At 36.7% G+C, this 71,752-nt stretch overlaps 4 protein-coding genes and 3 long non-coding RNA genes across 13 annotated transcripts in view; 2 read left to right on the top strand and 5 right to left on the bottom strand.

Moving 5' to 3' along the window:
* Positions 1-2,493, bottom strand: part of LOC113319731 (ankyrin repeat-containing protein NPR4-like) — a 3,261-nt gene extending 768 nt beyond the window's left edge. Inside the window, exons 1-6 of one of the 3 annotated variants that reach the window (XM_026567976.1) lie at positions 2,453-2,472; positions 1,879-2,324; positions 1,304-1,795; positions 1,042-1,194; positions 601-867; positions 1-428 (exon numbers count right to left, since the gene is read on the bottom strand). The exon at positions 1-428 is cut by the window's left edge and continues 18 nt beyond it. In XM_026567976.1, the coding sequence (XP_026423761.1) occupies positions 1-428; positions 601-867; positions 1,042-1,194; positions 1,304-1,795; positions 1,879-2,266 (1,728 nt within the window). In that variant the 5' untranslated portion in view covers positions 2,267-2,324; positions 2,453-2,472. Of the gene's footprint in view, positions 429-600; positions 868-1,041; positions 1,195-1,303; positions 1,796-1,878 lie in introns of all 3 variants that reach the window. The other 2 variants (XM_026567978.1, XM_026567977.1) reach the window with 2 other exon arrangements.
* A 9,327-nt stretch (positions 2,494-11,820) lies between these two features.
* LOC113318234 (ankyrin repeat-containing protein At5g02620-like) lies at positions 11,821-15,413 on the top strand. Of its 3 annotated transcripts, XM_026566368.1 has the most exons (8): positions 11,821-12,552; positions 12,722-12,850; positions 12,968-13,504; positions 13,605-13,757; positions 13,932-14,069; positions 14,181-14,629; positions 14,734-14,947; positions 15,065-15,413. In XM_026566368.1, the coding sequence occupies exons 1-8, from the start codon at positions 12,165-12,167 to the stop codon at positions 15,352-15,354; spliced, it is 2,298 nt and encodes a 765-aa protein (XP_026422153.1). In that variant the 5' UTR covers positions 11,821-12,164; the 3' UTR covers positions 15,355-15,413. The 3 variants fall into 3 exon arrangements, with proteins under 3 accessions (XP_026422153.1, XP_026422152.1, XP_026422151.1); XM_026566367.1 differs by having other exon boundaries at positions 14,199-14,629; positions 14,734-15,413; XM_026566366.1 differs by having other exon boundaries at positions 14,734-15,413.
* Positions 15,414-22,491: 7,078 nt separating this feature from the next.
* LOC113317589 (transmembrane protein 258-like) lies at positions 22,492-26,820 on the bottom strand. Its single transcript, XM_026565754.1, has 4 exons — positions 26,691-26,820; positions 26,477-26,583; positions 22,988-23,066; positions 22,492-22,858 (listed from the first exon to the last, which is right to left on the bottom strand). The coding sequence occupies exons 1-4, from the start codon at positions 26,691-26,693 to the stop codon at positions 22,811-22,813; spliced, it is 237 nt and encodes a 78-aa protein (XP_026421539.1). The 5' UTR covers positions 26,694-26,820; the 3' UTR covers positions 22,492-22,810.
* A 439-nt stretch (positions 26,821-27,259) lies between these two features.
* Positions 27,260-35,042, bottom strand: LOC113318798 (proline-rich protein 36-like). 3 transcript variants are annotated; one of them, XM_026567046.1, is made up of 14 exons: positions 34,401-35,042; positions 33,582-33,701; positions 31,852-33,456; positions 31,585-31,761; positions 31,338-31,445; positions 31,044-31,253; positions 30,855-30,950; positions 30,548-30,649; positions 30,329-30,439; positions 29,867-30,238; positions 29,494-29,775; positions 29,007-29,402; positions 28,639-28,882; positions 27,260-28,550 (listed from the first exon to the last, which is right to left on the bottom strand). In XM_026567046.1, exons 1-14 carry the CDS (start codon positions 34,462-34,464, stop codon positions 27,866-27,868), a joined length of 4,572 nt encoding a protein of 1,523 aa, XP_026422831.1. In that variant the 5' UTR covers positions 34,465-35,042; the 3' UTR covers positions 27,260-27,865. The 3 variants fall into 3 exon arrangements, with proteins under 3 accessions (XP_026422831.1, XP_026422832.1, XP_026422833.1); XM_026567047.1 differs by having other exon boundaries at positions 29,007-29,399; XM_026567048.1 differs by lacking the exon at positions 34,401-35,042 and having other exon boundaries at positions 31,852-33,464; positions 33,582-33,699.
* Positions 35,043-63,025: 27,983 nt separating this feature from the next.
* Positions 63,026-64,788, bottom strand: LOC113315165. Its single transcript, XR_003342790.1, has 3 exons — positions 64,649-64,788; positions 64,488-64,531; positions 63,026-63,208 (listed from the first exon to the last, which is right to left on the bottom strand). It is a non-coding gene; the product is annotated as an uncharacterized LOC113315165 (long non-coding RNA).
* A 602-nt stretch (positions 64,789-65,390) lies between these two features.
* Positions 65,391-66,661, top strand: LOC113317009. The gene is made up of 2 exons (XR_003343176.1): positions 65,391-65,661; positions 65,947-66,661. It is a non-coding gene; the product is annotated as an uncharacterized LOC113317009 (long non-coding RNA).
* Positions 66,662-66,804: 143 nt separating this feature from the next.
* LOC113317204 lies at positions 66,805-68,459 on the bottom strand. Its single transcript, XR_003343330.1, has 3 exons — positions 68,219-68,459; positions 67,376-67,472; positions 66,805-66,978 (listed from the first exon to the last, which is right to left on the bottom strand). It is a non-coding gene; the product is annotated as an uncharacterized LOC113317204 (long non-coding RNA).
* Positions 68,460-71,752: the final 3,293 nt, after the last annotated feature.

Raw genomic sequence — 71,752 nt, 5'->3', positions numbered from 1 at the left:
CCTTTGCATTTGGAGAGCTGCACCAGATATTTTATCTAATTGAGAGGGCGATGGCAAAACTCCAGCAAAATGTAACAAGTTGTTTTGGTCATCATCCAAAGCAGTTGCTCTAGAATCTCTTTGGCCCATTGAAGATATGAAATTGAAGATATTTACTTGGCGAGACATAACAGCTTGGTGATACAAGGTCCTTTTGCTTGAAGATATGGAATAGACCAAACAAGGATTTGCATCAAGAAGCTCCATGAAAACTTCGATATTCCCATTAGTTGCGGTTAGATGGATTGCGTCATCTATTTTTCCATCTTTGAGTTCTTCAACAGCCAGGAGGCCTATAGCTGAGCACACAACTTTCAGTAGTATAAGGACTTCAGCATGTTTTATCTTTTTCTTTTGTATGTCCTTTACACCTGGAACTACAAATAAACCTGTAAAGAAAATCATGATTAAAGGAGGCAGTAACTATTAGTAGCGACCAACTCGAACACCCTACTGATCCTTTTCAAAAGAAGGATATTAACAAAGAAAAACGATGCCATAACAAATTCAGATTTTGACGCATAAAGGAAAAACAGATAGCATAAAAGAGGGGTCACTAACATGATGAGTATAAGTGTTGCATCCAGGATCCAAATCGACTTCCACTTGATTTGCTCAAAAAAATGATTTCTTCAGAAATGCGTCTGCTGCGGGACCGTATTGGGGACCGTACATTGGGTAAGGGGATCATTATTCCGGGGGACGATTTGACATCAGTGCATAATTCTCCAGAAGTACTTTCGGGGGACCGTATTCTGGGGGTCGATATTCCGGGGAAGGAATTTGCAATAGCAGTGATTAAATCTTCAGAAAAACCAGGCTGAACACCTGTAGAGGTTAAATTGAAAAATGTACTTAGAACATGACATGGTTGAGCTGCGATATATGAGGTCATACACCTGTTTTTTTTTATCTCAGGTGCTAGTTGGACTCGAGATCAACTGCCCGTTGATAGCTCTATAAACTAAAAGGGAAAATTTATAATAAAAGGAGGTCACTAACATGATGAATATAACCATTTTTGCCAAAACCCAAATCGGCTTCCACTTGGAAATGCAGAAGACTTCCGAGCCAATTCAGCAATAGCAGTCTTTCCGAACAAATCTTCAGAAATAGCTAAGTTTGGGTAAAGTTCTAGCGCATCCAAAGCAATATCTGTAAATGTTAATTGCGCTAATTATGCAACCATATTGAAGAAGATATAATTTGTAACACTAATGAATAGCTGTAGAAGTTTCTGCCTTGTTAGATCCGGATCCATTACCATACATCTCTGCGGTGATTGCACCAGTAAGAAAAGTAGCGCCATTTTTACTAGTGTCTGGATCTAGCTCCTCCTCGGGTGTCACCGAGTACAAATAACGTACCATATCCTCTTTCCCGTTGAGTACAGCGGCCACAAGTGGGATTCGCCCATATTGGTTTATAATTCGTAAAACACCATTGTTCTTTTCAACAACGAGCTTAGCAATTTCTGTGATTCCAAGTGATGCTGCAAATGAAATGGCAGGATTACCTGGATTGCTCTTTGCTTCTAATGCTTCAGGAGGCAGCAACTTCAGTAGCTCTTTCACAGTATTAAGTTTAGCAGACAGAATAGCTACGTGTAGAGCTGTCTCTCCAGCATGTGTAATTTTTGCAGTCAATGCTCCGGGATCGTCCTCTATAGTTTCTTTTGCAGTTTCCCAATCACCTTTAATAAGAGCTTTGTAAAATGGTCTAAACCGTATATATTCAGGCTCACCGGAGAAAGAATCTATTTCACAATATTCCGATGAATTAGTGTCACCTAAACAAATTCAATTCTAGCTGATGAGGATTTACTATTTGAAAGCTAACCTTCTGTTTCTGGCAATGCATCAGGTCTATCGTCATCACCGTGTTGTATTTCCTTGGACTCACCCTTTTCTTCAGCACTGCTGGACGCTGGGGATTGCAACGATGCTAATTGATCCCAAGCCGTTTTAGCAGAAGTAATACCTTGGAGATGAAGAACCATTTCTGGTCTGCATGATGTCTTTACGGCGTTAAGAGCCATTTCATTTTTCATGACCCAAGTATGGTATTTCTGATCAGCTGCATCTGGTTCAGACTCGGTTCCATTGATAATATCCCATAGATTTAGATTTGACAAGAAGTTCTGCATGTAGACTTTCCAATTTTGATAATTGGATGAAGTAAGAGATTGATCGCCATTTACAGCTTCCGTTACATTTGTTTCTGCCATATATCTTCTTGTTCTTGATCGATCAATATTCTAGAGGAACCCTTCTCCTTAGTCCTTCCTAATAGAGGTGAGAACTATTAGATTAGTAATGCTGCAATATGCAACTTCCAAGGGCAATTTTGCCAAAAAAATAAATAAAAATAAATTAAATACTATTTTTCCCCAAAAGTATCAATGATAGCTAACATTATCACTGACTGATTGAACTGTATCTGTATCCATAGCTGGCTCTCAACTTTATTTCATCTTTGTTTCCATGAATTGTGAATTTCACTTGGTTGTTTTTATCTTACAGCTATGCACTAAAGCTTCTGTTGTCAACATCAGTGGTCTGCAGCAATGTCCCACCCACACCTTTTGATCGGTTGGCTCTTCAACAATTGGTACGGTATCAATTGGCTCTTCTTTAGTGGTGCAACTTTATTCTATTCTAAGAATTCAAATTTTTTCTTTTCTTTTTATGATAAATCTCATAGATTTCTTGCATGATAAAATAGAGACTAAAAGGTACTAACAAAGACTAATCCGTGAAGAGAAATATTTAAAGAATGGTTTCGGAATTATAATCCAACCATTTTGATAAGGTTTTTTCTTTTTAGAAAAGAGTCATACTCATAAACTATGAGAGCAATATGCCCAAAATCTTGAATCTTGATCGTCATACTTGAACTTCCATCCAATAACTCCATTGAAACCACAACGAAACGCATGTGAGCGCATAGAGAATCTCCATAAAGGAGAAGACATAAACAAAAAGTAAAAAATACCCACGAGAACACCGTAAAATCTCCTAAAAACAATGGAGATTGACTCAAAATCTAAAACAAATCTAACTTAAACTACTAGTTATCTAAGAATACAAGAAATATTAAAAAAAATTGCTCAGATCTAACCCAAAATGGACCAGATCTGAGCAGTAAGTTTTAATGGTGGTGGGAGGTTTTTTGGATTTTGAGGAAGAGCTAGATAGGAGAAGAAGAGAGAGCAAAAGAATTGTAGGGAATTTTAATTCCGAATCTTCAAATTGGACCTTTCATCTACAATAAAACTTCTTTAAACTGAAAACTTGAGAACCCTAAATTTTATCATTTTAGACAAATTTCTTAATTTAAGTAACAAGTTAAGACTGTGCAAGTCTGGTTGGAAACTTGAAATCTGAAAATGCTACTCCTCTTTGTTCTATTTTAGATGAGGTTTAGGGATTTATTCTAGTTTCGTAATATTTGGAGGTTTTCATAATTTTCCATAAAACTTCCAACAACACCTTTATGTTTATAAAGTTTTCTGTTTTAGAGCACTTAAAATATCTAAAATCAATGGGTCACATTAGTCTCTTAAAAGAACAGTCTTCCGTATTTAGTTTATAAATTATCATCAAGAAATATCTGTTACTCTTTATTAGAGTTTCGACAAGGAAAACAGAGAAAAATCGATTAAAGATGATTGAGAATAGAAGAGTAAGTGTACGTGTGTGTGGCCCTTCGTTAGATAATAATTGAAAGTGCAGAAAATGCTCGTTGGGAAAGTAATGTTTCCAACTCCAAGTATCCGTTATAAGCTTCTAACATGAAGAAAAAAAAATAATTGTTGGATGATCTTAGCTTTTGCGAAAGACCCTCCCCCAGCAGGGCAAATGATAATTAAGGTGCTTAGTTCCATGCTTAGAAAACGAGTACTCCAAAGTCGGCCAAAAAATAATTAAGGTGCTTAGAGCGACTGCAATGGTATGACTAAACTCAAAGATCAAAGACCAAAAAAAAAGACTAAATATGAGTTTAATCTGTATTGTGATGTTGGGAGAAGACCAAATTTGGTCGCGCGTAAAACAATTTTACGCATGAAGACGGGCGGAAGTATTAGTTACGTTTCATTTCTGCGCGGAATTATAAATTACGTTTCAAACGGGCGTAAATATAAATCACGTTTGTTATCGAGCGTAAATATAAATTACGTTTGGTAAGGGGCGGAATCTTAAATTCCGCCCGTTGATCAGACGGATTCCAAATGACCGCTCGAAGAAACGTAAAACTAAATTCCGCCCGAGTTAAACACGGTCACACAGCACGTGTGAGATCAGACGGGCGATCATCTGGTGTCCGCGTGATGAATTGTACGGACGGACATCTGCTGTCCGCGTGATGAATTTGTCAGGCGTAAAATATTATTACGCCTGAGACGGGCGTAACCAAAATTTCCGCCCAGTAGGTTTTCATTAGGGTTAGGGTTAGGGCGTACTCTTCCTGTCCGTCTGATGAAATCGGGCGTAATCTTAAGCAACCGCCCCTTCCACCAATACCGCCTCTCCTTCCCAACCACAACCCATCTCTTATACACGAGCCTTCTTCTTCTCAGTTCATATTCTTCCACAGTTCATATTCTTCCACAGTTCATATTCTTCTTCGCTTCACCGCCCCTCTTCAGTTCATATTCTTCTTCTCCATTCCCATCTACCAACCGTACAAATAGCCTAAAAACTCCACAAAAACCCTAAAAATTCCATTATAAGGTATGTATTATCTACTTTCTTTATTCAATTTGTGTAATAATAATATCATGTATTGTATTTTTTGTTCGAATTTATTTCAATTTGTGTAATAATAATATCATGTATTGTATTTTTTGTTCCCAAATTAGGAAAGTCTGCTAGGAAGTTTATGGATTTAATTTAATTTAATTTTTTGTTCGAATTTATTTAGGGTTTTTACGTTGAAAATTGAATCAGACTTTATTACTAATTGGATATTCATATTGGGTTAATCAAATCTTATTAAAATTGGGTTAATCACATCTTAATCCAATAGTATGTTAATGTTAATGTTATTACTTTTGTTACTGTTTCGTAATTTAATTTAATTTTTTGTTTTATTTAATAGTTATAAATTTTAATAATTGGATAATTATTTTTTGTTAATTTAGTTACGTGATTTAATAATTTTTTTGTTAATTTATTTCGTAATTTAATTTATTTTTTTGTTAATTATAAATAGTTATAAATATAGTTAATTGGATAATTATTTTTTGTTAATTTAGTTACGTGATTTAATTTAATTTATCTTTTTGTTAATTTAGTTTCGTATTTTAATTGAATTTTTTGTTAATTATAAATAGTTATAAATATAGTTAATTGGATAATTATTTTTTTGGTTAAATTTATGTTTATGGAATTTTATGATGTTGAAATTTTGTTCGGTTAAATTTATGTCTATTATGGTTCGTGGATTGGTCTTTTAATTATGAAATTGTATTTAACATGTTTGTGCGTAGAATGAACAAGTTTATATCGAGGTTTAGTGGTCGCCAAAAGACCAACAAGAGACAAAAATCTACCGAAGCTGATTACAACTTAATCTCTACCGGTCAAATTGAGGAGGTCGACGTTCCCGGGTTAGGGAGGTTTCCTATAGTGGAAGATGATAAGCCGCACGCTACTGAAGACATTACATTTTCAGACGCACCAACATTTAAGTTTAAACATCGTGGATGTCTGGCATCGGTAATTCATTATTATAAATTTATTTCAATACATTGTCCTAGAGTTAAATATTTGATTGAAAAAGCGGGGTGGGAAAAATTGTTGAACATAGAGTGTAGCGCTACCCAACATGCCGTTGTTGATTATATTGTTGAGAGGTTTTGGGATACAACCAACACGTTCCATTTTCCATTTGGTGAGATGGGGTTCACGCCATTAGATTGGGTCATGTTAACTGGACTGAGTATCGGTGATGGTTATGTAGTTCCGTATGATTCGAGCCTATACCAATTTGACTATGTCCGTGAGAAGATTTTTCCGGATATCACACAGGGAACAAGAGGCGCGTCGTGGGTATCAAACTCAATTACAATTACATATTTAAGCTCATACTTCAAAGAAGATAAGTTGGTGGCGGCTAATGAAGATTCTCTCCTCGCCCATAGAATAGCAATTGCCTTTTTTATGTATGTTTTGGGTCAATTTTTCTTTCCTAATGCAAAGAACTATATTGATGCTGGATGGTTAGCTGCTTTCGAAGAAATTGATAAAATACAAGACCTTGACTGGGGCGGTAGTGCCTTTTCGAGATTGTATGCAGGTCTCCGACAAGCTTGTAGGAAACAACAGAAGGCACTAAGCGGGCCCTTCCAAATATTAGAGGTATTTTGGTAATCGATTTTATTTTAATTTTCAACGTAAAGTATATTTTCATTTAAGTTTATTTCCTTGGATATATTAATTTGATTCATTAATTTTATGGACTAGTTTTGGGGGTATGAATACCTAGGCATATGTCGACCAGACATCTCAATGACCGGTAATGAACAGAAATGGCCTGTAATTTCCAGATGGAATGGAAGGAGGTGTCAGAATGATATTATTCGTTGTAGGATTTTACTGAATCAGCTGACGATTGACCAAGTGACATGGCACCCATGGGAATCATACACCGACGTCCTCAGTTCTGAGATGGGAAAGTCTGCTAGGAAGCTGTCGGACTCGAGATGGATATTTTCTTGGAATGGCGTTGTGAGTTAGACATGATTTTTTATATTATATCATTAATATTAATCGTCAATAACATAGTTTTTTATTTTTCGTTATTTATCTAATTAATAACGTACTCACTACAATTATATTCCCTTTTTGGTTATAAGCATAATGTTTATTTAGGAGAAAGATGTTGGAGGCAAAACCATCCCTCGTTTGCTGTTCCCATGAAACTACATGTAATTATTGGGCATTTGGGTGATGACCAAGCAAAACTCCTGCTAGCGGACGGTTTTGTTGATGCAACCGAGGTGGTGCAAGTTGTGCAGTATGAAGTATATTTAGAGTATTGGAAAAAGGTTACTAATTTCAGAAAATATGTGACACATCCTGATTGGGAGGTCCAAACATTTGGGTACAGCGGGCGGTGACTTCTATTCTACCGAACTTGGAAAACCAGATGAACATGTTCTTATTCCACCGCCGCAACAACAATTATCGCCCGTAAGTGTTCGTTCAACTTTACATTGCTAATTCCAAAAAAAAAAAAATCTCATCTATCTCATTTTTTCATGACAGGGCGATAGTTATGCATTATTCCAAGAATATGCTGATTTTACTAAACAATTTCGAGATTTTACATTACGAGAAACGAAAGATAGGATGGAGTGTCTATTAGCGAAAGATGAACTTATAGGAAACCAGAATAATAAGATCACGGAATTGGAGTATCAACTGTCTCTTTTCCGAACGCCACACACCATCCAACCTTCCATTGGATTCGGCGCCTTTTCCCCCACATTGCCACCACAAGTGTGGAGTTCTATGAGTCAAGGATCATCTTCAACGTCCTCGGTCAGGCCCATTCCGAGAACGGCTTTTATCCCACCGCGATCGGCGCCTCCGGATACGGGAAATGTTTAGCCTGTGATGACTATTTATATGGTTTAGCTTTGAATTTATTATGTTATTTATCTTTGTTATGTGTAGTCATACTAGACATTTATTATGTTATTTATCTTTGTTATGTGTAGTCAGCGAGTAGTCATTTCAATACTCAATCAAATTTCTATCAAATTTCAGCGAGTGGTTATTTGAATCCTTTATCAAATTTCAGCGAGTAGTCATTTCAATAGGCAATCAAATTTCAGCGAGTAGTCATTTCAATAGCAATCAAATTTCAGCGAGTAGTCAGTTCAATACTTTATCAAATTTCTATCAAATTTCAGCGAGTAGTTATTTGAATACTTTATCAAATTTCACCGACTAGTCATTTCAATACGACAAACACCTCACTGACAAACAGTTTACAAAATTTGTCAAATACTTTATGTTATTTTATTTATTAATCCTGATGGAAAATGGAAGCATGTGATCTCCCTCACTCACTCTAAATACCAACACCCCACACACACACACACTTATTCGGATAGAATATGGAAGCATATGAGAATACCGCTCACTATTGTTCTTCTGTTTCATCTCTTCTTCTTCTTCTTCTTCTAATAGTAGTTTTTATTCCTCGGATGATGATTCAATAGCAATTATGCAAAATAACATGGCCGTTAGTATGGGAGTCCTTGTTACCAATTCTAAATGGCCTCAAACTCGTATCAAAATACCAAGAGATCGTGAGACTGGTGCTGAACTTCTGTGGAACGACTATTTTTCTCCGTATCCAAACCAACCACCTAATGTTTTTCGCAGAAGATTCAGGATGCGTCGACAATTGTTTAACAGAATAGTGGAAGGTGTTACAGCCGAAGACAGATTTTGTGCAAAGGCCCGATGCGTGTGGAGTTTTAGGATTAAACCCTCATCAAAAAGTAACTGCAGCGGTGCGAATGTTAGCTTATGGATGTGCGGCAGATGCAATAGACGAGTACTTACGCATAGGCGAAACCACGGTGTTGGAAGCAACTCGGAGGTTCTGCAAGTCGATTGTCAATGTGTATGGGAAAGAATATTTGCGTGAACCTACGGCTGGTGATGTTGAGTTGTTGCTCAACCAAAACAAAGATAGAGGATTTCCAGGGATGATAGGTAGCCTAGATTGCATGCATTGGAAATGGGATAAATGTCCATCTGCCGAATCAGGGGCTTACACCGCGTATAAAGGGAGCGAAAGTATCGTGTTGGAGGCGGTGGTGTCGTATGATCTATGGTTTTGGCATGCATTTTTTGGTATGCCAGGCTCTAACAACGATATTAATGTGATGAACCGTTCATATGTTTTTCGAAGTCTGGTCACGGGAAAAGCACCACCGGTGAACTATGTGGTAAACGGTCATTCTTATGACATGCCGTATTATCTAGGTGATGGAATATATCCAGAAATTGCTACTATTATTATGGCGTTTAAACATCCGCTTGGTAGGAAAAAAGAGATATTTTCAGCGATGCAAGAGGGTGCAAGAAAAGACGTAGAGCGGGGATTTGGTGTACTTCAACAACAGTTTGGAATCATCAAACAACCTGCTAGAATGTGGAATCCAGATGTGCTTGCCTATATCATAAAACGTGTATTATCTTACATAATATGATAGTCGAGGATGAGCGTCTACCCGGTGAATGGCCACATGTTTATGATCATCGTAGCAACCCGACACCGGTTAATATATTAAGAGGCAACAGTGAGGAGTTTTCCCAAATTAGAGCTGAGCAACGCCGACGTCATATGCGCAGCAAAGATAGGCATATTCGCTTGCGCGATGACTTAATCGAACATATATGGGCAGAATATGGGAATTAAAAGGTTGGAGACGAGGACAAAATATTGGAATTAAATGTTGTTTCCCATATGAAAAAATTATGTGATTTTATTTTAACGAATAATTTTATTGAAATGTATTAACTCTATTTCATATACTCATCACTTGGTAAATTAAAGTAAGATGTTACAAAATAAGTTAAAGTTGATTAAATTAAATGAAGATAAAATTAAATCCCAAATATTACATAATAATACGACTAATGACAAAATTAATACATATTAAAACGTAAATAAACTACTAAAACTATTATCACTTATTATTAGACTTAATACTTAAGGTTCGAACTATCCCGTTTTGACGATTATAATTGGCTCCTTTTGTCCCGTACTATTAAAGCCTTTCGAAGTTCGAAGTACTCCTTTTGTACATGATCCAATTTGGAAAGATCCATCATCATGATGCGAAATTCATCGTCTGCGACCTCCTTGGCTATTTTAGCCGCATGCTCAGCTTGTTTTTGTGCAAACTCGGCCTTTTTTTGTTCCATCTTGAATCTTGATTGTTCCCGGTAATGAGAATTGAAATTTTCTTGCTGTGTAATAATTATTCCCATCAATTCCTCTTGGCGGTTGGATTTCTCTCGCCCGGTTTTCTTCAGTCGTTTAGCTGCTTTTTTTCCCATCTGACGAAGGTATGTATTCTCTATGTCTCCTTTATCTGTGTCGTTACCGGACTCGACTTGAGTGCCATCTTCCTCGGTATTCACGCTACTATCCAAATCGTGCGTCGTACCAAAAACAAAAGTCGATCGACGATTATATTTTATATTTTCTATGACAATTGGGTAGCACTCTTCGTGCCTAAATTTTCTTCCATGATTGCATTCCTTAAACCGTTTGTTTACTTCTTCGAGCTGTTAATGTTTTTAAAAACAATTAGGTTCATGGGCATCTCAATATTAGAAAATAATTGTTTCAAAACAGAGAGAATACTCACGGTCATTTCCGGACCCCATCCCGTATGATATTCACCTTCCACTTCCGCCTGTTTTGCCGAAAACAACGCCACTTCTTTACTTATTCCCTGAAATCGTTTTTGCCAGGAACTCCAAGACCGCTCTGGTTTATCCGGTAAATGAGCTTCAATATCATCCTTGATACGAGTCCACAACGCAATCTCTGATTGATCGGCTCCAACGCCGGGATCTTGAGATATTGATAAATGAATTTTACACATCGTGACATCTTCGATTGTCGTAAAATTTGGACCTCTTGCTATTCGTGGTGTTGACATTAAAAACGATTCGATGAAAATTTTCAAAATGATTTGAAATATGGAAAACTATTTTTTCTTCCTGATACTATTTTTTTCTTGCCGAATACAAACGAATGATATGAAAATGTGAAAGGAATTCATCTGGTATATATAGGTATGAAATAAATCCGTTATTAACATTCAATTTCAAACGTTCGAAAGATATAAATATCTTACCAACGGTCAAAAATCTGCTACGCAATCTCCAACGCCAACGTTCGAAAAATTTATCATTCTAACGTTCGAAAAATTTTCATTTCATGTTTCATAATTTTGCTGAGGCGTAAAAAAAAAGTCCGTTTGAGAGGGGCGGAATTTTGGTGTCCGCCCCAGAGAGGCGGAATTTTGGTGTCCGCCCCAGAGAGGCGGAATTTTGGTGTCCGCCTGGCAACGCGCGGAATTCTTCTGTCCGTCTCATCAGGCGTAAATTTATGTTACGCCCGCAACAAACGTAAATTTAAATTCCGCCCCACCAACATACGTAAATTTGGTTTACGCCCGTTAACAAGTGTACTTTAAATTTACGCCCAGCATCAAGCGTACTTTAAATTTACGCCCGACTATATTAGAATTTGGGATTTGGTCGCGACCATATTTGGTCTGGAATTTGATCTTTGGTCCAAATTTGATCTTTACTCCGTCCCACTGTGTTAGGATCTCATCCCATAAATTTGGTTATACTCGCCCACTGTGGATGCTCTTAGTTCCATGATTTGTTCCTTCTATAATTTTCTTATTGTAATGATGGACAGTTTGTCTAAGTATCACTACCAAGTGTTATTCTGTCATCTCTTTACATCCTGCTCTCATGTTAAATGTTCACTTTAACTGTTTATGCAACAACCTTGCATTACAAGGTAAGTAGGCCAACCCAGAGAGGACAGCTGTTTTCAGGCATTTATTAGATGCAGCACTATCTTTGTAAGGAATGCATATGTGGTTGGAAATGGCTATGCTTTAATTTCTTATCCAATGTACCCTCCTCTTATTTCACTATCACATACCCTATATATGTTTCTTCTTTACTTTTTCTTTTATGTTTTTTCTTTAAAGTACTGTTAGCCTTGCAGGAGTATTGGGTCCTCGACCACTCAGAATACTAGGGGATGGGGTGAAAACGTGGTGATACGAGAAGAAAGAAGATTTGAGTTTGATTCCCTCTTAGCAATACGGTAGTAATTTTTGTGGCGTCGTCTCAAAAGATATAGCGGCAGAAGACTATTACCGCTGTGACAGTGCTTCTAGCAAAAGAGCTAATAAAAAGGATCCACTCAGGTATTAATCTTGTGCACTTCCATTAGTATGAATCAGTGGAGAAAAATTCATATAACTCCATAAGAAGTTTGTATCAGATTGCGGTTTTCACTCTATCTCCATATAGATTGACTGAGCGAGAAGAAGATATATGGCGGAAACAGATTTAAGTGAAGTTGTAATTGGTGATGAACCTCTTACTTCATCCAATTATGAAAATTGGAAAGTGTATATGCAGAACTACTTGTCAAATCTAAATATATGGGGTATTGTCAATGGAACTGAGTCTGAACCGGATGAAGCTAATGAATACAAAACATGGATGACGAGAAATGAAATGGTTCTTAGTGCAATAAAGACATCATGTGGACCGGAGATGGTTACTCACCTTCATGGTATTGATTCTGCTAAAGAGGCTTGGGATCGATTAGCGTCTATTCAGTCCTCGGAAGCAAATGTGGCCGGTAGTATTGAAGAAACCGGTGTGGTACTGGAAATACAACATGAGGACGATGATGATGCAGAACCAAAGACAAAAGGTTAGATATATATCAGAATTTTCACAGAATCATGTCAAATCGATCAAATCGAGGCGCTGAGTCTGTGATATGTTTTTATTTCACAATTTACATGACATCAAGTCCATAGGATCCCAGTGTTTCAGTTAAACCTAATTCATTTGTTATTTTTCTTGTTTTTTTGTGCCAGTATTTACTCGCTGGCAATCACCAAAACGTAGTGTATCTTCAAATAGCAGTTTTGGAGAACAGATGAGCCCCCTAGCCCTGTCTGACGAAGATACATCCGATCCAGCATCAGAAGATTCAGAAGTAGGAGGTTAGCTTTCATTTAGTTAAGGCTCATCAGCTAAAATATAATATGTTGAAGGAATAGCGGTTCTGTACACTCATTTTTGTTTACGTGACAGTAATTCATTGCGTTATTGTGTTATAGAATCCTTCGCCGAATCAGTCACCCGGTTTAGACCAGTATACAAAGCTCTTGCTGATGATAAACCTGATTATATTCGGTTTAGACCATTATACAAAGCTCTCGCAAAAGGTGACTGGAGAACTGCAAAAGAAATTATAGAGGACCATCCAGAAGGGTTGAGTGCTAGAATAACATCCAGAGGAGATACGGCTCTGCATGCAGCTGTTGTGTCTGGTAAACTAAGTACGGTGAAGGCGCTTTTAAAATTGCTGCCTCCTGAAGCATTAGAAGCAAAGAACTCGTCAGGTGATACTGCCATTGCATTGTCAGCAGCAGACGGAACCACAAAAATCGCGAAACTCCTGGTTAAAAAGAATAAATGGGTGTTACGAATTAAAAATCAATATGGTTTTATCCCACTTGTCATGTCCATACTTTACGAGAAAGAGGATATGTTCTATTACATATATTCGGTGACACCCATGGATGAGCTAGATCCTGACAAAAGTAAAAATGGAGCTAGTTTTCTTCTGGGTGCAATTAACTCTGAAATGTTTGGTAAGAGATCCAGATTGAAAAGACAGTATTTTCTACAACTTAGATGCAAGTTATTTTCAATACAGTTCGAATGTCTAATCATGGAAATTAACACCCACAGATGTTGCTTTGGAGGTGCTTGAATTTTACCCGAAGTTAGCTATTTGTAAAGATAGGTTCGGAATCCCTGCTATTTATCTATTGGCTGTGAAGTCTTATATGTTCCCAAGTGGAAGCCGATTTGGGTTTTGGCAGCGATGCATGTATTCATCATGTTGGTGATCTCTTCCTGTTATACATATTCCCCCGCCCTTTTCCGTTTCTACTTCATTTTATTTTTTAGCTTTGTGGAACCTGACTCTTTTGCACTTATATATCACTAGCCAGCGAGCATGTATATACAGAGTCATGTCAAGTTCTAAGCACAATATCAATCTAATATCTACAGGTGCTGCACTGGATGAACGACAACGTACCCGAAAGTTTGGTACTGGAGAATCAGTCATTGCTCTCAAACGATTAGGGTCCCTAAGGCTTAGTACTGCAAGTAGATCTGGACGTTGGCCGCAAAACATATATTCGTCATGTTAGTGAACCCTCTCTTTTATGTATATACCATAAGTTTAAGTTTTAAAGCAATGCGAGCATAATCATTTAAGAACCTTCGCTTCAAACGAATCAAAAGTTTTGTTTTCAGGTTTATGTGTAATTCCAGGTGTAAAGGACCTTCTAGAGAAGAGGAGAAAACATGTTCAGGTACTTGAACTACTAAAAGTTATTTGCTCAGCTATAGGCCACATGACCGATGAAGAACTCAAAAATGGAAAAGTGTATGACACAATGCTTGCAGCAGCAACTAATGGGAACATTGAAGTTTTCATGGAGCTTTTCGATGCGAATCCTTCTTTGCTATATACCAGCACAACTGTTAGCAGAAAAACCTTGTATCACCAAGCTGTTATGTCTCGGCAAGAAAATATATTCAATTTCATATCTTCAATGGGGCAAAGAGACATAAGAGCTACCCACAAGGATAACTCTGACAACAACCTGTTACACTATGCTGCAATGTTGCCATTGTCATCTATGTTGGATAAAATATCTGGCGCAGCTCTCCAAATGCAAAGAGAGATACAATGGTTTCAGGTTGTTATTGTACTTGTAGCTTTTAAATAGTGCTTGGACTTATTTTGCAACTTCGTATTTTGTAGTTCTTATTTCGTAACTTCGTATAATAAATTAAAATGCAGGAGGTGGAAAAGATTGTACAACCAAAATACAAGGAATCCCTAAACAAAGATGGTAAAACACCTGCAGAAGTGTTTACGGAACAACATAAAGCCTTGAAGAAAGATGGAGAAGTATGGATGAAGGAAACAGCAAACGCATGTATGCTTGTTTCAGCTCTGATTGCCACAGTAATGTTTGCAGCGGCCTTTACAGTACCTGGTGGAAATGAACAAAGTACAGGAACCCCTTTCTTCTTGAAAACACCAGCATTCACTATCTTTATAGTATCAGATGCAATTTCGCTCTTCGCGTCATGTTCATCCATCTTGATGTTTTTCTCTATACTTACAGCACGCTACGCAGAACAAGATTTCCTAAAATCTTTACCCCAAAGGCTGGTAATTGGTCTCGCTTCCCTCTTCATATCTATAGCAGCCATGATGGCAGCTTTTGGTGCAACTCTTGTCATTGTTCTTCGTAGCAGCATAACTTGGGCTTTCATTCCTGTGACTTTGCTAGCGAGTGTGCCTGTTGTTCTGTTTGGGCTTTTACTCTTTCCTTTATTTTTGGACATAGTCCGATCTACTTATGGTGCAGGTATATTTACTTGGCAGAAAGTGTATTTGAATAATAAAGAATAGACACTTAAATAATGTTAGTGTTGAATAAGGGTATAAAGACTTCTTTTTTTTTTTGTTTATCATTTGTATCTTTGAAACGAGAAATCCAATATACTGGTTGAAGGGAAAATTAGCAGTACCAGTTCAACTGGCGGGGTCTGCTCAGAATAGTTGAGTCCAGTTCTGCTTTGCCTGTGTTGTTGTAGTTGCAGGAAATCCTACAACCACATCCATTCAAGGCTGGATAACACTCTAAGAAATCATGGTGAAAATCATTTATTTATTCATTAAGATCTTAAGATTGAGTACAAAATAATACAAAGACTTTACTTGCTCTCCAAACAAACTTTCTCTCTCCTAATTTCTTGTCTAACACCCACTCTATATGTCCCCTCATTACACAGTTTCCTTCCCTTTATATAGGGTAATACATAGTGGATGACAGCTAATAGATCCCCTATTTTCGGAATCACTGTGTGTTACAATCGCTCATGTACATTCGTTCAACTTCACACACTTTACACTTCGCACAGATCATCACACTTTACTCGTGACTATGCTGACATCATTAAATATGTCATCCTAATTTTACTATGTGTGATGGTCTTCGCTTACATTTGATGACCTTTACTTCGCATACATAATGAATGTGCGATATTTCATTCCTACATTTTTCCTCTTCTCATGTCGTTCTCTTTATAAAGTGAACAACATGAGAAATCTCCATCCAATAATATCGCACATGCTCATCTTTTCATATTCTGCTTCGCCGACACACTTCCAGAATTTGAGCTTTCCTAACTTATGCGTGTCTTTTTATCCACTCGTTATCTGACACGTCCTCATAACCATCTATTTCTATTCATTCATTCTTCGCATTAATGTGATAAAATCTCGGAAAAAGAGGGTGAATTTTTCTTATATATCTTCTTTCATCTTCTTCTTTCTTCTTTTTACCTTCTTTTTTCTTTTCCTCCGCTTTTGCACCTTAACTGTAATTTCATTGATCTAATTAAGACATTTTTTTTACCTATATATCCGTCATTCCCATTCTTATAATGGCTCCAGCTGGTAAAAAGATGGAAATAGAATTCACCAAACTGCATAAATACCCTTATTCTACGAAATTCTATCTGATGATCGATTCGCAAGGGGTATATTTCAGTTAAGTGGAGATGAAATTAGAATAGATTTGGAATATTCTCGTCGTGCAGCAGGATTAGGAACTTCTTATTCCTATGAAGTGCGAAATGAATCATACCGTGATAAAGCCATCGACCCTGCGGAGTATACTCTTGATAATTTCTTCAAACACTACTATGTTGCGATCATGAAAAACGAACCAACTAAATGGGCGAAAGAAGGAAAGATGGTATTTCTGAAGACAAGATGATTATGCGAGACGTTGACTGGAACGACAAATCTAATAGTAATGCTCGCAGGTCTAATCATTCATGCTGGCTTAATTTTCCTGTTATTTTAGAAGGTCCTTATGTGTCTGGCAAAGCTGCTGATGGTTCTGATCTTCCCCATCCTGAGAAACTTTCTGCTTATCAACCTTGAAAGTTTTCCTTGTCCGGGGATAAGAACAAGAAGATGGTATGATATCTTCGCATAAATACTCTTAATTTCGCATAACCTTTGTTTTCTTTGTTTCTTATTTTCCTACTCCTCTGATTTCAGGTTGCTAAGAAGGCCAAGACATCACAGAATGTGTCATCTTCGCAGAATAATGATGTAAGAAACATCCTTTCTCTAACTTAAACAATATTGTTGCCTCTGTTTCTTATCTTGATTATTCGCGTAGGTTGAAGCTTCAGGTGTTAAGACTACTGGGAAAATCAAGAAGCAACCCAAGAAACCCGTGTCTAAATATGGGTCCAAAATCTCTTCCTCGGATCTTTCCAATAAGCGCAAAGAATTCTACCCTTCTTCAAGTTCTGAATCCAGTGATGACGATATTTTTGCTTCTGAAGATCCATCAATCTCCTCTTTAATGAAAGAATTATCCGACCTTTTCTATGATTCAATGTCGGCTCTTAATAATGGTGATCTACAACGCACTTTTGGAATGGTCTTGAAAGTCTGCGATGCTCCTATTTTGGATGATCCATCTCTTCGCGGAGTTGATTCCGCAATAAATCCAAGTTTCCAATATGCAATTGGATCTTTGGTAATATTCATATCTTCATATTTTCTTTAGTATTCTTTCTATTCTTATTTTCCAATACATAATATCTTTCTTATATTTTCGCAGGTATCTCGCTTATCCTATGCAGTTTCCTCAGATTACCAAAGGAAACTTCTCAATCTGGGGAAAGAAAATACCAAACTTAAACTGAAAATTCTACCAACACTGAATTACTTCGCAAGGCTCGAGAAAGGAATGACGAACTTATTGGTACGTAATCTTTAACTTCCTCATTCTCCTTGTTTTATGTGATAATTCGTACTTCTTATTTTTCTATACTCGCAGATATTTATAACCTTTCTGATGAGGCATCTAACTTTCCTGACGAGGAAAATCTTTTAGAACATCTTAATTCTTCTTTAAACAATTATCCTACCAAAGGATTTGAGAATCTTAATCTGGAGGAATTAAGACTGAAGTATACTGCTCTTAGAATGGATCACAAACCCCTATTAACTACATTTAATAACTTCAAACGTCGGCTTCATGAAAATAAGAAGATAATTCAAGTTTTGGAAGTAAAGAAGAACAAACTCATTAGTGAAAAAGATGAGGTTGCTCTCAAGGGTGCGAAAACACTAGAAAAATTCCAAGAAACTGTCTTTAAAGTTCAAGATGAACGTGATTTAGCTTTGAGCGAAAAGAATGCACTTATTGAGGAAAGAAATTTAATCCGTTCTCGACTTCTCATAGAAAGTAAGGCTGAATTTAGTTGGGCTGCTAGAGTTCTGAATGATGCTAGGGAGGGTTTAGCCATAAACGTGAGCCTTCAATCTGAACATCCTGGTTAAAGACATTATTTCCATTCACGAAGGTCATTTTTTTCTCTTTCATACTTGTCATTTCTTGAGGATGATATCTTTTTTAACTCTAACATGTTTGTTTATATTTCGCAGAGAAAGAAAAGAACTATCTGGAGAAAATTGAAGTATTAAAGACACAACTAGTTGCTGAAGAGAAGAAACGTCTTGAGGACGTCGAAAAGTTATCAATGGAGTTATCTGCTCACAACTCCAAGTACCAGCAGTTAAAAAAGAATTATATCCTCACTGTTTCAAATAATAGCAAGGATGCCATCCGTGCTCGTGATGCAGTAGTTAAGAAAGTCTGTGTTGATGATGACATTCCTCTCTCAAAGTATACATTCGCAGACGTTCCTCCCAACGAAGTTGTTCCTGATATTATTGATAGTGAAGATGAATATGAAGAGTATGAAGAAGAAGTAAGTGATTCTGAGGCCGAGCGAAGTGATGAAGATAATTTAGGCAAAAATTTATTATTTTTCGGTTGCTGTAAATTCTTTTTCTGCCTTTTGTATATCTTCATGTCTTTTGGAATTTCTTCGTCAATGTACACCTTTCACTACAAAATTATTGATTTTTAGCCACAACACATGTGTGCTAAATAGTGACGCCGAGTGGCCGTAGCAAATGATTATGTGTCAGTAGCCACACAGGTAAATCGTGGCTGAGTTCGTGGCTAATACAATTAGCCACTGGAAAATTTGTTACGCCATGTAAGCCGTGGCACATTATCTTTTGCCACGGAGTTTTAATCAATTGTCACGCATCTTTGGCGTGGCTAAAAATGATGATTTTTGTAGTGTTTTAAGTGTTAATTTTCCCTCCTTTAGCATAAGTTCCCTTTGATTTACATTTGTATTCGCAAATAGCAGAGTTCCAATCTTTCTCGCATGTGCATGAGAATATCAAATGGGGCAAATAACATTCTTTTTATGTTTGCATTCCCATTCTTGCCTCTATTAGTTGGTACATATTGATAGCAAGTAACATTTTTTATGTTTTCATTATGTATGCGAAGTAAAGGTCATCTAATTTAAGCGAAGACCATCGCACATAGTAAAATTAGGATGACATATTTAATGATGTCAGCATAGTCACTAGTAAAGTGTGATGATCTTTGCGAAGTGTAAAGTGTGTGAAGTTGAACGAATGTACATGAGCGATTATAACGCACAATGGTTCCGAAAATAGGGGATCTATTAGCTGTCATCCACTATGTATTATCCTATATAAAGAGAAGGAAACTGTGTAATGAGGGGACATCTAGAGTGTGTGTTAGACAAGAAATTAGGAGAGAGAAAGTTTGTTTGGAGAGCAAGTAAAGTCTTTGTATTATTTTGTACTCAATCTTAAGATTTTAATGAATAAACAAATGATTTTCACCTTGATTTTTTAGAGTGCTATCCAGTCTTGAACGGATGTGGTTGTAGGATTTCCTGTTGTGTAAAAAAATGGATGAGAAAATTAACCGATGTGACATTTTACTTGAATTGATAATTGAGTGTAGATCAGGAAATGTACTCATGGCATTTTTCTGTTTCATCAGTTCATTTGTCAGAGGACTGTCACAACGGTAATAGTCTTCTGCCGCTATGTGATTCCGTAGTTACCTATTTATGCAACAACCTTGCATTATAAGGTAGGCCAACGGAGACAACCCTGTCACTTATGATGAAAATTTCGATGCCATGACTGCGTTATACCAAAATGAATAGGAGGGTGTGAATGGTATTTAGAAAATTAATAAATATTAAATTTAAACATTATAAATGGAAATGGGGTTTTTGTGTCATTATTATTTCAACTGGATTTTATGTCTAAACGATAATATTGGTGGAGTTATACCAAAATTTGGTCACCTAAAGGTTAGTTAACTAGTATCCTAGGAGGAAATGAATTGGTATCCTAGAAGGAATACATAATTGCTAGGGTTTATGGCTATATATATATATATACGAACCTCAGAAGCACAATAGATGTGATTAATTCCGCATAAGGAAGTATCAAGATTTAGAGAGCTAGCGAGATTAGTACGTGAGTTTTTTTTGTTTGTTTGTTTGTTCTTGATTAATTCTAACTTCTTAATCACCAAAAGAGAAAGAAATATGAATGAATTACAAGCACCAACTGGTTATCGTTTCAAGCCAACCGATGAAGTGCTCATTCAACACTATTTGATTCCAAAGGTCGAAGGCAAACCTCTTCCAAGTGAACATATTTTTGAGACTGGGGTAATTTATGGGAAAGAATCACCGGACTTGGAGTTTACTTTTGGACAAGGTAAACAATGGTATAAACAATTTGCGTCTTATGATGAAAATTTCGATGACTCGTTTGTATTTCTTTAGTAAGTTGACGAAAAAGTGGGAGAACAGTACACGGATAAGTAGATCTGCCGGACGCGGAACGTGGACAGGGGATAAAGGTAATACATCATAACTTCCGTTGGGATAAGAAATTTTGATTCTTGGTGGTAAAAAAAATTTCTCCGTAGATATTGTTGGTAATAACTTTTGAACATGCATGCAAAGTTGCATCATTCTTGGTATTTGATTGTTTCTCGCAATACTCTTTGTGTTTTTTGACATGCATGCAAAATTGCAATATAGACAGTGTTCTGTTGAGTTTTCCGTACAAAAACAAAATAAGCCTATCTTTTTGAAATCTCGGGTTTGTTTACAGTTCTCGGTACTAATTAAAATTTGGGAAAATTGGGAAACTGCCCCAATTTGGACTGCAATCTTGGAAAACTGCCCCAACGTTAAAAAAAGTTGGAAAACTGCCCCATTGTTAGAAATCTCAGTTAACTCCGCGAGTGCGAGTTCTCACGTGCCAAAAAAGACAAAAATACCCCGAACCGCTAAGACAAAAAAAGTTGGAAAACTGAATGGCACTACACTTTTATCTCGATTGAACTCGAAATTCGGGGTATTTTTGTCTTTTTTGGCAAGTGAGAACTCGCACACGCGGAGTTAACTGAGATTTCTAACAGTGGGCAGTTTTCCAACTTTTTTTAACGTTGGGGCAGTTTTCCAAGATTGCAGTCCAAATTGGGGCAGTTTCCCAATTTTCCCAAATTTGGGTATTTGGTGTTACAGGTGAAGTAATCTATACAGACCAATCATATACAGTAAAAAAGAGTTATTTTACGTACACTGATAATGCTGCGAAACCTAAAGGTCAAAAAAGTAAAAGTCAAAAAAAGAAGATGACAACAATAACGTCCGATGGAAATACCGTTACTTGGAACATGTACGAGTACTCAATCCTAAAAGGTGAAGAAATGTTAGATTATGCGATTGCTAAGATCAGACGGAAACGAAGCAAGAAAGAATGCTCATCATCGACGTCGTCATGTAATAATCATGTTGCAGCTGATTTTGGAGTTCATGATGCAGTACCAGAAGTACCAGCTGCTGAAGTTAGTTATAGTCAATATCAACTACCAATTGGTCAATATTATGTTAATACCAATTATCATTCCGGCGCAGCGGGTTTCCAGCACTTGCAGGGTTCAAGTATTTCATCTGGTAATGTAGTACCAGTACTACCAGCAGCTGCGGAATATAATCATCTGCAGCATCAACCATCTACATCCTCAAAAGAACTAGATGCTGCAGGCTTTCCAGTTTTTTCTTTTTCATGGTTCCTCCAAGATGCCGTGCTACAACCTCAGCAGAAATTCCACTCGTATGATGATTCTTTGTACAACAAGCATCTGTTACCTTCAGTTTACCAACATAAGACAGTAGCACCACCAGGAATTACTGATAACCAACAAGAAGAAAACAGCTTGGATTTTGATTCCAGAGCTATTGGAGGGGATAACGCTGCTGCTTGGGATCGTAATCAAGAGTGTACTAATGACATATTAATGACCAATTCAGAGGTTGAAGCTGTGCAGCAACAAAAGGAGTCGTGGACGATTTCTGGTGAAGAACTTTCATCTGATTTAGAATCTATCATGGAGTCTGATTTTTTTAAATTTTGAGAAATAGTATTTGGTGTAGTGTTGATTGAATTAAATGAACAAAAAAAAGGAAAAAAATAAAATAAAAAAAATAAATTGATCTAGATATGTCATGTTCCAAGTCTTATAGGGCACCCATGAGGGCACCCTGGGTGTAGTTAGTATCCATTCTAGGCCTCAGCTCAAGTTCAATGTTTTTGCATATATATGTAAGTCATTTAGTTTCGAGATTTGCAAATGTTAAACACAATTGGTACCAAAATTTACTTAACTCTCTGAACAACAAAACACAGTGCAAAAAGATATCAAGCTACAAAGTGCTTCTCACAGGCCAAACTAGTCAAATACAAGATTACAGATATATCTGATATAATATCTCATAATCACTTCTTATTGCATAATCCAGTACTAGAGATTTTGATTCCATTTGTGAAAAAGCTACACTACCTTTCCATGTTAATATTGCGTCACTTTTTTAGGGTTCGCCAGAATTTTTCGCCTGTCTACTGTGTCTCATACATAAACACCAGTGGCAAGAAGCAAGAACAAAGATCCGAAACCCTGAAAACAGAAGGAAAGACAAAGCAAAGAACATCAATAATATCATCACTAGAGGATTTCTTCCGGGATGTCGAGTTTATATGAAAACATCAAGGTGAAACACAAACAATATAAGGACACCATACTTACCAAGAAAATAGAAGTGACTGCTCCAGTAATAAGCTCTTTTGTTATGCTTTTGTTTTTCTTGGAAGATGTAGCTTCGTAGCTGCAAAAAACGTGGTGTGGAAACACATAAAAACTCTTGAATGGAAATTGAAAAAGAATTTGCAACATTTGGTCATAAACCACAAGCCACCGAAGTAGCCTAAAAAATAAGGTACATCAAGCACTTAAAAAATAGGTGCGTGAAGGACTATCAAACTATTAAATCACCACAAACTGTGTGTGACAGGTAAGCAGGTATTAGATGTTCGGTACTGAAAAACTTTACACATAAAAGAGGGATCGGCACCATTTCACATCTTACATATTCTTCCGGTTTTTAGCTGTCAGAAAGTTTTCAAACACTGTGCTCATGTCACCCCTAAGTGACTGAATCAGCTAATGGCCAATATAATTGACCTGTAAGACCCCCCCGAGTATAACTAGTTATGTGAACTCTGAAATATGGAACTTAACATTTTCTCATCGAAACCACAAGCAACCAGTAGTTGTTAAGGTACACCAGTAAGTTAGGAGAGAAGTGTCCATGAAGAACTATGGAACACCACAAGCCGTGTAATGACTAGTAAACTAGAGTAGATTGTGATTCTCGTCTCTAATATTTCTCAAATGGCAGTTTAAAGGGTAAGAAGGCGTTAGGAATCTGGGTAATGAAAAGCCTTATGCAAACGAGAAGGTTTCCACCATTCTACATCTTACATATGATTTTCTGTGTGAAGGTGACAAATTGTTTTCGAGGTTGGGTTAGTGTCAATCAAAAAGCATTCAAACTCTAGGGCCCGAATGACTCCCAAGTGAGTGAATCGGCTTATGAAAACTATAATAGACCAACATCTACCACAGGATTCATCGTCCCCTTCACTTAACTCCACGATGAATCATTTGGAGAAACAATTGCTATGTGGTCAGCTAAGGGACCTGTAGAACCCCATTATACAAACAAGCAAACCAAGTGTCGAAACAGTGAAATACAGAACTTAACCTCCTCCTTAGAAGTTAGAACAATGACAGGGCAATCATACACAAAATCAACAGACACAATCAAAAATACACGAACCCCGGATTACACCTTATACGAAGTAAAAAGAAGTGTCTGAACTCTCACATAGAAAAATTAACTCCGCTTCCTAGAAAATTTGCACGGCAACATGAACAGATAACATTGGAAACAGCCAAACTAATGCTACCAAAAAATGGTTTCCAAATACCTGCAATTTAGCTAAGATTATTCGGCACCAAAATGTTGAGAGGAAATTTATTAGTATTTCCTTAGGTAATTTAGTAAAGATTACACTGGTAGCATGATCAGTTCAGATAGTCGAATCCAGCTCCTAGTAATTGACTCACAGAATGGTATAATCCAACCGATCAAGTGATCACCTTAAATTTCACTTTTAGCAGAATTCAATTTCAATTACTTAAACCAAACAGCTATGCTCCATCGAAATAAACCAATTACCTTATACCGTATTACAATTTTATGGAATTCGATTACTTGAACCAAACAAACTATTTTTGTATTAAACTAAGTGTCTAAACAATGAAATACAGAACTTAACCGCCTTCTTAGAAGGCTGACAGGCTTATCACACACAAAATTAACAGATACACAAACCCCAGAATACACCTAATACAAGCCAAAACTTAACACAAAGAAAATCATACTAGTTTAGACACCTAATAAGTATCTGATACAGAACTTAACTCGCTTCCTAAAACAAAGACTTAGACAGGGCGATCACAAGCAACATGAACAGATAAGATCAAAAGACCCAAACTAATGCTCCCAAAAAAGGTTTCCAAGTACCTTAATAATATTCAGCAGTGCAGGCAAAAACTACTCGACACAAAAATGTTACGAAGAAATTGACTAGTATTTCTTTAGGTACTTTAGTATAGATTACACAAGTAGCATGCTCAGTTCAGATAATCGAATCCAACTCCTAGTAATTGCCTCGTTTCCACCATATATTACAATTTTAGTGGAATTCAACTACTCAAACCAAACAGGTGTGCTCCATGGACATAAACCAACCACCTTATATCATAATTCTACGAAATTCAATTACTTAAACCAACAACCCTAAGTGAATGAATCAGCTAATAGCCAATACAATGGACTACCACATTTTAACAAAACCATTGAGAGATGGTCAGCTAATTGACCTGTAAGACCCCCGCTTATAACTAAGTCTGTGTACTCTGAAATATGGAACTTTTAATTTTTCTCATGAAAACCACAAGCAACCAGTAGATGTTAAGGTATACCAGTAAGTTAGCAGACAAGTGTCCATGAAAAACTATGAAACACCACAAACTATGTGTGGCTAGTAACCGAGAATAGTTTGTGTTTCTCGTGTCTAAGACTTCTCAAGTGGCAGTTTAAAAGGTATGAAGGTATTAGAAGTCTGGATAATGAAAAGCCTTATGCAAACGAGTGCACCATCCTACATCTTAAGTATGATGTTCTGCGTTGAGGTGACAAACTTGTCTCAAAGTTGGGCTACTTTCAAACAAAAAGCATTCAAACCCTATAACTCCAATCACCTAAGTGAGCGAATTGGCTTATTAACAATGGCTAGTTTCAATCAAAAAGCATTCAGACTCTACGACTCCAATCACTCCTAAGTGAGTGAATCGGCTAATGAAGAATATATTGGACCACCAAATACCACAGGATTCTTAGCGGCTTCAGCTAAACTCCACAATGAATCATTTTTGAAAACCATTGCTATGGGGTCAGCTAACTGACCTGTAAAACCCCATAAATACAACCAATACAATTCAGAACTAATGTCTAAACAGTGAAATACAGAACTTAACCTTCTTTTAAGAAACGTGAGAGGGTGATTATAAACAAAATTAACAGATATAATCAGAGATACCCAAACCCCAGAGTTTACCTAGTACAAAGCAAACTTAAGTATCTGAGCTCTCACATACAGAACTTAACTCCCTTTCTAGAACAATGTCAAGGCAATCACAAGCAACAGGCTCAGATAGGATCAAAAACACTCGAACTAATGCTCCCCAAAAAGGGGTTTTCCAAATACCTTGAATTTAGCAATGCAAGCAAAAAGTATCCGATCGGACGAATGTTAAGAGGAAATTGACTAGTATTTCCTTAGGTAATTTCGTAAAGATTACACTAGTAGCATGATCAGTTCAGATAATCCAACCAATGTAATTGATATCACTGAATACGAAATCAACCAATCACCTTAAATTTTAATTTCAGCAAAATTGAATTACTTTAATCAAACAGGTATGCTCCATCAAAAACAAATTATCTTATACCCTGATACAATTTTATGGAATTCGATTACCCGAACCAAACAGGCTATTCTGTATGAATGATAAAAGCTCTACCATACCTGAATCTTTGGGGGGATCTAACATAATCTAAATCAAAAAGGGGCTTTGCCCCTAAGAAACTGTTGATGAATCACTTACATGAAGAAAGCAGCACTGAGCAGAAGTCCAATGGTCAGCATGAAAAAAGCTAAGGTTGGATACCAAGCTTCTGGAACTGGACTTGTAATGGGTTTCCCTGATTGCGCCTTCAACAACAACAAAAAAAAAAAAAATATCAAAAAATTAAGATGTGAAAAAAGATCAAAACTTTTATGGAATTCTAAAATGGGTTTTCTGTTTAAATCAATCTTACCATCTCAATTACGTTTTTCAATTTAGAGCAGTGGGCTACGAAATTGTGAATCTAAGTTTCCCCCTTTCTATAGCTGTCTCTCACTCTTTCAGGCAGTCTAGTCTTCGCTCTGATTAAGCCACGAGCTTAAAAAGAAAGTTGAATTGACAAGCTTGGCTTAGCTCGGCTCAACTTTGCTTGTGTTGTCTCAACTTGGCTCGGCTTACACCCTCTTTAGTTTTTACTGACTCAATTGACTCGTTCGGATCTGACTCGTCTGGATTAAAATTGCTTGGCTCATCTGGATCTAACTCAATATGTTTGTTTTTTGAGTCAAAAATATGAGTCAGTGATTTGGTCCCGTGAATCAAGGATAATTTATTATGCGACTGAAACAGGTCTGATTCAAAAATTAGATCTGACTCAGATCACGAGTCAGATCTAACTCGGTCAAAGTCAGATCCAGATGTCGAGTCAGCAAAATTCAAAAATTAGATCTGACTCAGATCACGAGTCAAATCTAACTCGGTCAAAGTCAGATCCAGATGTCGAGTCACCAAAAAACATACGTGCTGTTAGTTCGATCCATATTCACGGTCATATTAAATGGTTAAAAAACATCACATCGCTACAAGCAAGCAAATGCCGTCATGATTTCTTTCTTTCCTTTTAATGAGCATTAGGAGAAACATGGGCAAAAACTGTACTAATACTTGCAGTTTTATCCTATAAGAAATGTGAAGAAACCAAGAGGTTGGGTTTCTTCAGTATGATTATATATAATTTACACTGGAAAATTGTTCATCATTACGACTTGACATCTATTAGTTACATTGCTTTTCACTACTTGGGGTGATGAATCAAATCTTTTCCCATGGTAAAAAGGGGCATTTGATATTTATTTTCCACCCACTTTAAGTATCTAACTCACTGTTTATACGGGTCTTCCGTTATCCAGTGCTGCAACTTGCAAAATTGAGCCATAGCTTGTCCTGTCTCTTCGCTTTACTCAGTAATCAAACATATTTCTTTCTTTGCTTTGAATCCTTTGAGGCTCATTCGTTTTGATCCAAGTGGGTCATAATTTGCAAGGTGCGAGTACCTGAGTCTGGCTGTTCTTCTGATATACAGCATTGCAGAGAAAGCTTCAGAGGATCGTAGGAGTGTACTGTTTTCTAACCTGATTCTAACTCTGTTTATAACCTGAATGCAACTCCGTGCTCGCTAACTGTGCCGCGAGAGAGTCCTCGAACTCTCTCCCAGAATTGTCTACTCCTCCCTGTTCTCAAAGGTCCAGAACTAGAATACCTCCTAAAAGATCCTGATTCCCGTCTTCCAACTCTTGCAGAGCTAAATACGTCAGAAGCAGATAAAGATAACCCACTATGAGCGTCAGGACTGGGGCTGTAATCGGGCAGTGAATAACGTGCGCGCGAAGAAGAGTCTGGTAATTGGGATGAATCACTACTTGTTCTGGTTTCCATATCTGCAACTGATGCATCCTCTTGGCCACAACTTTCTGAACCTCCTGCTTTTGATTCGTCGCACTCGTTGCAGACTAACTTTAGCGCTTGAACTACTTCACCCATAAATGGTCTGTGTGTGACTTCGGGTTGAACACACATTGAAGCTATTGCTGCTACCTTTCCTACACTATCAAATGGAGCGTTTGACCCTAATGATGGGTCGATGATCATCTCTAAACCTTCTTTACTTGTGAGGAATGGACGAGCCCAAGACACTAAATTCTCTTGACCTTGTGGCTGTGACATGTCTACAGGTTTTCTTCCTGTTAGCAGCTCGAGTAGAACTACACCATAGCTGTAGACGTCACTCTTGACGAGAAGATGCCCGGTCATCGCATATTCTGGAGCTACATAACTGCAAAGGAAGACTTATTAAGGATAATGATCTTTTGTTCAACTTTATAGGCTGAAGGATTCAGAAATTGAAGAAAAAAAATGCATACCCGAATGTTCCCATAACCCGTGTTGTAATATGCTGGTCTCCCTCCTCTAAAGCTGTTCTAGCTAAACCAAAGTCTGACACTTTTGGAGTAAAGTCATTTTCTAGCAAGATGTTGCTGGACTTGAAATCCCGATGAATTACATGGGGGCTTGAGTCTTCGTGCAAATAAGCTAGACCCCGAGCAGCACCAAGTGCGATTTTAATACGCGAACCCCAGTCAAGTGGAGCTGTTTCCTTATCTGGTCCTGAGTAAATATAAAATTGACCAATCATTTTATCGCGAATCAAAAAGAAAACATGTGATCACCAATAGGAGTGCGGAATTAACATGATTCGAGCATATTCATGATTGGGGATTCGAATTATTACCATGTAAGTGGGATTCTACACTGCCATTTGCAATCAGTTCGTAGACCAGGCATCGTGCCTTCTCTTCTATGCATATACCAATTAACTTGACCAAATTTCTGTGATGTAGACGGCCAAGCATCTCAACTTCTGCTAGAAATTCTCTTCCACCTTGCTGATCATCTCTCTTAAGAACCTTCACTGCAACGTTAGTCCTATCATCCAGAATACCTCTATATACACGACCAAATCCACCTTCCCCGAGTATTCTTGAATCATGAAAGTTATTAGTTGCTTTCTCTATTTCACCTGCACTGTAAGTCTTCGCGGCTCCTGCATATGTATTGATGCTCGAGGCAAATGACATCGACGCAGAACTGGGCCCACTTCCAAATACCATAGATCCAGCTGTACCTGCTATAATTTCATTTTAGAACCTTATCCAATATAGTATAGAAACGACAACGTTACTAATAAACCACTATTTAGCACAGGACTAGAACAATACCAGATGGCTTTGACAGGGACGGCATTAAGAGTGGAGGAGCTGTTCCAGGTATCTGCCTAGTATGGTTTCGACATCTCAATATCAGAAGCCAAACTATTATGAAGCACAAGGCTATAGCTATGGAAGAAGATAAGATTATGATAGCTATCAAGCTCCCACCAATTCGCCCCCTTTTCTTACTCACGTCAACCCCGAAAGGGTGTATAGCCCTTCCATGACTTCCATGGACAGACCCATCATCTAGTGTTGTAAATGGTGCTGAAGGTGGTGGTTGAGGAAGACCTGGAGAAGCAAAAAAGACAGAGATGGGATATAAGCAGATGGAGATATTTCAGTTATGATGCAAAACAAATAAATTGATTAGCATATATACCAGGATAGCGAACGTATAATACTTCATAGTCACCAAACAAGGTAGCCTTAATGGGAACTTGCTTGCGCCAGAACTTCTCGAAAGTCAGAAATGCTGTGGTGTTATCAAACCTCTCTCCTAGTGGAACCAGATCAATGAGAACGACAGTTTCATCTAGCTGTTGGCCATCAGCATTTGCACCCATGATACGCACTTGGCTTAGCTTCATGAAAACCCCTGTTGCAATTTCCTCGGCTAGCTCTGAAACCAATGGGAAGAAATTGTACAATGCAACACCAAGACGTAACCCCACTTGCATTGGGGCCACACAACCGCATGGTGACCCAGGAGGACTATTCGTCAATGGCTCTGTGCACGCAAGTGCAGTACAATCTACAAGCACGATCAAACTTAAGAATGTTGTAGATCATAAGACAGAACAATTACAGTATAACTACAGTCAGATGGAATTATTTTACCTACCTTGATTAGGAGGTGGAGGTGGTAATGCCTGAATAATTGGTGGCGGCAATGGGGCCTTCGGCTTCCTTGACAGAGAACCTGAAGGTGAGCTTTTAGGAGGCAGACTAGGCCCTGAGTAAATCCAATTAGAAAAGCAAGTCATGAAACAACATTTAAATAAGCACTCCTGTGAAGGGGAAAAAAAAAAGCTCAAAGACATAATAGATATTGACTTCATACTTGGCGAAGGCTCAGATCGAGCAGGTGATAGTGGTGAAGCCTCAGGTGAATGGTGCCTGATTGTGGAAGGGAAGGGAGGCTTAACTGGAGAAACGGCAGGGGCTGTACGATAGGACCGTCAAAAGCAAAAGCAACATTCAATTAAAGTAATAAACTGTAATAATTCAGAATTATGATACTAATAACATACAGAAGAGAATCTTGAAAATCGACATAGTTCATTGAAGATATTTATATCAAGATTTGTATTTTTAACTTAAGATTTACTATTATATCGTATGCAGATACTGCTTAAGAGTTCGATTACCTTGATTTGTAGGTGGAGGATACTGACGACGCCTTCGTGTACGCTTCTGTGGAGGTGCTATTGGAGAAGGTGAAGTAGGAGGGGCAGTGGCGGGGCCTTTAAAATAGCACAAAAACAGAAAGAGATAAGTGTCTCACAAGTTAGAAAACATGTTTTTTGGTTTAATTTGCCATGAGTAAAATATCAAACCTTGGTGGTAGGACATTGGTGGAGGAAACAAAAACGATGGTGCAGGGGCAGGGGTTCTAGCACTTCTTCTTGAATGATGATACTTGCGGAATGAATGTGTGGGTGGGGATGCAGGACTGTGAACCCGGCTGCTTTTCAGGGGTCCCGGAGACAACTTGGAAGGTGCAGGCGCATTATCAGAAGGTCTCATCGATTTGCGCGGTGGAGAGGCTATGGTAGAAAAGAAAGCGTCAAATGATGAAAGCATTCTTAATATTCTAATTTTATTCAACATTTCAAAATTTTGTTAAATACCTTTAGCAGGTGGGGAATGGTTGGCTAATGGAGGGGAAGCAACTGGAGATACACGTGTTTTATTTCTGATGCTGGACGGAGGAGTTGATAATGGAGAAGCAGCAGGTTCTGCAACATCATGTTGGGAAAGATCCAACCTAAATCAATTACACAAAGTATCCACATGTTGGAGTTGCTCGACCCTCAAAACAAGGGTGCAGGAACACAACAATCACAACAAATCATTAACATAATTCATAATGCACACCTGATACGCTGGACGGAGATATTTTCGGCAAGGTTGGGTGTGCAGCCGGTGGATTTCTTGTATGTTCTCCTGGTGGTGATTCGACAGGTGGTGCCACTGGCGGAGCTACTCTCGGCATGGTGGGGTGCATAGCTGGTGGTTTTCTAGGAATTATGGTCGGCGGAGATCCAACAGGTGCTGCATGTTAAGAACAAAAAGCACATAGATTAGGTACCGATCCATCAACGCTTAAGAATAATGACACAAAAAATAAAGCCAGTCAAGTACCTGGAGCGAGTGGTATTTTGGTAGGTATCCCGCTCCCTGGTGGTATTCCATGAGAAGGAACACTTGGTGGCATGGATGGCACAATTCCTTTTGGGACTTGCTGCTTAGGTGCTACTTTATGTGACGGCACAACAATTGAACGACTTGGAGATATGGATGGCACGATGCCATGAACAACTTGGGGTGGCTGTGCTGACTTATTTGTTGGAATGGTGATTGGAGAACTCGGGGCCATTGATGGTACAACTCCTGGAACAACTTGCGGCAATGGTGGTGACGTACCTGATGGCACAGAAATTGTAGGAGTAGGGGGTACGGATGGTACAATTACTGGAGCAACTCGAGGCGATCGAGCTGACTTATTTGATGGCACGGTGATTGGGAGAATAGGGGGCATTGATGGTACAATTCCTGGAACAACTTGGGGTGGTGGTGCTGACTTATTTGATGGCACGGAGATTGGAGGAACAGGTGGCATGGATCGTACAATTATTGGAGCAACTCGCGGCATTGGTGCTGACGTATTTGATGGCACGGTAGCTGGAGGATTAGGTGGCATTGATGGTACAATCTCTGTGACAAGTTGGGGCGGCGGTGCTGACTTATCTGATGGCACGGAGATTGGAGGAACAGGGGGCACTGATGGTACATCTGGGACAACTAGAGGCATTGGTGCCGACTTATTTGATGCCACAGCAACTGGAGAGTTAGGGGACAATGATGGTACAATTCCCGGAACAACTTGGGGGAGGGGTGAAGACTTATTTGACGGCAGAAAGGTTGGAGGTTCAGGTGGCATGGATGGTACAATGCCTTGAACAACTTCGGATATTGGCCCTGACTTCTCTGACGGTACAAACACTGGAGGTCTAGGTGAAGTTGCTGGTACTAGCTCTTGCAAGGATTGGGGAGCCAGTTCTGACTTATTTGATGGCACGATAACCTGCGGACTGGGTGGGGTGGATAGTACATCTCCTTCAACAGATACGGGACTCGGTGCTGAGTTATGTGGTGGCACATCCACTGGAGAAATAGGTGATGAAGATGGTACTATCCCTTGCAAGGGTCGGGGAACGGGCTCTGACTTATCAGGTGGCACAACAACTGGAGCATTGGGTGGTGTGGATGGAACAACTTCTTGAAAGAATTGCTTAATCGGTGCAATGTAATCTGTTGACGCATCTGGAGGAATAGGTGGTGAAGATGGCACTATCCCTTGCAAGGGTCGGGGAACGGGCTCTGACTTATCAGGTGGCACAACAACTGGACCACTAGGTGGTGTGGATGGAACAACTCCTTGAACGAATTGCTTAGTCGGTGCAATGTAATCTGTCGACACATCTGGAGGAATAGGTGGCACTGATGGGACCAACCCCTGCAAAGGTTCCGGTGCCGGTTTTGACTCAGCAGATGGTACAACAATTGGATTACTAGGTGCCATGGATGGTTCAACTCCTTGAATGACTTGAGGCAACGGTGGTGAATTAAGTGATGGCACGACTGATGGAGGACTAGGTGCCGTGGATGGTAAGAAACCTTCAAAGGGTTGGGATATGGGTGCAGATGCACGAGGTTGTGATGCTACAGCAAGAGGTACGGCTGATCCTGCATTTCTTAGCAATGAGATTTATTTAACAACTAAACTTTTGTTCTTTTCATGAGGTTACTGCAAATGGAACAGCTACGTAATTGAATAGCAAGTTGATCATGTGAGGATTTAGAACGGTTACCTGTGGGCGAAGTCAATGAACTTAGTATGCTAAACTTCTTTCTATAAGCAATGTTAGGTGAATTTTCTTCACCAGGAGGATGAATAGAAGAAATATCTAGAGATCGGGATATTCTGTACCCTGCACAACAACAAAAAAAGTCGTAGTTCTCTCATTAAATTGGAGTACTTAACAAGTCCATCGAACAAGTAAACTAGTTACTGCTATACATTACTAAGACACGATTTCAGTTTTCGACCAAATCTACATTGCTAAACAACCATTCACTGAGACCAGCTTAACGAACGTTCAGCACATAATCGAATGACCAGTGGATTGAAAATTTCTACCTCACAACACAACAAACATCAATGTGTCAAATCCACTGTACCTAATTTCTACTTCAAATTGATAAGCCCTGAACAATGCCATTGCTTCGATGAACAAATCAACAACAAAATTTACGCTACCTAATTTCTACGAATTTAGCTGAGTAAGGAGATTCACCGACACACTCAGGCTGAAGAAATTCCCACCGAAACAACTAGATGTCATTCCAATTTTTCAATTTGTTCAAAAACAACAGATCATATACATCAACCAAAATGAACACAAATTCAGCTCAATTCCCAGCAAAAACTCAATCCATTGCATCAATTCCTTAAACATTGAACAAATTTGGATCAAACCCATTGCCCAAAACCTCACCGACATAACAAGATCACAAAATTAAACACTAATTGAATACAAAACCCTCAAACCCAGATCTTCAAAAAATAATTCATCAGATCAAACAACAAACAATAAAAGCATTGCAGGATTAAGTTTGATTAACATTACCTGTAGATTCATGAGCTTGAAAAATGATCATGAAGAGTAAAAACCCCACTTTTATTATCCCCATTTCTTCTTCTCCACCAAAGTACTTTTAACAATTAAATCTCCTCAATTAGCAGAAAACCCAGACTCAATTGAAGAAGATGATGATGATGAAGAAACCCAAAACAAAGAACTAATCTTTAAGAATGGAATTTACTAAAAAGAGCAATAAGGAGGTGGTTTAGTGTAAACCCAGAAATGGGTAGGTGAAGAAAAATCAAAACTTTGTGTTTCCAAGAAGCAGAAACTTGAGTTAGCCATGCAGCAAACCATTAAGAACTCTCAAAAATTAAGAAATCAGTTGTTTTTTTCTTTTGGGTCTTGTGAGAAGTTTAATTTATTAAAATTTATTGAAGTAACTGAAGAAGAATTAGAATGAATTGAAAAAGAGAGGACTCAAAAGAAGTGACTGATTACACAGTGAAAGACAGAAAGAGAGAGAGAAGAAGAAGAGTTCACAGAGATAAATACAGAGGAAGAGTACAGAAAGTGTGTGTGGAAATTTTAGTAAATGGGGAGGAGGAAGAGAGGAGATTCTCTATTTCTATCTTGAGATTATTTTTAATGGTTTTAATTTTGACTCTTCTATCTTTTTTGTTGTGGTTAATTAAAGTTTCTTTCTTTGATGTAATTAAGACATTGAGAAATGTGGTAATGGGATTTGACAACCAGTTCTTTTATTACAGCTTTCTTAATTATCTTGAATTAAGTGGTTGGTTAAGGTTTCTATGATTAAATCATATTCCTTCACTGTACTACAATCTGTTACAGTGGCTACACTACAAAACAAGTAGCTTCTACGGACGATTGTTTTGAAAAAACCGTCCTTAAAGTAGGATATTTGGGACGGTGATGCCCTGACCGTTCCTAATAGTCATAAAATATTTAAATCAAGACTAAAATATGTCCGTCCGAAAAAGAAAAACATGACCAAATAGTATTAGTGACTGTGAAACAGGGGACGGTACATAAACTGTCCCTAATACCTCTTGGGACGTTTTTTGGCCGTCCCAAGAGACCTTCTGTTTTATAGTGCTAGTAAGGTAAAAAGAAAGGAAAGAAAAACTTACCCATCGACAACGTACTTCCACAAAGGTAATCTCCAGCTACCCTCACCCACACGGAATTTGGAACTTAGACAGAGTTAGGATTTCTATTTAGGGTTCAAGTCACTGATAAAGGGATTGGAACCTCCGACTTGCCTCAATTTTGAGAGTCAATTTCCTCTCTGGCCAACTTGGCTTAGTTGGGTTTTTGTTTTGAGAGAATAGTAAGTGTAGGAGCTACTGATCTAGAATAGACGAGTTTTCCAGTTAAATTTTGTTTGTTTGAACCTGTTGACTCATGTGAATCAACTATTAGATAGTTTGTTTTTTCATTTTTTTATTATCTATTTCGAGGTCTGACTCGATTTATACATTAGATTTGTTAGGCACACCTCTACGTTCAAAAGTTTCATCTACCTCCGTTATTTAACTTTTATTTTTTACAATGAATTAGATTTAGACGAGTCGGATAAGTTATGCAAGCACGATCAACCTGTTAGGAAAATTGGTAAGTTTCTCTTTCCTTTCTAGCTCCTCTTCATTACCTAAACAAAACCCTCACCACCAGTAAAGCAAGCTTGTTGTTCAGATCTAGTCCATTCTTGGTTAGATCTGAGCAGGGTTTTTTTTTAATAGTTTAGGTTAGATTTGTTCAAATGTTTATTATTTTTAAGAGATTTTTTGGTATTCTTGTGGGTGTTTTCCCCATTTTGTTTATTTCTTCTCTATTATAGAGATTCTCTGTACGCTCTCGTGGCGTTTCTTTGTGATCTCATTGGATATTTTGGATTGAAGTTCATGTGTGGAGTGTGATGGTCAAAATTCAAGATTTTGAGGATATATATTCTCATATTTTTATGAGAAGATCCTTTTTTTCAAGAGGAAAGAACCCAATCAAAAAGGTTGGATTATAATCCCAAAACTATTCTTTCAATCTTCGGATTGCTTGGTACTTTTGTTGGTAGTTCGTTACTTCCTTTCACGAATTACTCTTTGTTACTACTTTTTAATTATACTTCGATTCTTGATATTCTTGAAATCCATATAATCTACTCCCTCCGTCCCTAATTAGATGACTTACTTGATTTTAAGTTTTGTCCCATAAATAGATGACCTATTTTTGTTACTATAAGAAATGTGTATAATTTGGTAGTTATATTTATATTCGTTACGTATGTGTTTTAAAATGCTTTTCAACGGTATAAAGTTTATGAAAAACCGTGATATAGTTTAAGAGATAAATCATTCCTAAGTTTTACTAACGTCTTTGTCTTAAAATTTCTGCAAACTACAAGTAGATCATCTAATTAGGGACGGAAGGAATATATTTTATTATGAATAAAGTTTATGAAATTTATCAAGAAGAAAAAAAAAATCTTCTGCTACGAAATGGGTTCTAATCTAAAGGAGAAAAGAGAAAACTAATGGAACATTTGGACCAACCGGTTTGGGGGTAATTGCTTCCTTTCCTCTCTAGATGGCTTACGGTTAACACTGATGCTTCTTATCTTATGTCATGCCAATGTTAAATCATAGTAGAAAACAATTATCCACTAAGATATCCGAATGTGAGTGATAAATTTATCTAGAATTACCCCAAAGATGATGGGTCTTACACTTACATATCTATTGTCTAGTGGAGGATGGACCCTTCCACTAAAATGAGGAAACCTACTTTTTAATGCCGAAACTTTTCATCAACCAACTAATTATTTAGTAGGAGCCTTGTGTTAGATCTTTTGTCCCACGGATCATGCATTTAGCCATATAAGCTCCAAAATCGAGTTCAATAATTTTGTTTTTATACTTATTAATCAACAAAAAGTTATATAAACTCGAATGTTTAAATTTATATACACTTTGAAAAAACCAAAAATTATTTTGTCCTTAAGTTAGTGATGAATCAAAATACCAAGTACGAGTTGATCTTTCATAATTTAGGATGCAATGGTGCATAAGGCAATGAATAGTGAGTGCATATAAACTCAAATAAAAACAAGGTAAGTGATGAAGAGAAGAAAATGTTATGAGCAGTACAGAGAAACCAAATCACTATCACGGACTCGAAGAATATATACTACGATAAATTGAAACGATAAAAGAAAATAACCCTAGACAAGGTGTACTTCAGCACTTCTCCTCTGTAATTCGTCCTTCCAACAGTTAAATTTTTATGGGGAAATCTCACATAGTGGCGAAATAATTAAAAGGGCTAATATGAGGCAAACAAGAATTAGTGGGTGTAAAGCAATGTAAGCTATAAAATTATAAACCCAAAATTCGGGAAGTAACGAAATTCAATTGATAATTGATAAATGGGAGCAATTGGCTTTCTTTCCCTCCGCTCTCATAAGCTCTGGAATAAAAGCATACACTCCAAATAAGAAAAAAAACACTATTTACTTTTGAAATCCAGAATAGTAAAACAGTAAGAATCTTTTATTTTACCAGAAATATTTACGTGAACTAATGAAACTGAAGCATGGAAATGGTGGGATCTCAGATCTGGATAGGGCTAATCATCCTGCATTCCGACCAAATAAAAGAAATGGAGAAAAACCAGAATAGTATATCTGAAAAATTGGGTTGAATTCTACCAAACAAAATGAAACGTTGGCAGCTGATTGAACAAGCTAAGGCTGACTTAAGTACGCATCATGTAACTAGCTAGTCCACTCCACGTTAATTTCTAATAAATCCCAATGGTGGAATGGAGTAGGAAAGACCTAGCAAGGACCTACTTTACCAAACAAGCTAACAAATATTAAAAATGTTTTGCATCTATCCATCATATATGGTCCCTTTCCCCTCAAAAACCCTGCTAGTGGTTGGTGCAATGTAACGACACCTTTTAAATTTTAATAGATGGTGTGTTGTGTAGGACATCCATCACTTTATACTATGAATGTGCACACCCTTTTGCAGTTTTTGCTTACAGTTCTTAGTTCACACATTACTTAAGATAAATCTGCTAGATGTTGATGTTTAAACATGGTCGCTTTTGCCTAAACAAATCAAAAAGAAAAAGAGATAGGAATGGATATGTTAAGTCTCCCACTCCCTATGTCCAACTCAAGGTTGATCAATTATCAGTGCCTAAAGATTTAAACTGAAAATAATATTTGTACCGAGTGCAGTGACAAGTAACATTCAAGTGTGGCATGATGAAGTTCAAGATGCCATGACAAGTAACGTTAGTCCAAAGAGAAAATGTATGTCCGACTGAGATAGACACAATTATTGATTGTCGTGAATGTCGACCAAATTTTGCCATCAAATCAACCGGATCATAGAGCTGTAGAACATCATGTTTTTGGACACTCGAAAATTATTTTGATCGTGAAGTCTATCGGACCGGAAGCCAGATAGCTAGAGAAATGAGTGACTAACCAACCAACAAGTGGCTGTGAAGTGTGTGTTTTTTATCAGTGTTGGTATTTTTGATAAATTGACCAGGGATGGACGTAAACTCGTAAGCTACCTAGGATATAAAATCAAAGGATCAAAAGGTTGATCATGATCAATATATATATGTTCCTTCCTTCATATATAAGTTACTAGATTTGAGTCATTTGACATTGTGTACTGTTTTTTAGAGATCACACATCATAATTTATCATCACCATCATCATAGTACTTCAAGAATGTTAACATAATCTCTTTTGGAGGTCTTCTAATCTTGATTTTGACCAAAAAATTTAAAATCAACTTAATTTTAATACGAAAGTTGAAGATCACATGATGTAAAGCTTAAAAAGGAGCAAGGTCCCTCCACTGGACATATCATGAGTTTGATCCACAGTTCCTTGACATCCACTCCTTCTTGTCCATTTTAGGGTGTCATTCCCTTTTTCGAATCACTAAATTATTTACCCTTTTCTGCAAATTACAACATCTTATCTTAATCTGGGACCAGCTAAAGGTTTCTAAAACTCTTGTTAAGAGATTATTATATATTGATAACGAGTAAATTTGGTTTAATTCCAGAGGCTAGAGAGAAAGGGTTACAAGTCACATACTACACAACACAAGTGTAATAGTTTTTCATGCTTTTGTTACTTTACTTTTGTTTCCTTTTGCTAAGGCTGTTAAGGAAAATGTGCTTGCAAAAATGAATATTTATATACAAGTCAAGCCTATAGAGTATATGTGAAGAGTGTAGACCTTATTCCCCAAGCAAAAAACAGTATTTGACAAGGTAGATCTGGAATTAATCCATATTGGAGTAAGTATATTACAGTAAAAAAAATTTAAAATAATACTTGTTAAAATAATAATCTCTCTAAAAAAAATAAAATTTTTTAGTTCCAATTAGTCTTGCACAGATTAAATTTTTTCTCGTTAAAATAATAATCTCTCTAAAATAATAATTTTTTTTGGTCCCAAAACTATTATTTTAAAGAAGTTTTTGTGTAGTTGGATGATCGGAATAGAACTAACATATGTTGTTTGGGTTTGAATAAGGATTATGGCCTCGAAAATGGGTGGCCAATAAATCCTAAAAATAGATTATTATTTTTTTTTACAAATTTTTTTTCTTATATTATTGGATAACGATTATTACATTAAACTAGTTGGAAGCCTAACAAGCTAAGCTCCAAGGACATACTATTACATTAATTGAACAGGTTGATGTCGAGCCTCGTGGATAACCTAGCCAAAGGAGCCGAAGCGGATGGGGGCTGAGATTGTGTCACAAGGGGGGCAAACTAACTTTAACTTCCATGTTAATTTCTGCAATATTACGCCGTTGGGGGCTCGAACCTGGTTTCTGCAATATTACGCCATTGGGGGCTCGAACCTGGGACCTCCTGGAACACATAAAACTTTGGAGAACGGAGATGACCAGCTGAGCTGGGTGCCCGTCTTGGGCGTATTGTTGGCGCACCAGAATTCCTCAAAGCGCCTAATTTGAGGGCCTTGGAGTGAATTACAATGCATCATCTACGTTAACAAAGGGCAGGCAGCCCATAGCAGTGTGACCCAAAATAATCATTGCAGAGAATTTCCTTTAATTCATCTGGAAAATCACATGGATGCAACACCTCCATCGAGGGTGCACCATTCCTTGCCAAATAATCTGCTGCTTTATTACGGTCTCTTGCACATTTGGTGAGATGCAACGGCATGATGAAATTAACATGGAAGGTAGAGTTAACCCTGACTCTACTATTCTGCTTAGTAGAGGAAACAGCAATGGGTAATCCTCTCCTGTATAACTCTTTACACACATCTTACAGATAAGATCAAAAGAATTTTCTACACTAGAACGCATTGTGCATCTGCTCATTAACCCGCCAAGAACCCGATACGGCTTGAAGCCTCGACCGCAAGTTTGAAGCCTCTAACCACACCCTGCAACTGGTGATAAAGGAAAGATACGGCTTCTGTAGAAGTCGCAGCTGAGGTAACAATTGGTTTACCATGATTGTCGCCAATAATTACTCCATGTCCTCCTTTTCTCCCCTCTCTGAAATACCCATCTGAACATCCAAAGTAATCCATAACAAAATTCCCATCCATGTATTTGGGGGGCCTTTCGTTTTCTTTGGCCAGGTATCTATCCACCGCTGATGTTCTTTATTTTTGCTCCTCTTCTTCTGCCGCTTCCTTTTAGCAATTGTATCATCGTTTTGAAAACCGAACCCATGCACATATAAATCAATCGACTCAATGGAATCAACATCAGAACTAGTACTATCATTGCAGTGTACTTCATACGCAACAGGAATGACCTCATCATCATCGCTATTGGGATCGCCACTGGGGTTAGCCAAATAAGTGTTGTGATGATCGGATGTTGTTGCTGCCATGGTTCCACAGAGATAAGGGAGTGGTTTCCAAGGGCACTGCAGCTTAGGTTTCTCAACTGCGAGAATAAAACGTCACTTACAAATTCTTATACAATATATTTGTTCCGTAGGGGAGGTAACTCAAATTATGATCTTCTCCAGGGGAGGTAACTCAAATTATGATCTTCTCAGCTAACCGGGTTTTGATGGAAAAAGTGACAAGAGGAGGTTTTACTAATATTTGTTCTGTAGGGGAGGTAACTCAAATTATGATCTTCTCCAGGGGAGGTAACGCAAATTACCCCTAAACAGTCTTATAAATTTCATACTAAGAACTATTTCTAAAATAAAGGCCGTAAGAACTATTTCTAAAAATTAGGCTAGATTTGGTAATGTTTTTATTTTTCCAAAAGCACTTTCAAAACCTATATATGTCAATAATTTTTGAGATTGGTGTTTGGTAAAAAAAATCAAAGTGCTTTTTACCCAAAGCACTTCCAAATTCCTCAATTTTTAAAATCTGGGGAAGGGAGCTTTTAAAAGCTACAACAGCATAAGCTTTGGTCCCACCAAAATTTAATGCTTGATTTATCCTTTTTGTCCCTATTTTATTTTATAAATGACAAAAAATACCCTTAAATATATGGACAACCAATTTTTTAATTCTTATGTTTTATTCTTTAAACATTATTATATTTTATTTTCAAACTATTTTATGATACCATTTCATTTAATTTGTCAAAAATAAAAATAAAAACAAATATTAAATAATTACTTAATTTTAGTTTAATTTTTTGTTTGAAAATTCTACGTATATATATATATATATATATATATATATATATATATAAGTGGTTAAGTAATTTTAAAAATAATAATAATAGTACAATTAGTAAATTTAATATTTAATATATTTTTATTAATAGTAAAAAAATTAATTATTTTTTAACCCAATAAAATTGAAAAACTATTTTCAGAGATATGTCTGTTTTTGTCATTTGCCACAACAACAATGGTTGAATCTCATATTTTACCAAACACACTTTGATTGTTTTTTAATCAGCTTTAATTTTAATTGATATTTTACTAAACATTTAACTGCTTTTTTCTCACAGCACATCAGAGCAACGCACAGCAGAAAAGTGCTTTTATGAAAACCACAGCAATACCAAACTAAGCCTTAGGCCGGAGGAAAACGTGTACAACCGTGGACAGCAAGTCTAATTTGTACACATTGTCGAATGCCGATGTTAAAGTATAAAACAAAAGTATTATCCACTCTAATATGTCCAGAGGCTAGTAAAGTAAAAAACAAAAGTATTCCGAACAAGTTTAAAGAACCTCGTTTAATTGGGGCCCTCACACTACAGGATAATAAAAGGTCATCAAAACCTAATTTTAATTACCCCCTATCAATAGAAATATTTAATGTCTAAACTATCCCCAAAAGGTCGGTGTTAATAATTAGTTAAGTTAAGTTAATTAGTGTATTTAAGTTAAAATCAGATTTAAGAATAAAAATTTGGAAAGGAAATAAAAGTTGTGTTTTTGTGTGTTGAGAAGAAGAAGAGGAGTTTTTGGAGGAAAATTTGTTTTTAGATATGAGTGATTCAAGTGGAGGAAATTATGTTAGTGAAGATTCAAATAACAAGCATGATTGTGTTGATGGTAAGATTATCTTAAATTCTCATTTGGATTGGATATATGATGGAGAGATGTTAGTAGAGGAAGCCTTGAATAATGGTGCAAATGAAGATCCTATTGCTCAAAATGAAGGAACCAACCCTCAAAATGAAGAACCCGAAGCTCAAAAAAATTAGGTAAACATCTTATACTGTTTGATTTGTTTATTTGTTGCTCCAAGTGGTCGAATCATCCACACTACAGAACAACTCAGCGTGAGGGTCGTTATTGTCGGGGGGTGTATACCCAAACGACTCTGTAGAGTCGTCAATATATTGACACTAACAATGACGAATCAAACCTGCAACTTTTCCAGGTTATGAAAAATCGTCAAGTTAGTGTGATAAATATTGATGACTCTAACTAGCTAGGTCACTTAGAGTCGTTTGTTTGTTTTGTTTACACCCAGAAGACTCTAATATCAAAACTTTTTATAAATAAAACACTGAGGGTCGTCATATATGTATTCATATTCAATGACGACCCTAACCAACCATTACGAATTTTAGTTAAAGTCGTTATGGTCGATAGTTATATACATTAACGACCTTTGCCCTTGATTGTTATAATTTTTGATTTCATTGAATCGTAAAAGGCGTACATCTTGTATAGCGTTGCATTGAAGGAAATGAAAAACAATAGATAATGACGGTGCACCTAAACACTTAACCATAAAGATTGTAATTAAAGGTAGTGCCTTCCAATATACAAGAAAAACTGGATTAAGCAACCTGGCAGTTTTGGTTGGAAAAGCCCATATTGAATCGCTCTAACCTTAGAGCGACTTAATTTGGCTCTCGCTCTTAAGTTGCAAAAGGTGGGATCTCTATAGGTCTAGAGCAGCTAGGCAATTGCTTTAATAATCAACCAACTATCATGTAGCGTCTCCTTTGTTCATTGCTTCATAGCTAGACCGACTCACCTAGAGCAAGCAAAATAATCATCGCTTCATAGCTAGACCGACCTGCTTAGAACAAGCAAAATAACCATCGCTTTAGAGTTAGACCAACCATACTTGAGCAAGTGAAACGCCGATCGCTTCATAGATAGACCAACCAAAATTAGAGAGTGAAATACCGATCGCTTCTTAGCTAGACCAATTTTGACTCGGCTGAATAAACAATGAAATCATAATTAACACAAAAAGCAAATACACAACAAACTAAATGCAAAATTAATTTAATTTATTATCATTAAATTCAATTTACAACATCAATTGTTAATCAGGAAAATTACAATCTCATTTTACAAAAATTAAATAAAAATACAATCTCATTTCTTAAAAAAAAAACAAATTACAAGCTCTACAACATACTTTAAATTTGAAGGCTACATCATGCTTCTTCTTACCAAATACTTAAAGCTTTGAAGGCTACATCATGCTTCTTCTGAAACTCACTCAGATTCATATTGTTGCGACCTGATACCGTATTTTCTAGATCTGGTTTTGATGTCAAAGTTTAGGTTGCAAAAGTAGAAGGATACCTAACAATCCTATCTACTGCAGAATCAGCACCAACAATCCTCAGCTGCTCAGCACACCATCATCTTCTCTTGTTGTGAGTCTCTAGATGCAACTTATTCAGCCATTCCACCTGTGCGAAGCTCTCAGCATTTCAGTGCAATAACCTCAAAGCAAAAGCCTACAACATACACAACCAGCACCCATCATGTCATCCATTTCTTCATCACCAGAAGTACCATGAACAGAAAAACAACAACAAATCTTCCCCTGCAATAGAAGACCCATTGAATTCCTTCTGTTGTGCTATTTGAGAAGCAATACTGTGGTCAAAAAAATATAGAGCAGCTACCATCACATTTTCGGATTTGTACATGACATCTTATACTTTGATTCTTTAGAAGTTCTTTAGTTCAATTTGATTGTCCTGAAACCTTCAAAATTATAATCAAATTCTCTATATTCAATTGATCGAAAATAACAAAATCTAATAAGAAATGGATGACTAACCTTATGGACATTAACACTGCTTGCAATCTCTCATCTGTAGTTTTGGCTGCAACCTCCACCACTACTACCACCACCAGCTCCCCATCTACTTCCTCCTTCTCCACTACCACCACCTCTAGGTCTAACTCAGGCGATACCTGAAATTGCAAATCAAACACCATTATGCTAAAACAATGACAAAGAAAAAAAAAAGTAAAAACACAAAGTGAAATCCCAAACATTATACACAAATAATACTTACAATCCAAAAAATTTCAACACCACCAAGTACAACAGCAGCAAGCTTTGATCTAAAAGGATTATAGACTCTGTACTCAATCACTTTACTACCACCTTTCATTCCACCTCCACCACGACCTCCTTGTTTTCTGCTTCCTCTGCCTCTACCACCACCACGGACTCAAATTTTTCAAATCAAACATTCCCATCTCTAATCTTTCCCCTAAAACCTCAATTTCAGTTTCAGTCACTTGATTCAATTACATCCAAGAACCCTAATATCTATATTGGGAAAGAACAGAAACCCTAGATTCTCTAATCTTCATTAAAACTCACACATCAACCACTAATTCTTCCTCATCATACTGTGTTCACCAAACCCACTTTAATTTATCAATTTCTAACTCAATTACCGCTTCACTGACAAAACCCTAGTTCTCGATTCATAACAGGACTCAATCATATTCTTCATAATTAGCAGAAACACCAACTCCTGCTTCTTTTATACATCCTCACGATATAAATTTCTTCAAGCCATACCTCAATTTGACCTCTCGATTTTCAACTGAAGAAGAGCAGAAAAGAAGAACGAAAAAGAAGAAAAAAGAAAAGAGAATAAGAAGAGAAAATGAGTTTCAAAGAAGCAGGTGAAGAGGGGGAGAGGAGACGGCGATGTCGAGTAAAAGATGGGTTGAGTGAATTAGATTTTCTCAAGTAATGTCGTCGGTCATCGATCTATGGAGAAGACGAAGAGCAGAGAAGATGAAGATAGAGAAAAACAGATAGAGTTCGAGTGGTTGGGAGGGTTTGGTGGGTGAATGAAAATGATGGACGGAGTTCGTTGGATCCATCCATACGGATTGAGAAAAGAATCTGACGGTTGAGATTTTATTTGTGATGCTCATACGGATTGAGATGCATTTGTGTTTCTTTTGTGTTAATACGAACTCATGTTTTCGGTTTAATTATCAACCTTTAACATGAAAAAAAATCCAAAAAAAATATAAATAAATTTAGAACATTGTTTCCGACATTCTGATATAAAAAAATCCAAAAAATGTATAAGAATGAATCGGGAAAATGAAAAGTGAATTAGATAATTGGTGTGTTTCTTTGTGCTTTCTCTTTGTGTTTTTGTGCTTTCTCTTTGTGCTCCGGGTTTGAATTTCGACTAGTCATGAAGTAATTTTTACAAGTCATACAGGTCATGAAGTAGCTTTAGTTCACACTGGTAAACTCAGGTTATAAGATTACTAGAGATGGACCACGAAATTCATGATGGTTCAGACTTCAAACTTAGCTGGATACATCATCAAAATAGATAAATATGAAGCTCAGTGTTGATTCGAACTCCAAATGTGGTATAACAACATACAAACTATGATCCAAGAACCTATGGGAGGTTTTCTGACTTCAAACTTAGCATGATACATCATCGAAATCGATAAATATGAAGTTTAGTGTTGATTCGAACTCCAAATATGGTATAACAACATACAAACTATGAGCCAAGAACCTCCGGGAGGGTTTCTGACTTCAAACTTAGCATGATACACCATCGAAATCGATAAATATGAAGTTCAGTTTTGATTCGAACTTCAAATGTGGTATAACAACATACAAACTATGATCCAAGAACCTATGGGAGGTTTTCTGACTTCAAACTTAGCATGATACATCATCGAAATCGATAAATATGAAGTTTAGTGTTGATTCGAACTCCAAATATGGTATAACAACATACAAACTATGAGCCAAGAACCTCCGGGAGGGTTTCTGACTTCAAACTTAGCATGATACACCATCGAAATCGATAAATATGAAGTTCAGTTTTGATTCGAACTTCAAATGTGGTATAACAACATACAAACTATGAGCCAAGAAGCTCTGGGAGGGTTCTGACTTCAAACTTAGCATGATACATCATCTAAATCGATAAATATGAATCTCAGTGTTGATTCGAACTTCAAATGTGGTATAACGGAATACAAACTGTGAACCAAGAAGCTTCGGCAAGGTTCTGGCATATTGTACGCATACGATCTTAAGCTGGCCGTGAGTGGACTACTATAAGTGCATCTACTTCGTATGAACGATGAATTCATCCATTTACAGGTAACATTCCTTCGGAATATACCATGAAACGTTAAAAAAACCATGTTCTGGCATATTGTACGCATACCTTGGCTCCGAGATCGTAACCTGGCCGTGAGTGGACTACTATAAGTGATCTACTTCGTACGAACGATGAATTCATCCATTTACAGATAAGATTCCTCCGGAATATACCCTGAAACGTTAAAAAAACCATGTTTTGGCATATTGTACGCATACCTTGGCTCCGAGATCGTAACCTGGCCGTGAGTGGACTACTATAAGTCCATCTACTTCGTACGAACGATGAATTCATCCCTTTACAGGTAAGATTCCTTCGGAATATACCCTGAAACGTTAGAAAAATCATGTTCTGGCATATTGTACGCATACCTTGGCTCCGAGATCGTAACCTTACCGTGAGTGGACTACTATAAGTGCATTTACGCTTCTGAACTATGTCAGGTCAACCAGGTATGCGTACTGAGTATGGGTACCTTTGGCAGTTGTGAAATCATATCCAAAAAGTGTACATACCTGTGTGCGTACGTGCTCTTGAAAGTTCGTGAAGTCATATCAAAATAGTATGCATACCGTGTATATATATATCGCCATTAAGTCCTGAATTCAGATAAAAAGGGTATGCATACTAATGGTAACAGTTGGTTATGCATACGGTGTATACATATCGTCAAGAAGTCTTGAAGTAATATCAAAAGGGTATGGATATTGATACATACCTGTGAGCGTACGCGCTCTTGGAAGTTCTTCGAAGTCATATCGGAAGGTTATGCATATCCTGAAACGTTAAAACAAATCATGTTCTGGTAAGGAATTGGTCGTTCTCTTGGGAAATTTTCCAAAAGATCAATTTTAAAGAAAACAGTTTGTGAACAAATAAATTGTTCTAACTGAGTCTCTGTAGACTTAGAAAAAAACGGATTTTTATGGTTCATTGTTAGATTTAGAGTTCCGATACAGACATCGTGACTAATTAGAGGTCGGATAAGGCATATTTTTCTCCACTCTAACCTCTGGTATACATTCAGATCAATGGGATATGGAACAAAGCAAATTTTGTGCTTTATGGCTGGGTTTAGGTTTTCAGTATAGATATTCCGACCAATTAGAGATTGGACAATATATATTTTGGTATATGTTGTTAGGTAGACATTCTGATCAACGGAACACGGAAACAAGCAATTTTTTTCGTTCATCAATAGATTTGGAGTTTAAGTATAGATATAAAATTTGTAAAATCTGACAATGATTAATCACATGGACCACCCCCCCCCCCCCACCAATGATCACAAATTTGTTCCGAGAATCTTTTTGTCCAATATCGACATGCTTCACTTTCTTTCGGATTCCGTCGGTTATTACAATTTTCTATCATTTCACCCGTTATCTATCAATCTTATCCAATATCGCTCGACTTCACTATATATTTTCTGGGATGGGTTTATATGGTTACCTATCGACTCAATCCAAATTTCCATCGATTTCACTTACTTTTGTTTGTTATCTGTCATTATTACCAAATATCGATCGACCTTATTCATTTTCTCTCGAATTCCATCGATTTTCTTCAGTTATCTATCATTTCATCGAATGTCCATCGTCCTTATTCACATGTTATCTAACAAATACAGCTCGACCCCATTAGATTTTTCATGTATTCCATGATACATATCGATTTAAACGGATTTTTCATTTGTAATCTGTCATCTTACCTTATGTCGGTCAGCATTACTCAATTTCTCCCGGATTTCATTGGTTTCTCCGGATATCATCAATGTAACCTAGTATCCGATGATATCAATCATTATCATCCGTATTTTACTACCCGATATCCGTTTTTTACTAAGATCCACACATACTTAGGAATGAATATGTATGATTTTAGCCCGGCCAATAGGAAAACCAAAGATTGTGTAATGAATTAGAGATGGATCTGTATGGTTTAAACATATCCAATGAGAACCAAAGACTCAAATCAATTTGAAAGGGATCTGTATGATTTTAACGTGGCCAATGGGAATCCAAAGACTCTAATCATGCGGATTACCAACTTGTCCGATAGAGGCAAAAATGCGGGCAAATATTCCAGGGGAATTTGATTTAGCGGGAATGTTGGCCCCTTAGTTCATTTTTTACCGTGAAAATATTTTGGAAACCCACTTACTTTAAAACTCAAAACTTGAAACCTTACAAATTAATTCCATTATTTTTCTCTTTCAGGAAATCATATCTTTCCCGACCATTCTTCTCCTCTTCCGGTTCCCGACCATTTACTTTCTTTCTCCAGGGCTGCCTAACTTTCACCAAGTTTTCTCATACCGCTATCTCGCAATTAGTATCTCAAACGCTATTAAAAATTCCAAAATGCCGATTATGATGCTGGACTTGGTAGTCTCAGAGAGAATTGTTAGTTGACCCCTAACTTTTTTTGGATTGATTTGATCAAATACCATTAAAATCTCCAAAATCCAGGTTATGATGCCGGACTTCGTAGTATGAGAGAGATTGTTAATTGATACTATAAACTGGAAATTAAGACTGTGTATGCTCTACTCTACATTCCAAATTAGTTTCCTGACATTCCATATCTCAATTAACCATCGCTTATAACCTGTTTGAAAAAACTACTCTAAGAAATTTCTCTCGGGTTTGGTTAATACTAATATTGGGTTTTTCTTGAAATTGAACAACATTAATTTTATCTTGTAGTTTTGGCGTCGAATTCAACTTGAGCACGATTAGCAATACCTAATTTATAAATAATAAAGCTGGTGCAAGGATTACTCACCACTTGCTTTCTCCTGAATCATAGCTCACATGATGAGTAATTGATGCAAACTGTCCGATAAATTATTTTTAGGTCTCTAGAACAAAATTGAAATCACATATGAAAACTTCAAAGACCGATCACTTCTCTTTTATGGGTGGTGTCTACAACTTGTTGGCTGATAGAGGAGGTTTAACCGACCATAGATTCTTTAGTTGTCAGTCTTTAGTCCCTCAAAGTAAATACCGGCACAAGCACTTCTGTGGTTGCTCTTGTTTACTTGATCAAAACATGGAGCGACCAAATACTTTTGGTACTTGCTGAGAATAAGTTGATATTTAGTAAAAAGCAACCAAATTTTCGGGTGGTCGGAAATCTGGTTGCTTGACTGTTAAAGCAACCAAAACTTTGTGTTCTTGCTAAGATTTTGGTCGCTTAAGCTATGTTTTCTTGTAGTGCGCACTTTCAAAACCTGTATATGTCAATAATTTTTGAGATTGGTGTTTGGTAAAAAAAATCAAAATGCTTTTTACCCAAAGCACTTCCCAAATTCCTCAATTTTTAAAATCTGCGGAGGGGAGCTTTTAAAAGCTACAACAGCATAAGCTTTGGTCCACCAAAATTTAATGCTTGATTTATCCTTTTTGTCCCTATTTTATTTTATAAATGACAAAAAATACCCTTAAATATATGGACAATCAATTTTTTATTTCTTATGTTTTATTCTTTAAACATTATTATATTTTATTTTCAAACTATTTTATGATACCATTTCATTTAATTTGTCAAAAATAAAAATAAAAACAAATATTAAATAATTACTTAATTTTAGTTTAATTTTTGTTTAAAAATTCTACGTGTATATATATATATATATATATAAGTGGTTAAGTAATTTTAACAATAATAATAATAGTACAATTAGTAAATTTAATATTTAATATATTTGTATTTAATAGTAAAAAAGTTAATTATTTTTTAACCCAATAAAATTGAAAAACTATTTTTAGAGATATGTTTGTTTTTGTCATTTGCCACAACAACAGTGGTTGAATCTCATATTTTACCAAACACACTTTGATTGTTTTTTAATCAGCTTTAACTTTAATTAATATTTTACTAAACGTTTAACTGCTTTTTTCTCGCAGCACATCACAGCAACGCACAGCAGAAAAGTGCTTTTATGACAGCCACAGCAATACCAAACTAAGCCTTAGGCCGGAGGAAAACGAGTACAACCGTGGGCAGCAAGTCTAAGTTGTACACATTGCCGAATGCCGATGTTAAAGTATACAACAAAAGTATTATCCACTCTAATATGTCCAGAGGCTAGTAAAGTAAAAAACAAAAGTATTCCGAACAAGTTTAAAGAACCTCATTTAATTGGGGCCCTCACACTACAGGATAATAAAAGGTCATCAAAACCTAATTTTAATTACCCCCTATCAATAGAAATATTTAATGTCTAAACTATCCCCAAATGGTCGGTGTTAATAATTAGTTAAGTTAAGTTAATTAGTGTGTTTAAGTTAAAATCAGATTTAAGAATAAAAATTTGGAAAGGAAATAAAAGTTGTGTTTTTGTGTGTTGAGAAGAAGAAGAGGAGTTTTTGGAGGAAAATTTGTTTTTAGATATGAGTGATTCAAGTGGAGGAAATTATGTTAGTGAAGATTCAAATAACAAGCATGATTGTGTTGATGGTAAGATTATCTTAAATTCTCATTTGGATTGGATATATGATGGAGAGATGTTAGTAGAGGAAGCCTTGAATAATGGTGCAAATGAAGATCCTATTGCCCAAAATGAAGGAACCAACCCTCAAAATGAAGAACCCGAAGCTCAAAACAATCAGGTAAACATCTTATACTGTTTGATTTGTTTATTTGTTGCTCCAAGTGGTCGAATCATCCACACTACGGAACAACTCAGCGTGAGGGTCGTTATTGTCGGGGGGTGTATACCCAAACGACTCTGTAGAGTCGTCAATATATTGACACTAACAATGACGAATCAAACCTGCAACTTTTCCAGGTTATGAAAAATCGTCAAGTTAGTGTGATAAATATTGATGACTCTAACTAGCTAGGTCACTTAGAGTCGTTTGTTTGTTTTGTTTACACCCAGAAGACTCTAATATCAAAACTTTTTGTAAATAAAACACTGAGGGTCGTCATATATGTATTCATATTCAATGACGACCCTAACCAACCATTACGAATTTTAGTTAAAGTCGTTATGGTCGATAGTTATATACATTAACGACCTTTGCCCTTGATTGTTATAATTTTTGATTTCATTGAATCGTAAAAAGCGTACATCTTGTATAGCGTTGCATTGAAGGAAATGAAAAACAATAGATAATGACGGTGCACCTAAACACTTAACCATAAAGATTGTAACTAAAGGTAGTGCCTTCCAATATACGGTAGCAATCTTCGAACTCAAACTTTTTCCCAAGGATAGTCTCATATCGAGCATACGCCAGCCCAAACTGAAAACAAAAAACAGAAATAAGTTAGTCAGTTAGTATCATTCAAAACTTTAGATTGCGTAGAAATGGATGTGTTTAAATACTTACTCTTCTAACACCCAGCATATCGAGTTCGGATTCTCTCAAGGCTTTCAATTCTTTTTTAAAAGCTTCGCATTCTTCAAATATCTCCTCGAACCTTTATTTGACGAGATTCAAAATCCTTGAGTTGCAAATTCCGTCTAACGCCAAAAAAATGATGAATGCACGGTTCCACCAAGTATCGTATGTTTGATCACTGTCATTCCCTAATCTTCAAAAGGTTCTTTGAGTGTCACCTAAGCTTTCGTAATGGCGCAATCTGCATTGTAAGTGTAGGGTGAAGGCATGGTGTTTTGTCTTCTCTTTTTGGATTAGAAATTTATAAGAATGAATGTGATAGTTGAGAAATGTGGTTTGGGTGAGAAAGAGGTGAGATATGGGTCTCTATTTAGAGAAATTAACGACCTAACGGCCAAGTTTTTGAATTTTTTTTCCATTGTCGACTCAACCAGATTGGTTGAATTCAAATTCTGCATTAACTGCTGAAGAGTTGTTAACGTACATATTAACAAATTAACGACCCTTTCAGATAAAGAAAGTCGTCATCTGTTATGTTTATATACTGACGACTCTAGGAGTCAAAATTACTCTTGAATTTCGCAATAAATGCATCTAGAGTCATCAGGTTATATTTACGGATAGAGATTTGTCCTAATGTTTTTACCAAGTTCTGTTCATAGATTGCATCTACAAGACAAACAGGTATAACATGCCGATGTTGAACGTGGTCAGTCATACTTCGGATAAACAAACATTCACCGTGGCATGGTGTTTTATGGAAAAAGATAAATAGATGACTATGTTTGGGCATTGGAACAAGTGAGGTTGATATACCGTGGCGAAGAGACACCGCAGGTTATATTTACGGATGAGTATTTTGCAATTATGAGTGTCGTACGTCATGTTTTTCCACTAGCTCAACATTTTCTTTGTACATGGCACATCCAAACCAATCTTTTTTCTAATTGCAAGAATCAAATCCAAAAGATCCAGCCTAAGAAGGGTAATCAACGTTCGACGGAGGAAGACGAGCGTCTAAGTAAACTTACCAAAAAAGAGCGAACTAAAGAGAAAATGAAAGAAAAGGAAGAATATGATAAAGAGGGGGACCTATGGAAAGAGTTTTGCAAAAATTGGGACCATTTGGCTCATCCGAATACCGAGGTTAAGTATTATACTAACTTGCTGAAGTTTATTGATGATTGGAGCACGGATCATAAGAAGGTGGTCGACTATTGCCTAAATACCTGGTTGAATTATTGGAAGGAGAAGTTTCTTTATGCATGGACCAATAGATACAAGAACTTCAAAAATGAGTATACAAGTATTGCAGAGCAGTCTCACGGACGGTTGAAAGCTATTCTGGAAGACAATAAGGGTGGGGTAGTAACGGTAGAGGAAGCTATTCGCGAGCACGTCGAGAATGATCTAAGCAAGATAGTGACTCAGATGGAGTATAGTAAAGACCATTTTTTTATGACATACATAAAAGACAAAGATTTTCTACGGGGGATAGCACACCAAGTATCATGGTGGGCAATAAACCATATGATGGAAGAACTTATCAAAATTAAATCCAAAACGGCCGTTGGAATAGTGATGAGGTGGCATTGTACAACTGGGACGTGACTCGGCCTCCCGTGTAAACATAAACTTGGTGGGTACAAACATATCATTCCTCTTGGAGATATCGAGCCATTATGGAAGCAACTTTCGTTCCTCCCAAATCCCACAGGAGTCGCTGATCAAGAATTTGGAGACTTGGAGATTGGAAAGTGCATCAATGAAAATACCGAAAAATAAATTGTGCATGAAGACAAATATTTGTTTCTAACTTGTGGTTGTCGGCCTGTAAGAGCTTGGGGGTAGAAGAAGAGCCAATAAAACAAAAACTACCAGGAAGACCAACAACTAAAATGTCATTAAGAGAAACTGTGAATGAGGACAAGAGTTGCACAAGACACCCATGTCGTCATGAGTATCTGAAAAAGCGGGGGTCTGAAAACCACACCCAATATTTCGTTTGGCAATCTGATTATAAAAACTCCAATACACTTTCAAGAGAATCAACTAGACAGTCAGACTCAATCTAGAGAAAAGTATATCAAATAGTTTTATATCTCAATCTCTCAACTCAATATGCAATCAGCAAATAGGAATTTGCGAGGCTGATTGAATATAAGATAAATAACTTGATGGTATGCATACCTGGTATGTGTATCATGAAGTCCAAACATCCCGAACTACTATTTTCAAACCTAAACATTAAGAACCTTAAATACAGATCAAGTTACGTAGAAATGAACGATAAGAAAGGTAAATGGATCATTATAAAAACACAAATCTTGCTCAAGTTTATAGACATAAGTTTATACCATTTTAGAAGAATCCAGTCGAATTCTACATCCTTACCGAACATAATCTGTGTGCCCCAATTCCCATGCTTCCATCACCGTATACATAGCAGGGCATTCCTTGGTGAGGATGCACTTACAACACAATAAAGTTGTGTTGAGGTGACCAATATCTTGCTCACCACAAGTGACTTTTTCATAATCATGAAAGAGATCACTTTTAGAACCTTTCACATCCAAATCCATCTTTCCAAAGAACTTTTTAAGTTCCAACATCATGGATACTTCCTTCTCTGTAGTCATGGAATTTTCTGGGAGATCATTCCTTTTCACACTCAAAGCATCATTAACTTTCTTTGGTATCCACTTCTGAATGTGTTTAGAAACAACATCACCCTTCTTCATATTACTCTCTTCTGAAATTCTCGGAAGAGAATTGGATTGACCATTCTTTTGCAAGTTAGTCTTTCTCCAATTTGAAGCATCGGATCTTGTCTTCGTCTTTACAAAGTTATCCTTTTGATAATCATTACGATTGTGAAAAGGCTTCATATGACGTTTATAGGCAAATCTAGATTTATCACAACACTGATTCCTTTGCCTAAAGGTTGGACAGTTACAACCTATTGCGTTAATGGGATTAGCCTTAACATATGACCTTGGTTTCACAACTTCTTATGATTCCCAAACAAGAACATCATGAAGTTTCTCATTCCTTATACGCAAACGACATCTCCTTTCCAGGTGACCTTTATTTCCGCAATAGCGGCAAACATAGGGAATGTTCTTACCTCGATCCGTATGTGCTGACTTTGAAGGTTGATATACTTTGTTCTTTTGAACCTTAACTGTCGGTGAAGGTATTTCACTTTTTCCATCAGTGGAAACCTTTTGTTGAGAAGAATCACTAGCCTTAACAAATTTTACCTCTTTGATAATACTTGGAGCGTTTATTCCCTTACAGCCCAATCCTCGTGTATCACGATGATTTTTACTTGCTCCTAGCATTTTGGTTAATTTGCTTGAACTAGTATTAAAAATTTTCAAGTCATCTTCCAACATCTTAATTTTATCAAGAGCAGCAGCTAAATCAGCCTCAAGGCGTTTTTCTAGAGCGAGATAAGCACTTTCTCTATCATCAAAACTTGCTTGCTGGGAGTTAATCCTTGCTTCAATTTCTACAAGTTTCTCTTCCAACAAGAAGTATTGATAAAAATTATCACATTCAAGTGACTTTCTACTCAGGTTTTCCTCGGAATATTTGAGGATCGATTCGCAAGAGCGATTCCAACCATAAAGACCTCCGTAAAATCCTTTTCAATTTCTTGTTTTCTCGACAGAGAGGAGTCAGGAGTTGTAATCTTCTTAATTTTCAACGAATACAAAAACTTAACATACTCTGAGACTTCCTCATCAACATCTCTATCAATATCCGAATCACCTTCATCAGAAAGTTAATCCAATTGTTCTTCCAGGCGTGTTTCCCAATCAACAGTTTTTACATTCAGATAATGTTTCGATATTGACTAAGATGTGACAGTTCTCTCAGGTGAATTCAATCTTTTAAAATCATCTAGTAATTTATGACCTTGTACACTATAAGAGATAGACTCGTCCATAATAATTGGATTGATATAAACACAGACTTATGAGGCCTTTAACGTGTTTGCCTTCTCCAATATACCAATTAAAAAAACGGGGGTCTAAGTACCACACCCAGTATTTCGTTTGTCAATCTGATAGACAAACTCCAATATACTTTCAAGAGAATCAACTAGACAGTCAGACTCAATCTAGAGAAAAATATATCAAAGAGTCTTAGATCTCAATCTCTCAATTCAATCTGCAATTATAAAATAGGAGTTTGCGAGCCCGGTTAAATATAAGAGAAATAACTTGAATGGTACCAAAGACCAATGTTCAAGGATCTCAAACGATAATCTTAATCGATTAACGAAATAATCACCTCATAATAATCTTAATCGATTAACGAAACAAGATATTGTGAAATCACAAACGATGAGACGAAGATGTTTGTGAATACTTTTAATCTTACCTATCGAAGATAAATCTCAAGAAAATCTTAGCAAAGATAATACTCAATCACGATAGTAAAAGTAAGATGAGAACACGCTACTACAGAGAAAATAGTTGGGTATGGCTTCACAATCCCAATGAAGTCTTCAAGTCGTTAACCTACAGGGTTTCGTGAAAAACTTAAGATTAAAGGAAAATCGACTCTAGTCGCAACTAGTATCACACAGGAGGTGTGGGGATTAGGTTTCCGCCGGTTCCTAGAGTTCTCCTTTATATAGTTTTCAAATCAGGGTTTGGAATCTTAGTTACCTTGGTAACGAAGCATTCAATATTCACTGTTAGATGAAATTCTGATTAGATTCAAGCTAATATCTTTCAACCATTACATCGAACTTAGATTGTTATACACAAATGAAATGTACCCTCATTTAGGTTTATGTAACCGTACCTAAACGTGTGCGCCATGTTGGCTCAACCGTAGTTAACCGAGGTTACCTATATGAACACTCTCATATCAACCTTATTCATCTTAACCATAACTAGTTCAAATGACTCAAATGAAACTAGTTAAACAGTTGTTCAAATGTTATATTCTCATAGAATAAACAAGAACACAATTGAAGCAAAATCGGTTTGCTTCGCTCGAATCAATTCTTGAACATTAAAGCCACGGTTTGCAAATAATACATTCCTTATTATATAAATGTATTTGTTCATGTTACAACCGATTTTAGAACTTTAACCATTCAAGTATGAAAATGGGTACGCATACTTGAATAGCCGGACCAAGTTTGGTTTTAGCCAGTATGCGGACGGGTACGCATACCTCCAAATCCATCAGAATTTTCCGGACATGAACCTTACGCCAGTATGCGTACGGATACGCGCACTTAGGTTCTCGGACTTCTCAAACCAACAGGTACGCATACGGGTATGCATACTATGGTTCTAGGACAGATCACATCTATGCAAGAGTGCACAACATGCTTATAATCCAATGTTGGATAAGTGTTCTAAACTATTATTTCAATCATCGAAAATTTCTTAGAGGATGACAATAGCAGTTTTCACACACTATTAGCATCAGAGCAATTTTCAAATTATTGAAATAATCATAACAAAACATTCCAAGTCTACACCAAATGATTGTATCACACAAACCATGTAAGATGTTACTCGGCGATTTTCATATGATCATCTTTTGATTTTCGTCAAGAATATAAGATGAACTTGGTTTAAAAGAAAGCTTACCAACACGTATTTCGAGAAATATGTAAGCGAGTTAAACTCAGCTCGAAATCTCAAATGTGCATAATCGAAAACCATATAGTATTACGACTTATGTCTCAATATATGAGAGTATAGTAGAAATATACTTTCCAAATGATAGATGAGTTTAAGTCTCCACATATCTTTTTGTTGATGAAGTTCCACAAGCTCGCCTTAGTAGTTCTTCGTCTTCAATTGAAGAACGTCGTGAAGTTTAATGCTCAACTACACAATCTATCCTAGTCATAGACATCACTATAAGTAAACTAGAAATCAAGACTTATAGTTTTGATCACTAACATTGACAAACAAGCTTGAGATAGCAATGCTTGCGAGTTTGACCGAGCAGTGCTCTAACAGTATGTCCAGGTGAATATAAGGAGTATGAGAACTCTTTCATTCCCAAGAAAATGGGTCGGCCAAAAAAACTAGTAATCACCCAAAGTGATACAGAAGTGAAACAAAAGGGAGATATGGATGTTGTTGAACATGCGATCGGTACCTAGCAGAGCCAAACGAGTGTAGTAGTGACGATAAGAGGAAAAAAGGGTAATCCGCGCACCCTTAGGGATTCCCAAGGAAGACCACATCGTGTTGCTTACACTTTGTATGAACAGTATATCAAACAACTTCCTTACTCATCTTAGATTACCTTATATCCACCGACGACGTTGACGGGGATGAAAATTGTGGTTACCATGTAGCAATGGAACAATTAGGGTATTTCGATGAAGCTGACGAACTTAAACTCACCCAAATCGAATATGCAAGATAAAGAATGGTCTCTAAACTCGTTGAGGACAAGCAACTCTATTTGACAATTATCATGCAAGGAGATCCAATAGATAAAGAAATGAAGTTCAAGAAGTTGGTTTCTAACGTGAAATGGCGAAAGGGGTCGAAGAGTGCCAGTTATAAGTTTTGGATGCAAATGCCTTTTGGTGGACAAATTTTAGCGGACACATTCACTTGTGTTGTTCATGTATTCAACAAAGGGTTCTCCAGAGGCTCTTATACGTACGTACCCTCAAGAACTAGGTGCCAGCCGGCGCTAAAGAAAAGAAGAATCGTAATGGCACATGTCAACAATGTTAGAGCATAGCTCGGTTGAACCTACCAAGCGTTGGTATGTCAAGTTTGGTTGTCATATTTTAGTGAACCAAAACTCATTTAAAGAGTCGCGTGATTATATACTAGAGTCAACTTCGTATAAGTTGGCTTGAAAGTATTAGAATATGAGACATTACAAGTATTACGTGAAGACTTGAAGAATGTGAAGAAGTAAGGAGCTACAACGACGACATCATCCTTCCACTTGAGGTTAGTAATATTTGACTTGAATTGTTTCATTCCCTAACGTATCTTTCAAGTCGTGCATATTGAAAACATAACTCCGAAACTATGTATGATTATACTCTAGTTAGACGCAGTATTAAGGAATACAATACGAAGTATAACGCTTATCTTTTGAACTTCGTATATAAGACATCGACATAATTGTTTGGATGCTATTGTGATTATGTATGGGTATGAGGTGAAGATTTCATCCTAGGAAACAATGTTTTACATTCGTTTAAAGGAAGTAAATTCATGAACTTGTTTTATGAATCGAAAGGGAAATCTCTAGGCTTATTGGTATTGTTATTCATTGCATATATTTTGATTAGTATAACCTCTCCTGACTTGCTTATGTTCTTGGTAAAACTATTCACAAGGTCTGACTTTTGCATTGGTATGAGTTTTATTAGGGAAACCGATCTTCAGTAATCACCCGAGATGGTACGATCGATTTAGTGTTATTGGTATGACCAACTCTAGGCAAAGGGGAACCGATCCTAGTAAGAGGTGCAACCGATCACAAGAGGGGAATCGATCCTTGTAAGAGGTGCAGCAAGTTTCTAGATATTAGGAACCGATCCGATGAATATGTGCAACACGTTTTTTAGATATTGGGAACCGATCCTACGGGCATCTGCAACATATACAATTTAGATACCATATATATGTGGGAACCGATCCTAGTACCTAGTCAACCAAGTTTTGGTAACTAGCGTGACTAATTCTAGTACCCACATGGAGGTAGAACCGAAACTTATTTTGGTAGAACCATGTAACCCATGTTTGATGATTTGATAGGATAATCAATCACATAGTTCTTGGAAGTCAGATGAACCAATTCTAAACTTGTTTGGAAGTGTGAAAAATCGATTCCAAGATTTTAAGTATGAAAGAGGACTTACAAAGTAAAGATGTCGACATACTTTGAACATGTACAGTAACGCTTATCTTTTATTGATCAAAGATATTCCTTAATAGCTAAAGGAGAATCCCGGATCGAAAATAAATTGAAAATATTTTAATTAAGGATTTTAATTTTATATTTGGAAAATAAAAATTAGTAATATGCATTTACTAGTTGGGGATTTTCTAAGAGATTTCGGTCAATATTTGGACAAAGCATTTCCAGGAATTATGGAACCGAATTTGGAAATATATTGTATATTTTGAGAATATTTTCGGTTTTGGAAATTCCTTGGTGTCCAAAATTCCTTGGTCTATAAATATCAAAATTTGCATTTCGAGCAAACTAATCCTCGAAGCCATCAAAACTACCTAGTTGTGTTGCTACTGGTGAGCCTCCTATTCGGAGAGGAAAGTAACTTAATTAGGCGAAATCTCTTATGTCCGCTCGGTTTAAATACTTCTTTGGGATTGAAAATCTCTATTAGTATCGTTGGTGGGAAACTAGATAACTGCGGTTTATTATTAGTTTTCGATTGATTTGATTGAACGGTTGTTGAACTTTGATTGCACCTAGTTTGTTTATGCTTGAGAATCTTCTCTTCTGATATAAGATTCACTCAAACTAGATCGAAGTTTCTACGGGGATCTTTAGACTGTTTGTAGATCAGACGTCTTGTGATAATCCATTGTTAACAGACCCCGTTTTGTGTGTGATTGATAACAAGAGATTCAAGTTGATTGTGTGCAGGTGTTTATTGAAGATCTAAGAAGATTTGAAGACGAAGAAGATTTCTAATTTGGGTTCATAATCTTTGGTGTGCACAATACTTGTTTCGGGTAAAGAGGATCCAACTATAATCGGTTTATCCTTGTTGTAGATTGGATTGATTAGTTGAGTAGATCGACATCAATACAATTATTTGTGATTCAAAGTATTGATTGCAAAATTTTGACAATTACTTTGGTAGTTGTTATTAGATAGATCTAAGGACCCGACAAAGGAGTTTATTGGGATAAACGGAAGAGCCTTTTGGTGAACTCTTATCACTTGGTTGAAAAGAGTTGTTACCCAACAGATTTGTTGTTCCTTTACTGTTTGGAATATGAACCAAAGGAATTGTTCCAAGTGTGTGACTTATTGCAAGTTGGAGGCGCAGGTATACAGACGGAACTAGGTGAACTATAGGTTTACTTGCTTGGTCTCAACTATACGAAGTTGGTTTTATTTTGTATAGCGGCTTAATCCTAAGAGTATTCAATTCTGGACAAGGTCCCGGGGTTTTTCTGCATTTGCGGTTTCCTCGTTAACAAAATCTTATTGTGTCTTTTACTTTTCTATTTCCGCAATTATAATTGCTTTATTATAATTAGAAGTAAAATACACAAACGTTAATTCCAATTTACTTGATAGTAATTCAATTGTGTTTGGTTAAGTCCGAACCATTTATCAAGTAAACATACTTCGTTGTTGCATTTTCTCGATCTTGTATCCATAGTCAATCACACAAGTTATCTTGTTGTCGTATTCTCTCGATCTCGTGTCCATAGACGATCACACGAAGTGTGAACCGTTTGGTAGTATTGTCTCGACTCGGTCCATAGACAATCACTTTCGGAGAAAGGACTTATAGGTGGAAAAGTTTTAGATTGTGGTATATTTGGGTACCCTCGTCTTTTCAAACAATAACCATTACATAGGTTTTAAGATGATGAGGAATGTCCTTTACCACGGGTAGACTATGGTGACTGGGGAGAGTCCACTAAGGAGTGGACAAACCATTATAAGTACGGCATGAACATGTGGAATGCTTTGGACCCAACTCCGAGTTACCTTGACATGGGTGAGTAATCGTGGGAGGAGTTGTTTATTTTGAGCTTTGTATTATCAAGCATACTTTTGGAAGATGATTGTATCTAGAACACGGATATTTATCTTTTGAAGAATGCTTAATGAATACAATGTGTTTTATCTTGCGGCACAATTTTTTTCACTTGTTTTTTTTTTTTGTACCAAAGTCATTAGTCTTTAGCTAGTGATACCTAACGACTCAAACCTAGCATTAGTTTGATCTCCTGGATGTTTTTGTCATTATGTGTCGTTATTAGTCTTTTCATATTAAATAACGACCATAAACCGTTTTTTTTCCAGTTAGGATCGTTAGTATCCATACGCATATACTTGACGACTTTAAAGGTCCATATTTGATGGTCTCCTGGATGTTTTGGTCACTTAGGATCGTTATTGTTCTATTCATATTAAGTAACGACCATTAGCCACCTTTTTTTTTCCCACTTAGGGTCGTTATTTTGCATACCTATATACCTGATGACTCTAAATGTCCATATTTAGTGGTCTCCTGGATTTTTGTCACTATGGGTCGCTATTGTTCTAATCATATGAAATAACGACTCTAAAAATATATCTTCAACGACTCTTTCTGAATACACTTTTTTCTCAAAAAAGAATAGCCGTTGGGATATTTTGTATGTAAAGATTCCATCATCAACTAGCAACTTCAACAGAAAACAATCGAAGTAAATTATTTTTTCAATGACAAGTCCATCATCAACTAGCAATTCAATTGAAACATACTTGGAAGATGCAAGCGACCAACCAAATCAATATTGGCAAAGGAAGAAAAGATACGAAAAAGAAGCATGCGACCTACTAAAAAAGAATCCACTCCATCGTCATATCCTACGAAGGAAGAAAAGAAGAGAGAGTCAAGGCCAAAAAACGAGGTCAAGAACAATTCAATCTCAGGGAAAGATTGAAGCAAGTCGAGAAAGAGACCGAATGAGTTAAAAAATTATGACATCGTCAAGGATCTTCCCAAAGAACATCAACATGAGAGTATATTTTAGATTCAAGTTGGTTCTAGTCCCTTCATTAAAGAACCCGCGATAACTACAAGAAACCACAATTTGATTATGAATCGTCCCACGTTTGTTCAAGGACGATTCACTTCATGAAATTGTGCACTAAATACAATGAGTTTCTAGCCAGACACGGAGGGGACAAGTATGCAGCACAAAATGTTTATACCAAATGGAGAAAGGAGTCGTTTTATCACTTCGAAGCCGCATTGATGGTTGAATCTCGCACCAAGAAAAGGAACAACATGTAATTTGTTTATTAAGATCTAAGTTAGACAAAGCATGAAGTTTCTTTCATGTTACAATGTTGTGCCGATATTACAAAGTTTGCCTTTAAGCTAGTAAAATATTCTTTAGATGTAATGCCTGAACCGTGTACTCTTCAGCATCTATAGAGTCGTCAACGTATATGGGTACAACTTAACGACCCATTAATATGTATGTGTGGCTCGTCATTACTTAATTTCTAGTTTCTACTGATTGTAAATATCGTATTTTCTTTTGTTAATTGTCAATAAAATCAGACGAAGAATTTAGGTCTGGGCTCGACCTTGGATTGTACAAGCAAGACGAGCAACGAACATGGAGTTACTATATAGGTTTACTTAATCACTGGTCATTTCTAGTCACCTGCGGCTTATCAGATTCAAACAAAAATAAACACAACAATCTCAACTTCTTTGCATGTTTGTGACAAACTCTATCTAGCTACCGCTGCAATTCTATTAGACAAAAATATTTGAGTTGTACCTCGTAGTCAGGGTATTACTAGCCAATTTGTGCAATCATATAACATAAATAGAAGAATCATCACTAACAATAAACAATCCCAATACGAAAATTGAAGTCGCATGCATGTAAGAACAGAGAAAATAAGACAGGTTTGACTTAAGAAGGAAATTCACACAAAACATGTGCCGTGAGAATACCTAAGGAATGGGTTTGCGAAATATTTCTAGGAAAATCACTAAAATCAATGTAATTAAGCTGTGATTTAACTTGATTGAAGAGAAATTTCCATATCAGTAGTTATCATTGTTGAAGGAATCATTGATTAATTATCATATCTTATGAAATTTAGATTTGATATAAGCAATTACCTGAACTCAAACCCAAAAACGATGGAGAAATGGGGAGTGTGTAGCTGTTATTCCGATTTTAAACCGTAAAATCAAAAAACACAAACAATGTGAGAGATTTCCAAACTGTAAATCATGTAATCTAAAACCCAATTTAAAGAGAAGGAGAAAGAAAATTTTACCCAAATTTTAGCAGAAAAGAGATTTATGGGTTTAATTTGCAGATTTATGATTTATTACCGTGAATTGGTCAATCTCTTTCTTATTAATCACGAGAGAAAGAAAAAGAGATTTCTCAGAAAATTTTATGGAGGAGAAAGAGATTTTATGATCTATCTGAATTTTTTTTCACTAATAAGTTTTCGAGTAGATTTGTTTTTGTGTGGGATGGATTTAGTAATACCGGTCGTAGGATAAAATTCTAAAACCTGTAGGGACGGTCAGCACAAGCATCACTCGTTAGGGAAGGTTTTGAAAAAATCAGCCTTTCCTATAAGCTATGTGTTTTGTAGTGATGGTAGTATTGATGATCGTGGATGTGATGGAAAAAGTGAATAGATTTTCAATGGTTATGAGATGTTAAAATTTATACAATTCGAGGGTATAATAGTAAGTTTTATTTAAATTTCTTCTCATCCATCTTATCTTATCTTATATAAACAAAAGATTTTTTTTTTTTTTTTTTTGGTGGTTTGGTGTAGCATCGGCCGAATATCAGAACTGCCCTCTTATCTGAATCTTACCAACAGGCTATATAGTAAATAATAACATAAAGATGGAAAGGGTATAATAGTAAAGTGCGGAAAAAGTGGTAAACACGGCCATATTGGTTCCGCGTTCGAATCCCGCGTGCAAGTTTTTTGTTTTTGGATTTTTTGTTTTTGTTTTTTATAACTCTTTCAGCTTTACTCTTTCTCTTTCGACTCTGTCTTAGACTCTCCGGTCTTCTTCTTCTCCTGAAAATTCTTATCCCGTCTCGACGATCATCCCAAACGTGACCACCCCTTTTTACGGATCTACCTACTCCTGTTTCTCTGTAAATTGACTTCCTAATATCAAGTTCTTTCGTTTTCTCTGTATTTGTTTTTCGTTAAAAGACCTCCTCCTCCGCCCCCATGAATTGTGAAACACCTTCACCCTGAAAGAAGCACAGCGCCTACGGAAAATCAGAGACCTAACATCATATTTTAATCAGGTTAAAAATTTCAATCACCGATTTTTTTAACCTAAATTTTTAAGTTTGTCTTCCCAATTTCATTAACCTTTGCTTTCCATTTCTTATGCTACGACACATTTGAATTTTGGTTAGTCAAATTCCAAATTTGCTTTCAGTGAACCCATTATATTTGTGAATTTTGTCATATAATTTGTGAACCTCAGTTGTTTGTTGATTTGCCTGTAAGAAAAAAACATTTTAAAATTAGAGCTGACGCTCTCTACATTTGTGAACTTCAACTTTTCTTTTTGATTTTTGGTACAGCCTGTACATCTTCATGGTAAGGGAAAGCAAGCAAGTCTTTGTTCCCTGTCGTAGACCTAGAATCAAAGAGCATACTCAAATTCAAGAGTTGATAGAAATATCAATAGAGCAATCTCGAAGCGGATGGTGTGGACTGGTGGTAGCGAGAAGATGGACTTCATGCTATGTTGCTACTGGCTTGGTGTTATAGACTGTATGGAAATTAGGTCATGTATGGAGACTGCAAGTAGAGATGGAACTGGTAGTCGCTGTTGGAATGAGACCTGGTGTTGTGTTGCGAAGAGGAGATTTTGTTCTTGATGGAAACTGCAAGGTAAAAGTTTGTTGCAAGTGGAATGCTGCACTGAAAAGAAGCAAATGCTTCTATCTGCTGTAGAGCGGCTGAAAGTGTCTTTTGCCACATCTAGACAAGCAGAAACCTTAGTTTGTTGTCCCTAGAAATTGTAAATTCCGCACATGCGATGGTCAATTGTATTAATCTTGCAAAGGATAGGATTGATTAAGGGTGCACACGGTACGGTTTGGCTCGGTTCTTGTCGAGACCGAGTACCTGTACCTTACACCCTTCGGTACCAAAAAAATGGACCGGTCCCGGTACCGAGTACCTCGGTTCCGGTTCCATTCGGGACCGGCCGGTTCCGGTCGGTACCGGTACCGGTTTCGGTTCCATTTCAGAGGGGAAAAAAAAAACAGAAATCTACTGCCCTGTTTTTTACTTTTTTACCTGTTTTTTTACCTATTTTTCAATATCTCAAAGCAACAACTAATAAGTAGCAATATTAATAGCAAACCACAAGGCAGAATTATTGCAACTTCTAAGCATAATTTCATTAAGCATAAGCATAAGTGCATAACTGCATAAGTTACAACTTCTAAGCATTATTGCAACTTCTAAGCATTCCACAAGGCAGAAGTTCCATTTCTGGACATGTTAGCCCTATAAGTCCTTCCACAGTAATTGCAAGAGGGTTCTTCAACATTTCTCCGAGTGAAATGACGCCATATTTCCATCACTGACAAAGTTGGCACTTCCTGTATTTGAGCTCAGTGAATAAGACATAATACATGTGAACAGTGAACTAGTACATGAAATTTAACTATCTTCAATCCTTAAAGTGGACTAGTACGTGAATAAGAAGAAGAAAACATGTAATCTAGTAAACAATGGAGAATCATTTATAGTGCTTCAATCATTTACTGTGAACTAGTACATGTGAACATTTAAAGTTTAGTAATTTGTGAAATCTGTTTAACATGTGCTTCTAGTACTTGTGTGACATGCAGTTAAGAAAGAACATAAAGTTCAGTAATCAGAAAGAGGCTATGTACAATGCGTTCCATAAAATTCTTTAGACAATGATTCCCATTCTATAGAAGAAGATAAAAATGTTCTACTGTTATGAAATTGTAAAGTTCAGGATTTTTCTACCTTGTGCAATTGATGCAGTCCTGCGGCTCCTGCCTTTGATAATGTACCTTGATTTTACTTGTCAGGCAATTGCTCTCAATTGGTCTCAATCTTTGGCCTGTAGAGTGGGGTAATTTAGCTTATGATCAGCAAAATCTGGCAACTCATTGCTTATAAATTGCCACTCTTAACAATGACTGACCCAATCTTATACAGTCAATTAAAAACTCGTATAGGAACACTAAATTTGGTGGTTAAGCTCAAAATTATAAAAAGATGCATTGAAATTGTATGATAAAATGCCTGTTCTACTTCGATTTCCCAGAATTAAAATTAAAAGCTAATGAAACACAATTAGCCAGGAATTCAACAAACCCAAAATAGAGACACGGAAACAAAAGGCAAGAATACTTACAGAGGTAAGAGTGGGCTACACAAGGTTCTGTGAACTGGTTATCTAAGTACTTGTAAAAATCCATACAAATACCTCTGGAAGTGAACAATTTAGCTTTCTATTTCAAGTATGATTCATAATAACTGTTCAAAAACATTCATCAATAGCCTTTAAACTAACTCAATCAAAAGAATGGTAAACTAAATACTCAGAGTCAAATTCAACACCCATGTTAACATTTTATCAGCATTCACAAAACTAAAAAACAACTATTAGTCTATTACAGAAATTTTTAGGTAACCCTAGCTTTAGAATAGCATTTCCATCTTCACGGCTAAACTACTGCTCATGAATCAAAGATCTAAAAGCAAAAAAAATCATCCAAAAATGTGACGGAACACTAAAAGCCTAGATTTAGTTTCAGAAGTGTAAAAGAAACAACATCCATATGAAGAAGAAAAAGATCTTACGGTGATTGCAGTGAATCCTTTAAGCCGCTACTCGCTATGAAGGTTTGGTGGGAGATGAAGAAAATCCTTTAAGCCGCTACTCGCTAGAGAAAACAAAAATCCGTTAATCTCAATCACAGATTCACAGACATGCATACAAAAATTAAAATCAAAAAATTAAAAATTACTTACCACCGGAATTGTTCTTCTAATTTTCTTCACACCGGAATTAAAAACGAAGAGACAGACGAAGTAATACGGTTTGAACTTTTAATCGTTTGATAACAGAGAAGATGAAGATCAGAAGAAGGGGAGAATTTCTTCTCCTTCTCAGAGAGAAGTACTGAGAAGAGGCGAGAAAAAATTAAGGGAACTGAAACCCTAAGAATTTCTTCTCCTTCTCACAGTGAGCTTATATACCCCTATTAATCCAATGGCTGAGACAGATCCCTTATCCCCTAAATCTAACGGTCAGAATTATTCGGGACTTCGGTCCGGTACGGGACGGTTCATGTGTTGGACCGTGTACCTGTACCCCCAGAGCTCGGTTCCTATTTTTGGGACCGGTACTTGTACCTTGTACCTCGGTTCGGTCCAAAATCAGGTACGGTTCCATCGGTTCCGGTTCGGTCCGTCGGTCCGGCTCGGTTCCTGTGCACCCTTGGGATTGATGGATTAATTTTGGTTTATTCTATTAGAACTAGGTGTACGAGTGTAAAATAACAATCCCATCTCTCAAATCTCAAGTGTACTAGCTCCCTTTAGGGTATATTTTAATTAGTGGGAATTCAGCATGTTCATTATACTGACCTCAATCATCTATGTGCAGTTGCACATCATTAGGTGCACTGGATAACAATCTCAGATGAAGTATGGGTGGCAAACTGAAGATTTATTGTAATGGTCAAGCTGATTGAAGAAATTCACTGCCATACACCACCACTCATCCACATTTTTAATTACTCGAGCTCCATCATTCCATTACCACCTGTTGCTGCTTTGGTTTGATGGAGCGGTTTCAACTTCACATTTCTAATTGCTTTAATTTAGTCGTTATAATCATGTTGGCTTAAAAGTCGATACTGTTTTACTTGCTATGTTAACTATATTAGCAGACGAGACTAATAGTATTGTGTTTCTTATTTATCAATCTCGGAAACTGGAAGCCATTGGTACTGACAGTAGCAGAAACAAAAAAGGTACTCTAGAAATAAATCATATATCAATTTCCGCAGGAGCAGCGTGCGTGCGTGTCAACTAGTATCAATAGTTTATTCGTCCATTAGAACGTGAAATTCAAAATACAATCTTAGCATATGACCCAATTTCTGTTAGATTAGAAGGTTTAGGCAGTCTCTTTTATTTGCGGTCTATCATGTTTTGTAAGTATTTTTTTTTGTTTTAATAAATTTTTAACTCCGCAAATAAAAACAGAACAAGAAAAAAGCAAAATAATAGTGATTTGTGGCGACTTTTATAAAATTATCTAAACCAAATTGAATCACAACATTTCTAATAGAAGATTAAATTTTCTTTTTTCATTTTAGATCCCCATTTATAAAAAACTAATTTCCAATAGTAGGTCCCATAAAGTGGGAAACAAAATAAATGCGAACCATCTTTCAAAAATTGTTAACTGTTCTTTCCCAAGCACCTCCACGTCATGTTTTTCATTTAATTTTTTTTTTCTTTTTGAAGGCTAAAATTTTGCATAAAGCTAGTATTTTGCACACAACATCGGTATGTTTTTTTAATTAATGCGTTTCTATTTCGATCATGGAGATTCTCTCTGAATTCTCATTTAATTTGACTTCTTGATTGATGAAAATCTGAATACTGTGTAAATTTGAGTTAGAGCTTTGACCTGTAATCTCATACAAGGTTTAATTTACTTAAAGGTGATAGGAAGTATTGATGATTTTAGCATTGGGAGATTTCAATTATATCATTTAGAAATCTATTGTAGGATAGAAACATCGCATAAGAAAATAAGAATTCTTTATGATGTTTGGACAGATTTGTGTGTGAAAATGTAGTTAAACAGCAGCCTTTCCAGAGCCGGTTGGAAATGGTTTTCCAATTTTGATTTCATAAAGTTGAATTCATGTTTGATTTTGTTAGGGTTTTAGTAGTACTACTTGGAGATGGTTTCCCAATTTATAAGTTGAATTCATGTTTGATTTTGTTAGAGTTTCGGATTTGGGTACGTTAGATTTTTCATACTGGGAGAATTGTTCATGGGTTGGTTCTAAAACTTGGTCATCAATCTGATTTGTTCCTTCAAAATTCAATTATTCATATGTACTTAAAGGTGGTGCAATTGCTTGCTAGGAAGATGTTTGACAAAACGGCTGAACGGATTTTGCGTTAGAGTTTAAGGAAGGGGGACTTGGATTAGTTGGTTGGGATAACCAAGCAGTAAATTATTAATTGTAAATTTAGTCATGGCATTAACAGTTTAGCACATATAGCAGGATTTTGGTTTAATGAACTTAATGGTAGAAATGAACTTAATATTGGTTATGTTAGGTGGAGTTGTGTAACTGCAAATGGTTTTGGTTCCTCTGTAGTTCCTTCTACTGTTGGTATTATGAGACCTTGGCTAAGTATATTACAATTGTTTGATTTATCAAAATGTGATAGTACATTTGTTTCAGTACTATATGTCAGTAGCTCACTGGGTGTTTTTTTATTTGTGTTGGTATATCAACTTTCAGTTCCACAAGATAGATATTCATCAGAAATGAAGTCTCGTGATTAATAGCAGCAGACACGAAAATGCTATGTTGACTGAAAATAAATCCCGAAATTTATCCGGCATCACACAAAACAGTGGACCCACTTTTACCCTTACTAGTCCCCATGCTGAGAGGCTTTGTTTTCAACCATGAGATCCCCTATCGGGATAAAACTCGGGACCATAAGTCGGTGTGTGTAGCACTGCTCCAGCACACACCCAGACACTATCTAATATGCCTTTGAATAACAAGATGTGGCCCTGGTTTTAGGCGTTCATCTATCTTTGTATGTGCATTCGTACCCATCATACAGTCTCCTCTTTTGATTACTAATTCGATAGATGTTATATTATAGATTACAATTTTCTGAACTACATATGCGTATATGTTCTCACACTTGGATTTTGATGTGCTTTTTAGGTGTGATAGATGTCAATGTATGATACTTCATCAACTAGTAGTGAAGAATATTCTTGTCCAACAGAACGGTTGTTACTCTGTTGTTAGATTTCGATGATATGTTGAACCCATGTGGAACGTCTCGGTTATGTGCGCAACAACAATGATGAACACTAAATGGCCTCATGGTGGGTCTGTTCCTGGAAGGCGTTACATCCAGCGGAATAGCATTCCTTGCCGTAGGCTTATGATTGGTGACTACTTCAATGGGGAACAATCAAAGTTATCATCTGAGGTCAGTGAATTTTTTTTTTGTTGCGTCGTCACTGCATCCATGATTTCAATTGAAAAGAGAATTACAACATCCATGTTGATAAACTTCGAAGGGATACTTGAAAACAAAGTTTGTGCTTGAGTT

The sequence above is a fragment of the Papaver somniferum genome, chromosome 10 (genome assembly GCF_003573695.1).
Source record: "Papaver somniferum cultivar HN1 chromosome 10, ASM357369v1, whole genome shotgun sequence".
Lineage (NCBI taxonomy): Eukaryota > Viridiplantae > Streptophyta > Magnoliopsida > Ranunculales > Papaveraceae > Papaver > Papaver somniferum.
This window is presented reverse-complemented; position numbering and strand designations above follow the sequence as displayed.

What these genes read in the sequence shown, in the direction of transcription:
- LOC113318234 (XM_026566366.1), top strand. Translation starts at nt 12,165, where the DNA reads ATGGCGGAAACAGATTTAAGTGAAGTTGTAATTGGTGATGAACCTCTT. An exon ending in GCAAAACATATATTCGTCAT is followed by an intron (nt 14,070 to 14,180) that starts GTTAGTGAACCC and finishes TTTTGTTTTCAG; the next exon opens with GTTTATGTGTAATTCCAGGT. An exon ending in GAGAGATACAATGGTTTCAG is followed by an intron (nt 14,630 to 14,733) that starts GTTGTTATTGTA and finishes ATTAAAATGCAG; the next exon opens with GAGGTGGAAAAGATTGTACA.
- LOC113317589 (XM_026565754.1), bottom strand. An exon ending in CTCAGTGCTGCTTTCTTCAT is followed by an intron (nt 23,067 to 26,476) that starts GTAAGTGATTCA and finishes CGTTTTTTGCAG; the next exon opens with CTACGAAGCTACATCTTCCA. An exon ending in CAGTCACTTCTATTTTCTTG is followed by an intron (nt 22,859 to 22,987) that starts GTAAGTATGGTG and finishes TTCTGTTTTCAG; the next exon opens with GGTTTCGGATCTTTGTTCTT.
- LOC113318798 (XM_026567046.1), bottom strand. Translation starts at nt 34,464, where the DNA reads ATGGGGATAATAAAAGTGGGGTTTTTACTCTTCATGATCATTTTTCAA. An exon ending in TCCTCCACCTACAAATCAAG is followed by an intron (nt 30,650 to 30,854) that starts GTAATCGAACTC and finishes CCTATCGTACAG; the next exon opens with CCCCTGCCGTTTCTCCAGTT. An exon ending in CGGGTTATGGGAACATTCGG is followed by an intron (nt 28,551 to 28,638) that starts GTATGCATTTTT and finishes CTTCCTTTGCAG; the next exon opens with TTATGTAGCTCCAGAATATG.